This window comes from Prosopis cineraria, unplaced genomic scaffold (assembly GCF_029017545.1).
Source record: "Prosopis cineraria cultivar Desert tree isolate PC_DT_omini unplaced genomic scaffold, ASM2901754v1 PC2, whole genome shotgun sequence".
Taxonomy (NCBI): Eukaryota; Viridiplantae; Streptophyta; class Magnoliopsida; order Fabales; family Fabaceae; genus Prosopis; species Prosopis cineraria.
The window spans coordinates 10,407,934-10,479,420 of NW_026555333.1; the positions used below are offsets into that span (position 1 = coordinate 10,407,934).

The following is a 71,487-nucleotide window of genomic DNA, read 5'->3' on the forward strand; positions in this document are numbered from 1 at the left end:
AAGACATCTAATATATGAATTTGTCAAACCAATATGGCGGGTATCACCACCAAACCAAAAGGCAAAACAAAAGAGATAAAGGTTCATAATAAAGTAAATGAAATGTCCAAATAAAAAGAAAATTCCTTAATGGCTACTAATAATGATTGCATTTTCAATGCCCCTTGTTACAAAACCTTAAAAGCCATGTAATGCCTGCCTTGATATTATTAAAACACAATACACAAATACTATTATGATAACTATGAATAAGAAAATTCTTATATTAGGTCACCATAGTAGACGAGGGTTTTAAAATCACATTAAAAAGATGGGATGTTAAGAAACCTTTTTTTAAAGTGTTTAAGCTCAAACAATGATTTAAAACATTAAAAAAATGATATAAAAGTATGGTAAGGAAATAATCACATTTATCCATCACAAGAGGCCAATTTGGACATAGCCTAAAATTCATTGTCTACTATGGTGAATGGCTTAAAAGAGGAGGCCCCTTAGCTATGTAATGCATCGTGACACACTTATATTGTCATGACAACACTCCGAGACCAACTTTCAAAGTGCACCATTTCACCATCTGATGTCTAATTCAAGCGATTCAAATGTCCACACATAGCTCTTTGAGCCATCTAACTGGTGGTACTGATTTCATAACAAAATACTTCATTATTTAAAAGTTGGATACTCAGGTGTAAAAAGATACTTTTTCACTTTAAAACTTGCCCATAAGTGTCCAAACTCTCAAACTAAGTACCAATAATTCAGAGATTACTTGAACTAATTCAAACGAATCACAATACATCTAATTAAACCAACCAATACACATATATACATCTCAAATACAACTTAGCCATCAAAACCCTGATTCCACATTAATTAAAGGGCACCAACATAATTCAACATAACAATACCATGGCCTATCAAAATCATGTAATTAATGCAATAATAACACTTGCACTAGTATTTTAGTTTTTTATAATAATTTTTACAATACTTGGTCATCACACGTACAACAACCTAGGCTGAAATATGGTAAAATAATATTATATTATCATGCAAGTGCACTAAAATAATATATATCCTAAAGTTGGCATGCGTGCGCATGCGCGCGTTCGCACACACACACATCATCTATTACACAATTTATCAAAAAGGAAAGTACTATACAAGATAACTCTCCTAATTCTTGATAGTATCCTTCTTTGCTTTATCCCTATTGGAGCTTTCACCTATAAAATATAACCACAAGGGTGAGACAATGTCTCAGCAAATAAATTTTTCTACAAGTATGCTAGAATAATTTATGAGCATGTGAAGTAGCAAGTAAATAAGTTATTTGAACACATACTAAACATGTGTATAATTTTTTATCCATATCAATGCATGATCAACACTCTTTCCCTTATATCATCTTTATTTTTTCCAACTGAATTTATGGGCTAATAACACAGTAGAATCAAGTTTATATGATTAAACTGGCCTAAGCTTACCAAATCATAGGCAACAGGCCAGCTAAAGATGCCTTTACTCATTTTCAAACCAAAGATTCCCTCTTCCTTGAATATTAAGGGTATTATATGCCTAATCCATCCACAAATAATGTTGGGACTTTCAAACAAGTAAATTGAGCACTAAGGCCTCCAAGGTGCTAATGAGTAACATATAAATTTTCAAATAATATTACAACCTTAAGATGAACTCCCACCTTCTTATAATGATCATACACATACCATTTCATATATTTGTATATCATTCTACGCACAATTATAACATCTTGAAAAATTTAACCTAAGGTTAATTGAATAATTAAGGACAAATTAGACAATCAAGAGTTAACTTAGATTAAAAGATAATGTACAAATGGCTAATGGGTTTATTAGACCCTAATTAGAGTTTAGAATTGAACTATAAGTGGTATTGAACCATACTTGAGCCCAATTAGATGGACCAAATTTAGAACCTTGATTTTTTTATCTTTAGCCACAACCAAAAATCTCTTGGCCACAACTAAAACTTAATTTCTAAGCCTCTAAATTTGTATTTTAGCTAAGAAAATTAATGAGTTAAGTAGGAGTTCAAAGGTAAACAAGGAGAGCTCTGCTAGGATTTGTTGTGTGTGTCTAATTAAGTTTATTTAAATCTTCTAATCACTCAAGTAAGTACCTATAACCTCTTATCTACTATTTTTATGCATTTCCATCATTGTTTTTAGGTAGTTCTTTAAGATTCCAAAAATGGGTTGTGATTTTATCTAGAATTCTAACTTTAAAGGGATTGAGGGGTGTTTATTTAAGTGTCTAAATTTTAATTTATGATGCTAATGATATTTTAGGATTTTAAAGTAATGTTGGAATAAACTCCAGAGCTAATTGATTGAGCTAGAAAATTATAAGTTATTAATGATGTTGATTAACTAATGGGAGTTTAAGTGAACTAATAGAAGCTAAAAATAGATTTGGTTATGGGTAGATGACCACAATGAAATTTTTAGGTTTAAGCTTTAATTAGAGTTAGTTAAGGATAATTAGTCATTAATGAATATTAATATGTTTGATTGTGATTGATTATTGTTAGTACTATTGAGCTTGTTGAAAGCTTCATTTGATATTCACGAGTAATCAAGAGTTGAGGTAACTAAAAATTTAATTATAGAATATCATTGTGTTTGCATTTTTACTTTAAGCATTATTATAGATGGCTTGAAATGAGCTTATAGATAAATATATTGATTTTGAATTATTACCCAACTATGAAACATAGCTCATTGTGATAAAATGTTTAGTAATTATATTTATCTGGATGCTATGTGATATTAGAACATGAGATGTTAAGCTCGGATTGCCTATGAGTTAAATGTGTTAACATAATGAGTGGTTGTAATTGATGATATTGGAAGAGATGTGATAAACATTCATATATGTGATGAAAAGCTTGATGATTTTGTTTATATAGAGGTTATGTTGTATTTGAAATATGAATTGTGAATTGGGATTGGCTATGAGTTGATTATATGATGAGTTATCATAAAATATAATGTGGTGTGAGTGATAAGCATGTAAGTTCTGAAAATTATGAAGATGATGAATTATTATAATATACATGAGCTTAGATTCGTGTATGTTGATTGAACTTGCATGATTATAATGTGTAGGCCCTTGTATAGTAGAGATAGAAAAATCTACGTGATGTAGCCTTTATTGAGTTTGTGCATAAGGGTTGGCATACTTCATTACTATATGTGCTTGCTGTTTCCAATAACCTATAGGTACTATAACATCCTAATTTTTTAATCATTAGATTATTAAGGGATTAATTAAGTTTAATGATATAAATTGATTGATTTGATGTGATGTGTAGCCATGGAGGTTTAATGAATGTAATTGGTTATGTTTTCAACCTAACTGTGGGTTTGAAGTAAAGGCGGGCCACCTAGACACTTAAAAGAGAGGTGAAAAACGTGAAGAAAAGTCTCTGTGCCACATGCTGTGGCGTGCAACACATCTGTCGTGGCACACAGATAAATGAAGCAGGAGGGCCTCTTTATGTCATGCATTGTAGCCCTTCTTTATAAAGTTTAACTCATAAATTAAGGCAAAAACAAAAAAAAAAAGAGAAAGGACAAAAAGAAGAGGATGACTTAAGCTCTACTACAGTTTGTATTTAGATGATATTGGGAGTATTTTAAAGCTATAAATACTTAAGGTAAGTATCCTAAACTCTATTCCTTCCTATCTCTTCCATATTTATAAAGTTTTTAGTCAGAGTTTCATAATGGGAGATAATTTTTAGTTTATATAGATTATGGGTCTGAATCCATTGACTCAAATAGAGTTAATGGGAGTTGATTGAAATATTTAAACCTTGAGTTAATGAATTTTGAAATCCTTGATTGGTAGATGTCATTAATATCCAAAAATGACTTAATAAGGTTGTTGGGAGAGTAGTAATGACATTAATGGGGTTTAATGGCTCATTAATATTATTAGAGACTAAAGAGAGTTAATAAATCAAATGGGTAAGCCCAAAGGTGAAAATTGATGATGTTAGGTAAGGGAGAAGTGAAAGTTTAAGTTGATAATGTGCTCTTGATAATGTTGATGAATTTTAACTTGATTAACTATAGATTAAGCTCTTGTACTCCATCATAGCTCAGGAATCAAGCTTAAAAGCTTAGAATATTAAGAGGTAAACATTTAACCTCTCAAAAGTTTAAGGTAAATGGAAAAACCCTACTTTGGATAGTTGTATGTTAATTGTCATGTAATGTAAAGTGTGAATTTGTGTAATATGTTATGTAATCAAGTGTTTGCTTATTCGCTTTGATGTGAGTTAAACATGAAAAAGTGATTGTGAAATGAGTTTTTAAAGTTGCAAAAGTGATTTTCAAAATGAGTTACACTTTGCAATATGGTTTGAATTTGAGTAGTTGCTAATGAGCTTGATAAGATGAATATATGAGATTGAAAATAATGGAATTATATAATATGTATGGAAACAAGACGTGATGCTCACTTGGGTAGCGTACAGTTGTGAGCCCAATGTGTTGATTTTGATAATGAATAAATGAGATTATAAAAAATGAGTGAACATTGTACATGGCATGATCAATAAGTGAGAGTTTTCCTAGGGATAAGAGTAGTCAAAATTCATATAGTATTTTGGTTGCCCTTTAGTACACGAGGTATAGCCTTACTCTATAGTTTACTAAGGAACTATCTCATAATTTATTGAGAGACTAAAACCTAACTATCTCTACTAATTTATTGAGGAGAATAGTTTAGGTATATGACACCCCAGAGATTCGAGAGTGGGGGAAGTTGTAGTCAGAGAGTGAATCATGTGATCTTTGACCATGTTACATATGACGATTAGTGAGTTTAAATAGTTTAATCACACAGATAGAACCTTATTTGATATTATAGCCCATAGTTTTAGTCGAAGGAAATAAGGAGAGTATAAGGATGGTTGCATTGTGATAAGTCATGTTGATATCAAGTCATGGCCATATGTCTGAGTATCTTGTGGCTATGTATCATGTGATTAAATAGAAGTGAATTGGTTGAGATGTGATATGTTGTGAAATATGTGGAACTATGTGCTAACACATGCTTTTAAGAAAATCTCTTTTCATGCTTCTATTTATTTCAATTGATATGTAACTGCAAATGATAGGTTTTAGCTTAGTTACTAAGTAGCTCGACTCACCCTTTTCATTTAACATTTTACAAGTTTTAACTTTAGTGTTAAGAGGGATAAAGCTCCTGAGGCATAAGAATCTGTGCATTCCTTTTTGTATGCTTCTTGTATTCATTTACTTTGTGTAATAGAATATTATTGCTAATTTAGGATGCATTTAGTTACATTTGCACTATATAATTTATTATAATATCTGGATTGTATTTTAGACCCTGAATAATTGTGTATGATAAATTATATATGTTAAAAGGGCTAAAACACTAATACAAGTGTAGAATTATTCGTTTGGCTACATTGGTGGAATTTAGGTTGAATTGCAATGCAAATTACCTCCCCCTTTTATTTTTAGTGTTAAAGGGGTTAAGGAGTGATTTTGTACTAACTAGTATTTGAGTGTATGTGATGTGCTATATTAGTAGTCCTAAATCCAGTAAATATAGTCTGGGTGTTAAGAAAAGCTTTTGGCACTTGTTTTGAGTTTTGGCAACCCTTTTTTACCGTAAAAGTTATAAAAGTGGTAAAATATGTTTAGGTGTCTAACTTTCTAGTGAAACTTATTTTAGAAGTGAAGCTTGTGCCATTAGATAGTTTATAAAAAGAAATTTTTGTAGACACCTAAATCATGTCATTTAGACGTCAGACAGAGATTTAGGACGTGTCAGAAATTGCTCAATCTGCTATAAAAAATGTGCAATACTCCACAGCACATGGCATTTGAGCTACGGTGCGTCACATAGAGAATGATGAGCTATGGCACAAAGAGTGTAAGCCACGGTGAAGAGAGCATAAGTCGCGACATTATTCGGTTTTTAGCACATTAAGATTTTTCAACTTCTTTCACTCCTCTAAAGCATCACATACTTCTATAACTTGATCTTTACTTTGATTAAAAGAGTTAATGAATGTTTTTATCTCAAATTGGATTATGAAAACTTGGAATCTCTTGATTTTAAATTTCAAACTTGGCAATCTCCTAAAGGGTTAATCCCTTAATTACTATGGATTTGAATTATTAATTGTGATTAATAGAGAGAATATTTTAGGTGTGGTATGGGTCAGGCACAATGCTTACTATCATTGGTCTTAGATTGGATAGTGTGGGTTAGGTACTTATGACACCGTGAAATTTAAGTAGAGGGAATTCATGGTGCGAGAGTAAGTGTGAGAGCATTTGGCTGGATGACCCTTCATAATTAAAGAGCGGGCTAGTGCAATCACATGGGCTATACCTATATGAGATAATAACCCATGGATTTAGATGATATAAGAAGTGGTATGAGGTGATTGCATTTGATCATGAGAAATACATTATAAAGATGCATTGTGAATAATGTTGGTTTGCCTTATGTGACATTAAACACTTAATTGTTATGATTGCTATAGTTTAACATGCTTGATTAAATTACTTGATTATTAAGATGTTTATCTCACTCTTATAATTTAATGTTTATAAGCAAGGATCAAGTTAAGGGCAAAGGGAAGCCTCTGAATCTAAAGACTAAGTAACCAATTGTAATGTCTCTAGTTTTATATTTTATGTGTAATTTAAATATAATATAAACATATTGACTTATGTTTATTTGAAGTCTATTTGCATTTGTCGTGTTTTAAATATTGAATTTAGTTTTTTTTAATTGTCTTAGCCATAACAGGGTCCAAACCCTTAATCTGACTATGGTAGTGTGCCAATAGAGTTTGAACAAGTTTATTTTAACTAGTTAAATAAGTTTTACATGTTTTAGGTGATTATTTTGCTTGAATGCAAATAATTATAGTTTTATCCCTTATTTATGTGCTTTATGGTGATTGGTGGTCAATTCTTATATTAAGAGTTGATTGATACTTGTAATTATTTGAACAAGTATATTAAGACTTATTGAGTGTGGTTTAAGCCCTTGTGAAGACTAATGGTTTATGGTGTGAGATTTGAACACTTGGTTGATGGTTTTAGAGGTAAAAATGTGAAATTGTGGTCTTAGGTGTCTAAATTTTTTGTATGATATTGAATTGACATGAAACTAAAACCATTAAGTAAATTATAAAATTTTTGACATGTTGGCACTTAAATCACCTCAATTAGATATTTGATTCAAAAGTTATGTGTGTCGCAGCTTAATGTTTTCTGGCCGCAGCTTAATGTTTTCTAGCCACAGCTAAGTACCCTTATTAAGTGAAGATGATCCTTATTATCTCAAATTGACTTGTTTTCAACTTTAATTAATTTTAATACTTTGAAAACACTTTTTACTCTGATTTATAATAGTTAAGTGAACTTTTAAATTGGGTTTTGACGTTAAATAATTTATGAGATCCTATCTCTATAGGGTTTTCTTATTTAATCATTTTGAGTTTTTATATAATCAAGATTAATCCTTTTCTGGTCATGACATCTTTTATTATTAAATTAGTTGTAAATATCATGGTAACTCTATCTTAAGGTTAAGTATGTACTAATTGTGTGTTTAAAAATTGGAGATTTTACAAAAACCATCTTTCAAACATACTTATATATGTTTATTCAAATTCTAGTTCACATGATTTTCTAAAACACCAACAAGTTTACCTTACTCTATTATTAATTTTGACGTACATATGTAAGGTCTCCCTTACCAAACCCCATTTAATTTCAAATCATGGCAATCAAGGGTTTAATCCTCAAAAAATTATCAAATTGTAAAATTTTATAAAAAGAAAATTTCTCAAATCCTTTTTGAAAAGAATCCCAAATTTTGAATTTCAAACATTATTTAATAAGCTCAAATTAGAGTTTTGAAAGTAATGCGGAAGCTTGGGGATCAATTGGGATCCAAAATAAAGAGTTTTAAAACTAAAAAAATAGATTTTATGTAGAAAATGACACATGCACCGTAACTTATAGCATGTGCACTGCGCCTTGTCTTTTTTGTGACATGTGCCCTGGCGTATTGCACAAATTTGACATCAGTACTATCATTAGACAGCACATGGAGCAAACTTTTGACGCATCCTAAATTTTCGTCCAACATTTGATTGAGGTGGTTTTGGTGTCTATATAAAGCCTTCTCTTAACTCTATCTAATAGGACTTGTTTTACACTCAAATTTTTTTTTCTATAAAAAGTTTGACGCCAAAACCCATTTTGACTACTTTTTCACAAAATTTCTCAAATGAGTGTCCCAACTCAACCACACGAGCCAAATAGCTCATACTAACCATCCAACGACACTCAATAAGCTCTAACAAACCAGCGCAATGCGCACATAGAATCAAAAACACATTTATCATAAAAACCATCACTTAACCCTGATTTTTTCAAAATACAAAGGGGGAGCAAAAGTTGCACAAATACATCAACTTCTTCTCAAATCTTTCAAAATACATATGTCTCTACTTGTACAAGTATTTTAGCCCTATCTATGGGTTTATAACTAAAACTCACTAACCTAGGGTACAAAATACACTTATACACAAAATCATGCAAGTAGTGTAGAAATCATGTCAAATAATCGTAGTTGGGAATTACATTAACAAATACACATGAAAACAATAAGAAGAGACATAAAGAGGATTACTCCACAATCTTAAGCCTCTGTGTGTTTTCTTCGACTTGGATCCGATAAGCTAGGTCCTGAAAATATTAAGAATTAAGGGATGAGTACAACCACTCAGTAACCAAGTTTCACTTAACTTATACAATTGGATATCGATTGTAAATAGATGCAATTATGCAAACGCATAATATCACATATAAATACTTGGCCACGGTTCATAAGACTAACAACCATATGACTAAGGCCACAACACACAATATCATAATATTTCACAAAGCATAACAAGGGGTCACAATAATAACAACCATGTACCCCTCACATGTACTGGACCATAAAACTAATAATCATGTGACCGGCCTTATATGTATGATTATATGCTAATCTTATACCTTGCTGTTACCTCCAACATGAAACCGATAGCTATCATGTGGCTATGTCTCTCATAGACTGACCAGCCCACCACTTGTGAGGAGCTATCAGGTCAGGGTGAACTCACTCATTTATGTAATCTAGTTTTCCCTAATACTAGCTACCATGGGGTATCATACCCTTAATCTAGCCTTCTCATGAACCGATAGAGACTAGTTAGGTTCAAGTCCCTCGTAGAATAAGTGAGACAGTCCTGAATCAATTATGAGACAAGGGTTACCTCTCGATTCCAACGGTCAGGGTCAAGGCAAGTTCTCGATTCCAACGGTCATTGCCAACACAACGTAAATTTAAATCAATCTACTCCTCTTCTCAAGCGAACTCCTGCTAATGATCATGTTATGCACATGTCTTATATAATATACATTTCAAGAATCAATTCATGACTCTCCTATTTAGTCACTCCACACATTCAACATATTACATATCACAATTCTTTGCTTTTACAACAACATGCCACAGGTAAATTTATAAATCACAAGTGGGTGGCATAATAAATGTTTTTCCTTTTCAAAATCATTTCACAATGCCAATATGCATCATTTATTTAAATCATTAGTCATATTTCATAAACATAATTAGCATTCAACTATACAAATTAGGTTTCCTTTAATTACCTTAAATCTTTGAAAGGTCAAATATTTACCCCTCACAATATTAACTTTCAAAGCTTCTCCCAAGTTTGACTAGTGCCAAATGATTCACACTACAATCATAAGCAATCAATGCCATCATTATCTCATTTTTTATATTCTACCAACCTAAATCTTTACACACTCTATTTAATCAACTCATAAATCACTACCCATTCATACCTAATGGGCTCTTTAGGTTCTATTAATACACATTATTATTAATAACACTTTAAACCATCATTAATCCACATAAACCTCTCCAACTACCATATTTATGTCAATTTTCAGGTATTAAATGTTCCCATAAACCAACCACTTTCAAAATCATCAATTTAGTGTTCAAATATATTAAACAATGTTCATTATACCCATTTCAACTAATGAAATTAGACCCATATCTCTATGAACTAAATTTTAATTTTTCAACTCAAACCCTACTATAAGTCATCATAAATGAGGGAGAGAATGGAAGAAGAAGGCTTAGACTACCTACCTTGGGTGTTTGAGAGCTTTAAAACATCAACAATGGGAGCTAATATGTATGCCCTAGTAGAGCTCCAACGTTCTCTTTATTTTCTTCCTCTTCTCTCTTTTATTTTCTCACACAGACGTGAACTAAGTTATCCAAAACTTTGCCCATGCATGGCACAGAAGAGTCTGTTACATTTAAATCTACCTCTATCCATCACGGTGGACTAACCACGCGTTGTGGCATGTGGCACAGAGAACACATCTTTACTTTTTCTTCCTCTTTCCTTGGTTGGGTGACCTACCATTGATCTGGACCCACTTCTAAGATTGAAATCATCATAATTACACCAAGTTAAGCACCTCTAGCCACACACCTCATTACTCACTAATCAAAATAATTGAGTTAATCACATTAATTTTTTTGAATGTTATAAAACATATTTTTTCAATTAATCCCACAATCATTCAAACGCATAAGTAAAAAGATTAGATTATTCGATTATCTCAACTCTTTCGTCACAAAAAGAGTTACTAGGGAATTTTGCAGCTCTGTAAGATTCCACTAATTCCACAAGGTTTGATCAATATTTAACCTACAAAATTAAATACTAATATCAATTCTCAACTCTACTAAACCCCTTGTTAACCTAAATTTAGGCACGCACGCTATTCAATTCCCATATTTATCATCATCAACACTTTCAATATAAATCATTATCCCTATCTAGCACCTAGAGACTTAGATATCACCAAATCACAACCTATATTGTTCCAAAACTCAAATTTTCAATTAGGGTTTGTATAAACCCTAGCTTAAAACTCCAAATTAATATAAAATCCTTAAACCTAAGTGTAGAAACCTAATTTAACTCCTTAAGGCTCCATTTAAACTAATAGATTCAGTTATATCCCAAGGAGAGGTCCCAAGGAGAGATGATAAGAACACCCAAATATATCTAAACTTATTACAAATTTGCTTGGAGAGGAATTCTAGTGTTCCAAATTTGCAACCATGATTTGTACATAGTTTTTGTTTTCATATTTTTTACTTTTTCATATTTATGTGGTAGTGGTTTGTCTCCCTTATGAGGATGCTTCTTTGATTTTTCAAAGCTGTAGTTTTTTTATTTTGCATTTAGATTGTTAAATGGAAGACCTTAGTATCAAAGGTTAATATGTTATTTGAACCGTAAACTTATTTGAATTGTAAACTCATATTTGGTATATTATGAACCTTAAACAATTAAATTTAGGATAATTTTGCCCTTATCATTAAATTAAAACAAGCATATGCTACTTTTAAACAAAAATGAGATATGATGTGCAATTTCTATCAAATTCCATTCCCCTCTCTCTCATACCCTACTTTATGGATTTGAAGAGCTTAAAATATATAGATGGACCTAATAATAACTAATGAATTTTCCAATAATATCTAATGAATATAAAATATTCTCTAAATCTAAACAAATCTGAAAAATAAATCTTTATAAATATTATATCCTAACAAACATTACAACAACATAACCCTTCACTTGAAAGATCAAAAACAATTCTTCCCTTAACCTAAAGGTGAATATACAACCTCAAAATAAAAGATAAGACAATGAAGTGAGGACTAAATTAATCTCTCTCTTGAGGTAGGATTCAACCTCCTAACCTCTAACCTTTTGTGACACCTTTTATATAGAACTTAGGATGACCTACTAACTTATGTGATTAACACTAATCTATTCTAATTAACATTCCAATAAAGTGGTTGATCAATATAATACTGAACAATTAGCCTTTACTTTCTCATGTGTCACCCCCAAGAATTTAACCAAATAAGCCTTGTTACATTATCTTTGTGTAGGACTTATGTTAATGAGGGAAATCTCGCAGCAAATAATATTGAGCTTAATAAACAATATATAATAAAGTTGAAGAATTCATAAACTTAACTCTTGAAATTTTTAATTAAAATGTGATATCATTCCATTATTCTTGCTCATTTGTTATCTCATTCCTATTTTCAAGTAATCGCACCTCATTTGTAATAGACCTTAGTTTTGTCAAACCTTGAAAATGATTTTTTTTAAATCTTTTTCTTCTTTTTTTTAAAGAACATTGAAAGAGAAAATCCCATCCATTGGTTTAGATGATAAATTTCTTCACCTCTATCCATCTTTACAATTTCCCACAACCTAAAATAGGTGGTTGAGTGCATAGCACGACTATTAAATCAACACATCCCATCTAATTTTTTTTTTCAACCTCGGTGAGTATAAGATAAGATAGATGGGTTATTAATATTGCATCAACACTATAAATCATGTAACCTCTTTCTTCTCTATACATCCACAATAATTATTATCATTTTGTTTGATTTCCTAAAAAACAGAGGAAATTACATGGCTGGTTTAGATGAGGAATTTCTTCAACTTTAAAGGGAAATTAAGTTAAAAACTTAAGATGTGATTTAATTCTTAATAAGGTTTAAAAAATCTTAAATTTTAATTTAATTTAGGAGTATTGAAGTGAAAATAATTTTAATAGTAAAAAATTAAAATATCCTTGATAATTTTGTTCGAGATATAAAATTATTAGTTATTAATTTTTTTTGTTGTACTTGTTAATTTATTGATATAAGTTGTAAATTACATAACTTGACCTTTCAATAATCATATAAGACTTAAATATCAGTTGTTCAATTAGTTTGTAATTTACAACTTATATTAATAAATTAATAAGTGAAATAAGAAGATTAACAGCTAATAATTTTATATTTTAAATAAAATTAATAAATAAATAATATTTTGATATTTTTATTATTAAAATTATTTTCATTTTAATTTTTTTAAATTAAATTGAAATTTTAAATTTTTTAGAATCGTTAACAATTAAATCACATTCATGATGCGTAGTTTAAATGTTCCCAACTTTAAATGCCTGGCGCTATTTTCTCACAACTACTGAAAGGCAATCCAATAAAGATGATAAGATTGCTAAATCAACGCATCACATCTCCTAATATATATATACACACACACACACACATGTCTATGTTTGTTTCAATGCATCGCCTCAGCCAGGGAACAAGACAAGAAGAGTGAACAATAATTTCACCAAATAACGAAACCTGTCATGTCATTGTGACCCTCTTTTGCACGTAATTATCCACATAACCTTATCATGGAAAAAAAAAAAAACTTACCAAGAATATCTTCACCTCAAAAGGGAAGGCCCCACTTTGTAAATGGTGTAAGGACTATTAATGCTTGTGCTTGAGTGAACCAGATCGTAAATGGTGTAAGGACTATTAATGCCTAAAATAAATTAGCAAGTTGATCTGATATAACTTCAAATTTGAATTCAATGCAGTAACAGAAACACACAAAATCCAGTAATAGAACGCATAGTATCTTTGCAAGCAGCCCAGTTAGAATCACTAAAAGCTTTTAGCCGAAAATCAAATGTTGTGGAGAAGGAAAGAGACCAGCACCTAGAGAAGACTTTATATAACAAAGCACCCTCTAGGCAGCTTGTAGATGAACATCATGTGGGTCAGACACAGGGGCGGACCCGCGGCTATTGCAAGGGGGGCCCTGGCCCCTCCCAACCCAATAGCGCCACCTTATGTAGTATATGCCCTCTCATGGATCGCACACTCTACAGATAGTCCAATGATTTGATTTTCTTCTTCAAAAAAAGCCCACCCCACTTAATCAAAATAATCCACCATATTTGCATATGCGTGCACGCACAAGAAATTTATACATATAGACTCACACACTTTGGTCCTTTATATACACTTCTCAACATTTTTCATGCATTTGATAGAAACAAATTCCTTTCTTGGAACGAGCAAGCTCTAAACCAAGAAAAACGCAACTTACCAAGATCTGTGCTAGAAAATGCTTAAACTAGACGGCATTTAATGTCACTGATTTAGGTTAGATCATTCCCAACAAGAACAAGGTCATCTGCATAAACTAATAATGCAATGAAAGGATACTACTGTCAAAAAAGTTTTTCACGTCTTTTCTTAGGACATTTCGTGTCCATAATCGTGGGGTATATAGATCCAAATGACATAAAAAATTAACTTATTTACGTCACTTTTATAAGGGATATGGATTCTGGAGAAACCACGTCCTTTTTTGTAAAAAGGGATATAAATTATAGAGAAACCACATCTTTTTTTTAACAAAAGCGGCGTGGTTTCTTCTGAAATAAATATTAAATATAAAAATTTAAATTTAAATATCTGTCATTTCCATTTTATTATTCCAACTAACTATAGATTTTACAAACTTAAAAACAAAAGAAAAGAAAAATAAAACCAAATCAAAATTGATGAAGTAACCAAAGATAATGGAGAAGACTCAAAAAGATATCAGAAATATCTACAAAGAAAAAGAGCTTGTGGGTGAAAATAACACTAACCAAACATTGCTCGCTTAAGAAAAATAGGAGGAGAAGCTGTGGATCTCGGCTGTGGGTCCCGAAGCTATCCGTCAAATGGGGGAAAAAGGAGGAGATGAGAAGAGAGAGTTGTCTATCGAATGCTCAACATTGAATGCTACCCTCAGATCTCTATTCAGTTTGTCGACCATAGATCTCAATGTTGTGGGTCTCGATGTAATGGGAAGGAGAAGAAAGAGTTGTTGTATGGAGGAGAGGAGAGATTTATAGTGGGGAGAAGATGAGAGACGTGCTGTCATTGAAGGGAAAGAGGGAGAGGAGTTAGGTTTTAAAATATAAAATGATGGAGCAAGAAAAAAGCTCGATCTAATAAAAAAAGCTTACTAAAATTCACGTTGCTTTTTTTTTAAAAAAAAGATCTGAAAAATACTCAAAAATTAATAATTTAAAATATTTTATTTTCTATAATCCACATCCCTTTTTTAAAAAAAGCGATATGGTAAGTTACCATGTTCCTTCTAAAAAAAAGACATGAAAAATATTCAAAAATTAATAATTTAAAATATTTTATTTCTACATTCCACATCTCTTTTTGAAAAAAGTGATGTGGTAAGTTACCATGTTACTGTTTTTAAAAAAGGGACGTAAAGAATATTCAAAAATTAATAATTAAAAAAATTTTATTTTTTACAATTCACATTCCTTTTTTTAAAAAAAGTGACATGGTAAGTTATCACATCTCTTTTTTTAAAAAAGGGATGTAAAAAATGTCTAAAATTAATAATAAAAATATTTTATTTTCTACAATTCACGTCCCTTTTTTAAAAAAGCGACGCAGTACGTGGATTGTCTTACATATTCAACACTTACTTACAAAATTACTATTGCCTCTATTTTTTATGTCACTTTTACAAAAGTGACTTAAATTGAGGAACATAAAGTGTATATTTGTAGTAGTGGGAGTAGATTTAAGAAATAATAATAGAGAATGATCTAAAGGAGATTAAATATAACAATTAGAAATCAATGTAGAAGAGAGCTTAAAATACCATTGTTGACTAGCCTGTTTGAGATCATAAGTGCTTTTTGTGATTTACAGACCATATTAGGATGAGGAGCTGAAAAACCTTGAGGACGCTGCATGCAGATGTCCTTAGAAAGACCCTATGAAGAAAAGCATTATTTACATCAAGTTTATGTAAAAACTAGTTATGAGTAGTAGCTAAAGCAAGCAATAAATGAAGAGTATTATAGCAACGGGGGAGAAAGTGTCAAAGTAATCAACACCTTCAATTTGAGTGTAGCTCTTAGTTACCAAACCAGCCTTATGCTTATCCAAAGTACCATCAACATGATATTTAGTTTTGAAAATTCACTTACAACTGATAGCTATGTTCTCTTAACAGGTAGTAAATGAGTGAGGACCTAGGTTTGATTTTGTTCAAGAACATTGATTTCTACAGTCATGGCAACTTTTTATACATCATGTTTAATAGCTTGGTTGTAAGTTTTAGGATTAGAAGTAGAACAAATAGCAAGAACAAAATTCTTATACGAAGAAGAAAGATGAAAATATGATAAAAAAAGAACCTAAAAGGTAATGAGGAGTACTTTTGATGAGAGATTGGTTAGTAGAAGAGATAAGGGCATAATGATAATCTTGCATATATGAAGGTTTAGTGTGAGGCCTAGTGGATCGATGAAGTGGTGGAGGAAAAGGAGAAGAAGTTTCTGGAGTGATAGAAGGAATGGGAGAGGAAGAAATAATTGGTGATAGGTCATCATTAGAACCTAGTGAAGAGAAAGGTTGAATAATAGGAATAGAAGATAACGGTGGAGATAAAAAGGAGGACAGAGAAACAAAGGTGAAAGGAAAAAAAATTTCATGAAAGGTAACATTATGAGATAGAAAAATATTGTGAGACTAAAGATCAAGAAGAATAAAAGCTTTAGAATTAGAAGGAAACCCCAAGAAAACACACATGGAGTCCCAAGAAGCAAACTTAGATCAATGAGGAATTGTGTTTGAAACAAAATAGAGGGAATTGACAAAACAATTGTTCAAAGGGTGTGATGTTATGAATAATATAAGAAGGAAGGCGATTAATGAGGTAGCAGCATGCATGACAGCAAAAGATTGATACACAAGAGGAAGATGAGATTGAAATAAAATATATAGCTCTGGAAACATTTAAAAGGTATTGATGTTTACGTTCTGCTAAACCTTGTTATGAAATATTTATGCAAGAAGTTTGATGAATAATACCAAAAGAAGCATAGAAATTAGGCATAGAAAATTCTAAACCATTATCAGATCAAATGATTTCAATAGAACAAGAAAACAAAGTTTGAACGAAAGCAATAAAATTCTTTAGGTGACTATAGGTTTCAGATTTAGTTTGATAAGAAAAAGCCAAGTATAACGAGAACAATCATCAATAATGGTAAGGAAATAATGATACCCTTAAATAGAAAGTACATAAATAGGATCCCAGATGTCAATATGAATGAGATCAAAAATTTTATTACAAGTATTGGAGCTTATAGGAAGAAATAAGGCATTTTTGTTTAGCAAAATGACAAGTGTCACATAACAAAGGATGAGAAGTATAGGAAATGGATGAAATCTATTTATGTAATACAAAAAGAGTGGAATGAGATAGATGACCTAGTTGTCTAAAGAATATGATTTGAATTTGAAGAAGCAGAAGCAAAATAAAAGCAGCTAAGTGAAAGTAAGGTAAAGGTGATATATTTCCTCGAATAGAATTAGAGTCTTGAGAGGACAAATTATTCACCATAGCAAAAGAGTTACAAAACTTGAATCCAAGAGGATATCCATGTTTCTGATAGCTAGTCTCTTCAATATGATGAGTCTTACCCCAAAAGGTTTTACATTGCTCTCAAGCCGAAAACATTGGATTAAAAGGAAGTAATAGAGAAGGAGAACCATCAATAGATTTCAACATGTTCTTGGAAAGTAACGCCATATGCATGGCTCTAGCCCAACAATGATACTTGGAGCTATCAACAAAGGAGCAACCAAGACTAACTCTTGGTTCTCATTGAGATGGATGTAAAATGGACTGGTCAAATCAAAGGTTGGTAGAATAGGGTTAGGGTTAGGGGAAGGGTTGGAGATAGAAGATGAAGTCTCGATAGCCATGAGAACAATAAGGTTCATAATACCATATTACTAAACAAAAATGGGAATATCTGAATGAAAAGTGTATATTACACTAATGAAGAAAAAAGAGAATACAAGTGTTTATATAAAGGATTAAAAACATTGCACAAAAATAGCAAAATCAATTACAACTGACAATTTAGTTGAAATTATTTTGAAACTGACAATTGGAGGTAATTTTGTTTGAGGCATAATTGGGCACTAAATGTGGGCACCTCTCCTAGTAAAAATTTGAATCTTGATTCTCTATATTATGAGAGATTAACCCTTTCTATTAAACCCAATCCCTATTAATTAAGGACGTTAATGTTTTCATAGGCTCGTGAGGGAGAATTTTGTAATTGTGGTATTTACACCAAGTCATTTCATCCATGACTTCACAATCTTGGGGAGTTAGGAAAATTTATATTTATTATAGCTAAAAATAATTTAGGAGGCCATCTCAAACCCTTTATCTTCCCCACTCTATATCAATCCTTGAATCTTCCACACTTATTTTTATTTTGAAACTAGGGCTAACTAGATGATATTGCAGAGTTGAGTCCAGGCCATGGATAAGGACGAGTAGAAATTCGTGGAAATCCCTTTGACACATTGGCCTCAAGGTTAATGTACCCTTTTGGTGCTCTGCTCAGCGACAAAAAATGGGCCATGACGTGTATCGTCAATTTAAACTTGTCTAATCTCTTATGGGGATGATTGGCTTTTGACCTTACAGCTACGCGCCAACCTCCTCACGCCTAACAAAACACATACTTGCGTGTAATAACAAAATGTCGCCAAAAATCAGTGGAGAATTGGTTCTAATTGATAAGGAAGTAACTGTACTAGTTTAACTAGATTGATTTCGAACATTGAAAATGCAGCAGCATTGATTGTAGAGTTTCCTTTCGAAAGGATCCCTTTTAAGCTCAATTTAAATTAATTTGAACCCCATCAACTTGATTTGGAGTCAACCTAAACAGTAAAAAAAATCATTGAAGAATTAATTAAATTGATAAAGAAGTTGTACAAGTTTAACTAGAGTATAGAGTTCGATCTTTGAAATTTTTTTTTTTTTTTTGCTAGCGTAACTAGAGTATTGAGTTCCAACTTTGAGAATGCAACAATTTTGATGTGGTAGATTCTCCGTCCAAAAAGGTTTCTTTTAGCTCAATTTGAATTAATTTGAATCCCATCAGCTTGATTTGGAGCTAACCCAGCCAAAAAAAAAAATGTCGGCAAAAACGGATACAATAAAAAACGTACCGTAAATAAATATAATCCTCATAAAATTTCCTCTAACGCAGTGGATATTAACGACGCGGCCGCTTAGAATTCAAACAATGATTCGATTTGATGTTCATATTAGTTAAACATAACTGATTTAACACGTCTAACCAGTACGAGAATTAATTATTGGGCTATATATACCAACCTTAATATTTTATGCTTTGTACTTAATTTCGTCCTAGCTTCCAATGTAAGACTTTCAAATTAAGTGGCCGATCAATGCTGAAAATTTAACCTTTACTTTCTCATCTTTCCCTCTTGCTTTCAATTTGTTACTGATTTTCAAATCGATTGTATAACATGTAGCCTGTCCTCTACCATTTGCTTACCTTTTTAGTTAAAAACGAAAAATAAAAAATGGGCAAGGGGACATTAATTATGAAATGGGAATCAAGTAGTTAGATTTTATAAATACTTCCTCTGATCTTATTTATAGAGAGAGAGAGAGAGAGAGAGAGAGAGAGAGAGAGAGAGAGAGAGAGAGAGAGAGAGAGAGAGAGAGAGAGAGAGAGAGAGAGAGAGAGAGAGAGAGAGAGAGAGAGAGAGAGAGAGAAATTAGTCCTATTTGTAAGTCATTTCATTAAATTTTCATCACAAATTTTCTCTTTTATCTTCTATTAAATGTTAAAGAGAAAAAAAATATGTAATTAAAGTATACATATTTAATAGGGATAAAGTTGAGAACTTATTAAATTTTAAGACAAAGTTAATAAATTTTAAAGTTTTTCTTAATAATGATGACACATGTTAGAAGTAATTTATAAATAAGACGAGAGAAATATATCTCCATTGAATGAGAAGACAAGAGATTTTGTTGAATAATACAAACATCAATTATAAAGAAATCTTGTGATCCTATTTATAAGATAAAGAGATAATATTATTGTTATTATATTTATAAGTTACATCATTAATTTTTATCACAAATTTTTTTATACTATCCATTAAATATTAGAGAAAGAAAATATATATTATTAAAGTATACTAGTATATATTTAATAAAAATAAAATTAAGAACTTATTAAATTTTTAGATAGAGTTAATAAATTTTAAAATTTTCTTTGATTGCAATGAAACATGTTAAAAGTGATTTGTAAATAGGATCATAGGAATATTGTAAATGGAGAAATTCAGGCATTTAAATTCCAAGCACCTAGAAGAAATTAGCATTGACTTTCTAGTTAATAATTAATTACGTGACCGCGTTTGCTTGGCCTGGATTATTATTTACAACTTCTATATAATAATGAAGTTGGACTGAGTTTTTTTAATTAGTTAACAAATAAAAAATTATGAAACATCATCCATGACTATTGAAAAAAAAAAATCTGATTTTTCAAAATTGTTTATTACATACATAATGTGATCGCTTGCAATATTTCTTGCACGTGACTTGTGGTGTGGAAAAGAGAACTCTAAATAATTAGAGTCAGGAATTAGAGTCAGGTCGGTTGAGCTGCCATTTTAGGATCATTTTAAATTTTATTATTATTTTTAATTTCAATTTAAAAAATAAAAAGATTGATGATGAAATTGAACATTAGACGGCTAAACTCATCGTCAGCCGCAACCAGCAACCACTTCACTAGCCGTCTAGCCCACTTTAGTGGATCATGAAATGAAAGAAGAGGCAGAAGGATTCACGATTCAACTATTTTGATGATATTTTATTTAATATTAGATTTAAATGTTTAAATTTTACACATTTGTTGTGGTGTGGACTTACTTAAATTTATTTTTTAGATTTAATTATATATATACATATATATGTTATAATTTTTCAGGATTATCAATATATTTTTAAGTTTTTAAATTTTGAAAAAGAAAAAATATAAGGGGTTAAGGCCCTTAGGGCAGCCCTTCGACTTTAAGAGCTAGGATTGAATTTTGTAAAATAAAATCTTAAGATATAATAAGATTTGATAGGATTGATTTTGATCTTTCAAATGCTAACCCTCTTACTTTGTATCAGCCCGACCCTAATTTCCAGCTTCGTCAACAATCTATTATCCGTAACAACTAATCAAAACAGATATAATGATAAAAATTGAAAGCGTTCATCATGATCTTTTTTCAAGTAAAAAACAAAACAAGGGCACATTTTTTATTTAACAAAGAATCTGATAATATCTCATAATTTAGTGTTGTTATATTTCCACGCGACCAAAAGTGGCCAGAATAAAAATATTATTGTATTACATATAGGTCTCTTTCTTACCACTAAGTGAAATAACAAAAATGAAGTCAATATATGTTTATGGATTTGTTCTTAGAAAATGGTAGGTAGTATATATAGTAGTCATCCGTTAAAAGCAAGGAACAATAAATTAAATGAGCATATGAGGCTATGAGCACAATTTAATTTAGTATTTAATTTTGTAAAATTCTTGATCTTGGTTTCTACCAAACGGAGGAGCCTAAGAAAAGATGCCTAGAACTGGACGGTCGTAAATTGTAATTCGATCTCTGTTGTCCAAGAAAGAAATCTGCAGCACCTGCTTTGGGGATCTGGGTAATATGACATTGTTGATTTGTAGCTAATAGTGACACACACACACACACACACACTATATTTGCAGATGATATTCTAGGAAAATCATTGATGCACTAGAAAAGCAAGAAAGGGGAAAAAATAACCTTCTTCTTGTGCAAAAAAATTGGAAAGGACAGGTGAGGCGACTTGGGAGAAGTCATTTAAATCACTATTAATATTAATTTAATTCTTATGTTAAATTCATATATTATTAATAAGAAGGTCAATTAAATTTAATTCAACCCTGTAATTATATTGTCGTTCATCATGATGCGCGGTAAGCCCCGCTGGACAAAGTGTCACACCATCATCATCAGAATACAAGTCATTAGTTAATCTGATTGATTTATTCAGTTCAGTATCCACTATTATTATAATATTTCACCTTTTACCTGGTAAGACCTAGCTACCTTGCATATTAGTACAAATTAAACATAATTAAATGAAACCCCCTTTCCCAAGTTTGAAAGGTTTCTGTTTGAGACGTTGACACTACAACTCAGACCTCGTATATAAATCTTCACCATCATCATTATCTTTTGTTCAATAAGATTCCTCCTTGTCATTGATTAAAGTAACCAATGGCTTCCAAGCAACCTTTTGAAGGCGATTACCTGTTGCTGAAGCCAGAAGAAGCGAGTGTGGTTGATCTCATTTGCCTCCTCTTTTCTTCTAAGTTAGACAGCAGAAAGTTCATCGAGTGCCCAGCAGAGACGCAGTACAGACAATTTCGACGACGATGGATCCTCTTCATCTCCGTCGTGGCTCAGAGGGCCTTCCTTGCCTCCAAAACGTCCCTCAACAAAATAGGCTACCTGGTGGAGATGTGGCTCAACCTTCTCTCAATCAATGGCGGCTTCATAAGGCTTCTGTTCAACATTCTCAGAGGTTTGCTTCCATATCCACGATCACAATACGTAATATTTATTCCCTGCAACCTTCCTTCTTCCATGGCTCCACGCACGTGCATCCATGTGGATTAATGTGCTGGTGATTAATTTGTTGTAGCTAATGATGAGGTTGCTTTTGTTTAATTATGCTTAGCTTTACCATTTTTTAATCAGTGATTCTTAGGTATTGCTTGTGTTATGGATGGGTTGGTGAATGTGCAGGAGCGATGAGATTACCGGAGAGATCGTCGGCGAAATTTAAATCGACGGTGGGAATCCTTGACCCTCGAATGAAATTAGACAAGAGTATTAAACCTGAGGATACAAAGTACAAAGGGTTTCTATCTATCATGGCCTCTAAATTGTCCTACGAGAATCCAAACGTCGCTGAAAGTGCTGTCAAAGATTATTGGGATGTACGTTAATTAGTTCATTCCATTACCTCTTGTGTTCATGACTGTCTCTAGATTATACAATAGTTTAATTAACTGGATAAAAACTATCATTTATTTGATTATTTTATTAATTATGTTATGTTCATGATCCAATAGGTTATTCTTGTTTAATTTTGTTTGCTTTTATAATCGTTATTGCAGATGGATTTCTTGGGGTTCTACAGCTTCTGGAACGGTAATTATAAAGCAACCTTGAGTAATTTTTTTTTTTTGAAGACACGAAATAGATCTGAATCTAGTGAGTAATTAATAGGCGAGATATACATACATGATCTGTTTGATTATATATATTGAGGTGGATTTTCAGAGAATATTAACTTTTTCAAGGTGGCGTCAGTAAAAACAGGCAACTTGAGTTGCTTTAATTACTATGACCAATTTGCATGCTCCTTTTCTGTTAATGGTCTAAAATCAAAATCACATTTTGAAAAGAAAAAACAGACAAATAGAGAAAGTTCAGGCGCGCTATGAGCGTTCCTTATGAGAATTTGATTCATCTTTAGAATTATAATCCCCACCGAATCTGATTGATTTGTTATCATTGGATGTCTTAAATGTCTGTCTCCTTGTGTAAAATTACTTGACCTTAAAACTTTTTAGATAGAATTTTACATGAAAACTTAAGAATAATGGTATTCACTTTGTCTTAAATTATAAAATATTTTTGAACAAAATCTCACATATTAATAAAATTCATTAAATACATTTTACAAATTTACATTTTTAAGACAAAAATATAAATATTTAAAAATACACTTCATTTAATACTCCATCAATAAAATAGTATTGAAGAAAGAGAACATTGAGAAAGATAATTTTAAAAAAAATATTATTAATGAAAGCTCATTTTTATCAAATTGTTTTATATTTTGAGATGTTGAATTTTTTTAAAAATGTTTTATAATTTGAGTTAGATGAGTACATTGTAAACATGCTATGTGTTAATTAAGCCGTATCGTCCATGATTCTGTGTACTTATGTTATTTACAGCAATATTGGTCATTACTTTTTTATTGCCACCAGTATTGAGTAATTAACGAGTACGAGCTTTATTTGATAAAAGAAGGGGGAGCCGTCGCAAATATTAATTAATTAATTTGTTAATTAGTCAATGGTCTCGTGTTTCTCATATCAATATCCTCTCTTTGAATCTCGGCTCCTCTTATTTTTTTTCTATTGTTAATTTCTATTCGTAAGAACTAGGCATATTTATAAAAAATCTCGGCTCCAAATTAGACTTCACTCATTCTCTATGTCTAAAAGTTGATTTTCGAAACAATTGGTTATGACTATAAATTGAACTCGGTGAAATTAAAGTGTAAGACAATTTGGCATTGTTAATTGTTTTTTTCTCTAAAAGAGAAACATTTACAGATTTTACTCTTTGCTCGACTATTTTAAAGTGATTATCTTGAATACTGGTCCCCCCCCCCCCCCCCCTTTAAGGTGAGTCATTTCACCCTTGCAACCATGTCATTGGGAGTACCACTATTATTATATTTGGTTAAAGTTTTACACATGCTTTCATTGAAAGGAAATGAACTTGAGCTTTCCATACACGCACACTTTTTTATTTTATTTATAAATCATTTTTAATATATTTTAATAAAATTAAAAAATATTAAAACTTTATCCTTATTAAACATGCACACTTTAATAACATATTTTTTCTTTTTAATATTTAATAGAGGATAAAAGGAGAAATTGTAATAAAAATTTATTGATATGACTTATAAATAACAAAAAAAAATCATCTGTACCCTATATAAATAGAACCAAGAGTGTGTGTGTGTGTGTTCATTTCACTAATTATGCTTCCCTGGAAATTTCACAAACTGTTCTGGGTTGTCGTTACAACAAAACCTTCTTGCATTTGACACGACTGCTAAAGAGGGAATAACCCTAGGAGCCAAGTTATAGGCTCATAGATGCGATTTCTCCTCTTGATATAAAGATTAACCTGTTTTTTTCATAAAATATTTAACTGAGTTTGCCAGTACAAACCATTAATATTAGCATATATATTTACTTTTAATATTAGCATATATATTTACTTTTATTTTTCTCTCCTTTTAAATTCAACAAATGTCACCCAAGATTCACTCAACAAAAGATAAAATTCTAGGATTTTTCTGTTTACCACACAGTAGTCAGCAAACTCTTGCGGTCTCAAATTTTCACCTATTAAATGTTTACCCATTCTTTAAAGCCCTAAATATTTTATTCGGCACATAATTGATTATGAATCAAGTAGCAGATACAGAATATTACTCTTGCAGTTAATAATTTTTTTTTTTCCCTCTGCTCTTGTAGTTGGTAGAACGTGCTTCTATGTAGTTGACACCCAAGTGGGAATTATTTACTCTTGAACTAAAAGTTGATGTATTATTCTAAAACAACGCTGTGCAGAATACCAGCAACATGAGTCCACACGAGCAATCATGCTTCGAGACTCGAAGTCTGAACCCAACTTGATCGTAGTGGCATTTAGGGGTACCGAGCCATTTGATGCAGCCCAATGGATCACAGACGTGGACATCTCATGGTACGAGATTCCCAAAGTGGGCAAAATCCATGGTGGCTTCATGAAGGCATTGGGGCTGCAGAAGAATGATGGGTGGCCCAAGGAGGTACAAGAAGCCGATGATGATGAGGTCCAACATATGTTGGCATATTACACCATCAGAAAGGAGCTGAAAAAGATGCTCATGGAAAACGAGACTGCAAAGTTTATAGTGACCGGCCACAGTTTGGGAGGAGCTTTGGCCATTCTGTTTGCGGCTGTTCTAACACTTCACGATGAAGCATGGTTGCTGGATAAGTTAGAAGGTGTTTATACGTTTGGCCAGCCAAGAGTAGGAGACCAACAGTTTGGTGAATTCATGAAGGACAAGTTAAAAAAGTACGATGTCAAGTATGTGAGGTATGTTTATAGCAACGACGTGGTGCCTAGGATTCCTTACGACGACAAAACCCTCTTGTTTAAGCACTTTGGTCCTTGCGTTTTTTTCAATAGCTTGTACAAGGGGCAGGTATGAATTATTGAACTCATGATTTGTCTTCTCTGTTCGGCTCTGCTATAGTTATGAGAGCTTTTGTGGGTTTTGTATATATTGAAATGCAGGTCTTGGAGGAGGAGCCTAACAAGAATTACTTCTCGTTGTTGTGGGTCATACCCAAGAACTTGAATGCAGCTTGGGAGCTAGTTAGAGGTTTTATGATCCCCTTCGTTGAAGGTGACGACTACAGAGAAGGGTGGTTAATGAAAATATTCAGGCTGGTTGGATTGATAGTTCCTGGATTATCAGCCCATCTTACTCAGGATTATGTGAATCTTACTCGATTGGGTACATTACCTGCATCTACGAAATTCCAAAATGTTCAAGATTCCAAGGATGAGTAATGCAGAATGTGTGCTATTTTGTTTGTGGGTGTCAAAATTTATATTCCCTATTTGACACACCATATAAGGTCAGATGGTTAAACATCGTATAAAATAAAGTTCAATAGTAGACCTGATAGGATAAGACCTGATAAATCTGGGTAGTACGTGGTGCGACGCTCTATAATAGAAGATCTTGTATTGTTTTAAGATAAATATTATCATATGTTTGATACTGACGAGGACATATGGCCTGGAAGGTCCACATTAAATTGGCTATAGGCATGTGTAAATTGTAAATTTGTAATGCTTCACAATTCAATCGCATAGATTAGAGAGGATTCAGATCTCCAATTCAATTCGTCTCGAATAAGATCAATCGAATTGATGTTTGCAATTGAGCATTCAGATTACTCTCGGGTAATGAATTCAGAAGACAAATTAGTTGATTCAATGATAGGATTTGGCACCATGCAAATTATCGATTTCTTGGGAAATTTTAGCGGAAATGAATGGGCTGATGTTGTGAACTGCAAAGCTGCAGTGACACCAGGTGAGTGTCAAAACTGAAAATAGTAACTGTTTACATTCATTCAGATCCGTATCGTTTAAGTACTTCAGTATCCACTCTCCACTACTATCCGCTAACCTGGCCAGAGACGCATTAGGTCCTCTGTTGGGAGGCAGAGGGTTATATCCAATTCCTATACTTATCATTGGATCAACTTCCGACATTTGAGATTTGATATATCTTATAAAAAAATATTATTATAATACTAAACAACAAAAATAATATAAATAAATTGAAAATGTTAAAATTTAAAAAGTAAAAAAAAATGTTTTAATAAAAATCTAGTGTTACTATTCAAATCAAATCTTAATCGTTTAAATTTACTTACCTATGTTTTATTATTCAATATAATAACAATGTTATAAAATCTCAAATCCCAATCATTCAAATTTAATCAAATAGTGGAGATAAGAGATGGAAAGTGCAATGAAAAGTGCAATTTGCCAATTAAGAGCATAATAATACATTTGGGGCCATCGAACGTTTAGATGATGCCGTGGCTAGAGAATGTTCAAGGGCTTTCTAGGATTCTTGAAGATCGCAGGCAAGGAATAAAAAAAAATAGTAACATGCATCTGTGGGACAGTAATTGTCACTAGAAATTGATTCCTGTACAGCTAGAGAATGAAATCATTTTACTTTCCTGATGCACACTGACAAAAATAAAAACTTTTCAAATTTATACGAAAAGGTGTTGAGCAGCTTACACCTAAAAAAATTTAAAAAAAAACAGAGACACAAAAAGAAATGTATCAAAGATATGAAAATAAGTGTTTTCTAAACTAGGATCAGTTTGACCATGGAAATTTACCCAGCATCACATGTACAGTAAAATAAACAGCGTCGGATGATGCATCAAAAGGCATGGCAGGTGAAACAACCACTCAGAGAACCCATCTGACTGGGTCTACGGAAAGATAAAGCCCTGTGGAAATTTCTGCCAACTTGATGGCCCTGGCTGTCGGAAACTGAGCTTCTCATTTCCTGAGCTTTCTTTTGAGCCGATTTCAGCTTGTTCATAATCTTATCCATAGAAGATGATCTTTTCTTCTCCAACTTCATCTGAAATAACGAAAATAATAGTGAGCATGTTGCTCCATCAAGTTTAACTATACTAAAATTCGTTTTGATAAAGAGGGGATCTCGGATAACCGAAATAGTGCTGCGAAAAACAAAATAAATTCAGCAGAACTTGGGATTAAAGAGACTGGTATTAAGAAAAAACCTCTAGTTTCCTCATTGCTGCCTCAGCTTTCGCCTTCTGCAAGTTCTCCCATGCAGTGATTCTAGCTTCTTCCCTCTTGACCCTGAACAGTTAAATTAGCCAGCATTTAGTGGCCAAGAAAAAAGACAAAAAACATGAAGCATTCATCAACAATATACGGTTATCAGAAAACTCTATTGCCCTTTTCAAGTTATTTAAAATATTGTTGTAACCCCCAAGAACTACGTTGGGGTAACATCACTGTGAAGTAATCCTTAATTAATTATCCCTATTTGCCTAGAAAGATTGAACCAAATTTATACAATACCAAAGTGGGACTTACTTGGAAACACTCTTTGCAGTTTCAGAAACATCCCAGGCTGAAGACTGGGCACTTACTTCATTCCTTTTCCGATTGCCAATAGTTTCCAAGCCTCTGCCCGTGAATAGGGCTCTATGTTTTTTGGACCACCTTGTCATGGTGACGCGTTCATCTATCTGCACATCCCTAATATCCATATTAGGAGAGGAACTCTGCAAATCCATCATGGGCAGCACAGGTGTGGTGGAGACAGAAAAAGAAGCCCTCATACTGGGAGAAGAGCATGAACTCCCCACTGGACTCATCTGGGTGGCCATGTCCCTCCTCGAAACAGCACGAGATACATCGGTGGCCGCATCTTTAGAACCATCGAACTTTTCTTCTGTATGTCAAGACAATAGCCAGAGAGCAAGATCAGATGCATTGCAGCATAGCTAGTAAGGCACTTGCAATGAATATCACCATCTGCATCTGTGATGACATAATTAAACACACGATCGTTGACATTATCGCTTAATTTCAAAGATCAAGTTATAATTTGTAAGTATATAAAGAAGAAGCTAGCATCAATCGAACCACCCAGCAACAACATATATGGAATAGTTCGAAGAAGACAAAGGATTAATTGAAATCTAGGTAAAGAGAATTCACGTCAAACTCATCCAAAGTCAACACTTTTGGGCCGTGCTTTAAATAACTTTCCTGTGTATCGAAGAATATATTTTTATGTATAACTTCACAAATATGTCAAAATTCAACGGAAGATAAGGTCCAAGGATGGATGAAATGCCTTGGGAAGACAAGGATGACTGATTCTGCATCTCAGAGCATCCATGCACACTAGCCGAACGGGCCATGCAAGGATCTGCTCGAGTCGGAAGCACTCCACCATGGCTACTGGAATGGATTGTCAATCCATCGGCTCGGATAACACCGGCTGTGAATGGAGAACCTGCCATGAAATTTCCAGCATTTCCCCCTTCTAGCATGGGCACTGCCGGTGAATAGAGCGAATGATACGCAACTCCAGGGGGGCCAAGTGGACCACTCTTTGACTTCGGCCGCCTCTGGGGCGGTGGAAGGGAACACCTCCCCCTACCATCTCCTGAAACAGGGCTGAAAATCCATCTCTCAGCATCCTCCCATTTTGATGGCAATGTTCTTCCATTATTTAAAGGCAACAGAGACGCACTGACTTGCTTCCTGGTAGCACTAGTATGCAAAGGAACTCGCTCAGAACTCCAACCCTTCTGCATTACCATACCAGCATGCCGATAATTCGGTGTTCCAGGACTAGGGAAGTTGTTAGACTTGCGAGTTGATACTGCACTCTTCTTCATGGTTCCCAGTCGAGGTGAAGATCCGGTTGCATTATTCAGATCTAAAGAAGCAGGCCTCCGCCGGTCTGCCTTTTTCAACAAAGCTTCAGATCTTGATCTCCGATCTTGGCATTCTTTATGTTATTCAGAAGCAAGGCAGGATATTAGATTCCCGGGATTTTAAAAAATAAAAATAAAGAGCCTAAGGCCTAACCCTTGCTACTGATTTGGTGTTACCTTTAAGGGCCAGGGAGAAAGAGTTTCTAGCGGAGTCCAATTCCAAGCGTTGATCACCGTCTTCAACGTCGTCAGCATTGTTGTATTCCTTTTGAGCTGCGACAAACGTTTGTGCACACAGGGAGTGAGACCCGTTGGCGAGTCGCTTATAAAAGTTGGCAAGGCCGGTCGCTTTACGAATCTTGTATGTTCGTAACATAAAATAAAAAAAAACAAATTAACAGTACCTTTTGCTTTTCCTTCCTCTCTTATGATGCGACTATGCGTCTTGTTTGCTGCGTATTTGTTTGGATCCGGATCCGGATCTGGACCACTCCAATTCTCGGTGGGAGAAAAATCACCACCATGCACTGCCAATTGCTGCAAGAGACCCAAAATTTAACACTTAAGAACAGGACGAACCTCAACTGTTTGAACTTGGATTCTGATCCATCCAGACGCGTGACATGGCAGTTCGTACACTGAAATCGAAGCTTTCTATCCCCAAACATTTAGAAGTAATCCTCTCAGTGAATTTGATTATTTATATTATTATCAAGACAAGTCCAGAATCAATCAAAAGAAAAAGCTAGACGCTCCGATTGGCCCAATTAGTGCAAACGCAGATTATAGTTGAAGCCGAGTGACGTCTATAAGAAACAGAGAGAACCAATTGACCAAATAACACGAAAGCAGTTCCAGTGAAAGCAGTGATATTAGAGAAAGGGAGAAGGAAACAAAAGTACCAGGGAGGTTTCAGAGGCGAGAGAGTCGTGGTCATGAGCGTCAGATGCAAAGGAGCAGCGATCGACACTGGCGGAAGCAGAGGAGAAGAGACTGAAGTTAGATTCAAGAGTAAAGATGACAGAGTCGGGGCTGCAGTCCCTGGACAAGGATCGCTCCTGAAACCCCAACTCCGGCATTGCTAAAAGTCAGAGCAGCGCTTCAGAGGAGAAGGGAGTGACGGAGAGGGCCGACAATGTGCATTGGCGCGTATCGCAAACACGAAAAAGGCCGCTGGCTTTAATGGCTATGGCTTGTGATGGAAGGCCGAACAAGCAAGCGATCGGCGAAGAGAGACAAGAGTGGGCCACATTTAGCGGACCATCCAAGAAAAAGGACAAATGATTTTTGGGGGTAGGATTAGATGAGGGACTTTGTAACGCATCTTTCTAAGCTAATTCTAATTGACCAGAGCACATTAGGCTTTGACTGCAATTTTTAAATGATGATTTTGACAGGCTGGGTGAATTCCGTTCCAGTGAGGTTCAAGTGCCTGGGGCTAAGAAGGTGAATAGAATAGAGCATTTACTAATTTCCCCGCTCGAGCTGGTGATGATTATGTCTGGCGTGTAAGTTTACCTCTGCATATTGGCCCAAAAAAAAAAAAAATGTCTGCATGTGCTAGCCACTGCACAACCGCACCGCACTCTCTCTCGCTGGGATTAAAAAGAGTGAGGGAGAGAGATTACTTTCGAGGCTTCACCACACGAAACCATCATATCCTCTTGAATTTGAATTCTATGGGTTTAAAAAGTGTGTTAATTATAGTTATTAAATTTATTAATATTTAAAAATTATTAAAATATATCAAAGCACTACTTACCCATGTTATTTTTTCCACAAATTTGAAGTCACATGCTTTTTAAGTATCACTCAGTTTAGTTTTGTTTATAAATCATTTTTAATATTTTTATTAAAATTAAGAAAAATTATAAACATTATTAACTCTATATAAAAATTTAATAAATTTTTAACTTTACCTCTATTAAATATATATACTTTAAACATATAATATTCTAACATTTAATATCATTCCCAACATTTAATAAGGATGATAGGATAAAGATATACTACTTTGTTTCTATTTATAAGAGAAACTATCATTTTTTATTTATTTTTTTATATAAGCAAAATCACATATGTCAATAAGCATTTATTATACATTTTCTAAATCGCTCCTCATAATTTACATTAATGAAAAATAATTAATGTATGCTTATGTTGATTAATATATAGTATTTTAGTCCAATTTTTTTATTTTTAGATATAATTATTATAGTTAACAAGCTTTTTTAAATTGGGTGATGCAATTTTTTTCTTTTTTATGTAGAAATGAAGGGAGTACACAATAATCATTAAGGTGTTCTATAAATAAGACCAAAACAAATAATCTCTCCCTGCCATATAAATAGGACCAAATGAGTATATGATAATTTTTTTTTATAATCATTTGATTAAATCAAATGGTTGTTATCGTGTCTTGTGAGACATTTGTTTTTTTTAATACAAGACCACAGATAAACCGTGTAAAAAGATTAAGATCTAGTCATGTCTATAGCCAAAAGGCTTTTACAATCTTGCAGAGGAACATCATAGATCATAGTAATAAAATTATCATCTGAAGTCCGGTACGCTAAGTGATCTGTGCATCTATTCGCTTATCTGTGCATGTAATCAAAAGTGATCACCCAATCCTAAGAGCGAGATGTTTGATGTATTTGATGATGTCAGGTAATGGATGGCTCCCAGAATAATTGTATGTAATGAGAGATAACACCTTCATCGAGTCTGTATGAACATTAATCTTGGGTAACCTTTCATTCCAGCAAAGGATAAAGCCTTCATAGATTCCTATGAGCTCAGCAGTAGTGCTGAACAGGTATCCAATATGCTTGGAGAAACCTTTAATTCAATTTCCCTTATCGTATCTGATGATGCCTCCATAAGTAGCTACACCATTGATATTAATTGCACCATCAATGTCAAGTCTAGCCAAGCAAATTCAAGAGGTGTCTAATTGACGTCATAATTAGTGCTTCTTTTATTCAAATGATGGAATTTAGAAAGAAGCTTCATGTTGCTATCAATTTGATGTATGCTAGAGACTTTCATCGTCAGAGTAGAGCTTCTTGTATCTAATTTTCTAAATATTTCAGTAAACTTGAGCGAAAAGACTTTGCCAGGATTTTCTTCTTGTTTGCAAGTTTCCTACTTCATTCTTCACATTCCAAATTATCCAGTCAACTAAAAGGGTAGGCATTAGCTTGTGCAGGACCCCAGTAGGGTGTAGGTAGTTGTTTTGGAGACAATTCCAAGCTGCTTTCTAAATGAAATGTCTTATTTTCTCATAAGTGGGCCATTTCTAAATCTTAGATCATATATTAGAGTGATTTTAGTCCTTATGAGATTCCCAAGCCTTATGGGCAGATTTAATCGAAAAGTTGCCATCAGAAGAGGGCCTCCAGATAAGAACATCGTCTTCATTTTGATGATTGGGAGGTCAAATAGCGAATATCTGCTTGATCACATAAGAGTGAAGATAGTGGTTTAGAAGATCTATATTCCAACCACTTGCATTCTTGCAAAGATCATCAACTCTGGCATGAAGGATAGAATCAGCATTGGGTAGAGCATAACTAATAAGAGGTTCCGAGAGTGGAGATTATCTGTCATACCAAAAAGATATTTGATCCCCTTTGCCAACTTTTCAACCAACATGATGCATAAATTTGTCCCAAACTTTACAAATACTGTTCCAATATAAGAGCAAGAATTAGGTTTGACAACCATTAGGATTTTAGGTTTATTGCATTTGTATTTATCACGAAGGATATGCACCCAAAGACAGTTAGGTTTAGAAATTAGTCCCCACCATAGCTTTATGATGAAAGCAATTTTTTAATTTTTAAGCTTCCTGATGCCAAGACCACCTTCCTTTTTGTCCTTGGTAATACAATTCTAAGAGATGAGATGCAGTTTTTTAGTGCCGTCAAAAGAATCTCAAATAAAATTCCTAGAGCTCTTTTTCCAATTCAGCTAGAACATTATTAGGAAGTAGCATAGTTTGCATAATGTAGCTGGGTAGAGCCAAAAGAATAGAATTGATGAGAACAGATTTTCCGGTTAAGTTTAGATAACGACTTTTCCAGTTTAACAACCTTGAGATTGTCTTATCAAGAAGAGGAGCAAAAGTAAGTTTAGAAACCTTTTTATGCATAATGGAAATTCCCAGATATTTGCCAAGGTTGCTAATGAGAGGAATCCTCAACTCTTCACTAATTTCTATAGCTTTATTGATGTTAACATTCCTAGAACAATAAAGCCTGGATTTATCAATGTTTATCTTTTGTCCAAAGGCATTGCAAAATTTAGAGAGACATTATTGCATGATCATGACTTGAGATAATGAACATTCTACAAAAAGTAAAAAGTCATCGACAAAAAATAAGTGAAAAATTAGAGGTCCATTAGTTGTAAGCCTAATCGGCATCCATTCATTTTTATCAATGCTATTATTAATGCAATGACCTAAACATTCTATACAAAGCACAAAAAGGTAAGGAGAAAGAGGGTCTCCCTGGCAGATGCCTCAAGAAGGAGTGAATTCCTTAAAAAGGACTTCATTTTAAAGGACCTGCATTTGTGAGGTAAAGATCGTTGCTTGAATCATATTTCTAAGGTGGCTATTCAAACCAATAGAGTCAAGTGTATCATCAATGAAGTTCCAAGAGAGTCTGTCAAATGCCTTCTCGAGATTGACCTTGATAGCCATGAACCCTTTTTTATCCATTTTATTTTGCATTGAGTGGATAATTTCTTGAGCAATAATGATATTATCACTGCTTTGTCTATGAGATATTCATTGAGTGAGTGGACTTAAGACACTCACCAAATCCAACTCCTATATTCTTCCACTAATTACATATCATTACCAATTTATCACCTTCGCCAAGAAAGAAGCAAAATTAAGCATTATCTCTATTAACATTTTTTATTGAATCTCACTCTCAATAAAATACTAGTTAATTGTATTCAAACTAACACCATCTCTCCATACTTACCTTATTTAATAGAGTGTTTTACTTTACAATAAATATAAATTAATTTATTTACTATGGGTACTTAAAAAAACACATTAATTATACCTTGAAATACTAAAAATTTCTTATATTTTTTAAAATCAAACATCTCAAAAAATGCATTACATTATTAAATAGAAAGAGTAGGCATTAATATTATTATGGGAGAATGATGAGTAAGGATCCTGTAAGAACATTAATAATAAATTAGGAACTTTAATACTGAAATATGGTAGAAGAAGTACTGGAATTTGTGAACATCAGTGTTAAAAAATTTTAATTTGACATTAATATTCTTTTTTGTCATTCTCCCTATTATTGTTATAGCAGCTGTTAAAAAATTAAGGATAATTATTCTTATATATATATAACAAAAGAAGTAGCTAAAGCTACCTACATGAGATCTACACTAGCCATATGAGGCCAATCTTATGCTAACACTTCACGAAGTTCATGCGAGGATCAAACAAACACAAGAAAACTAAGAGTTGTAGATAGCCCATCTTTTGTAAGATCTAATATTTTATTGCAAGCATGACCAACACAACAAAGTTCAATACTCCAGTCCCTCTCAAGGAATTGTTTAACTTCCAAGATTAGGTTCAAATTAAAGCGTCCTTAGCTTGGTGGTGTTCTCATAGCTTCCAAGGCCTCTATGATCTAACATGATTTGCCTTGCCTTAGTGTCCCACACCATCTTTAATCCTAGGTAGAGCCCAGATCTTGACCTAAAGACAATTTGTAACATCCCAATTTTAATCCCTTAATTAATTAAACCTAATTAGGATAATTAAGTAAGTTGAGGTGGTGTATGGCCAAAGAGGTCTAATAATCAAATTTGATCATATTTTAGCCTAAATTATAGGTCTAATATCAAGTCAGGTCACTGGGCATTAAAAGAAAAAAAAATAAAGAGTGATATTGCTGTGTCACACACCACAGCATGGAGATCATCCATCGTGGCGCACAGACATTTTTGATATGAGGGAGGACCTTTTTGTGCCATGTATGTGGCGTATTGTGCATCCGCCGCAATGCATGGTTATTTTTTGTAGATATCAGTCATGAAAATGAAGTAGAAAAAAGAGAGGAGAAAAAAGAGAAAATGAAAAGATGCACCAAGCTCTGCTAAGATTTACTTGTGGACGACATTAAAAGTATTTTGGAGGCTATAAACATTCAAGGTAAGTACCACACTCATTAATCTCTCTATTTCTTCCAAATTTATGAGTTTATGGTTAGGGTTTGGTAGTGAAAGTGAATTTTCAATCCATAAGGGTTATGGGTTCAAATTTATTAACTCAAATGAAATTAATGGGAGTAGATTAGAGTATATAAACCTTATATAATGAATTTTTGGTGCATTGGGTTGTTGGGCACCATTAATATCCAAAAATTTCAATCAATATGGGTGGTTGGAAAAGTGTGATGCCATTAAAAGGAGTTTAATGACTCATTAATGTTATTGGAGACTAAAGATAGATAATAAATCTAATGGATAGATTCAAACTCTTGTAGAGTAGACTTTGGACAATTTAAAAGTAGAGATTGAGGGTTTAATGCTTGAATTGATAATATTAATAAAATTCAACTTGGTTGATTATAGTTTTGGCTCTTGGTCACCTATTTGGCTTAGAAATACAAGTTTGAAAGCTAATAAATTGAGGGGTAAACCTTTGACCTTTCAACGATTTGAGGTAATCGGTGAAACCCTACTTTAAGTAATTATATGTTAATTGATTGTTAAATGTGAATTGTGGATGTTACATGCATGGGATTGATTTTAATGTGAAACCATGTATTAGTTTCAATGAGCGTATGAAAATTTGAATGTGCATAATGCTATTTTTAGCTTGAAATGCAAAATGTGAAGTCAAGAGGATTTTCAAACTATGAATATGCTTATGCTTTTGAAAAATGAATGTGACGTTATGCAGAGGTAATTATGTGTTAATGATAAGTGGATTTTGAGATAAGCGAAATAATGTTGAGAAAATGATGAGAATACATACTTAAGTAGTGCGCGGTCGTGAGCCCAACATGATTGTTGTGATAATGACTAAATAAAAATGAAAATGAAAATGTGAAAAAGAGTGAGTATTGATTATGACATGATTAGTAGTGAGAGTTCTCTAGGGATTGGGAGTAGAGAAAAATCTATATGGTATTTAGGCTGCCCTCCGGTACATGAGAATATAACTTTGTCTCACAGTTTATTAAAGAATTAGAACCTAGCTATCTCCATAACCTAAGGTATGAGACACCTCAAAGATTTGAGAATGGGAGAAACCACGGTCTGAGAGTGAGTCATGTGATCCTTGACCGGGTCACACCTCACAATTGGTAAGCTTGAATAGTCCAGTCACATAGACAAAGCCCTAATTAATATTGTAGCCCACAGTTTTAGTCTGAGAAAATAAGGAGGATATAAGGTTGGTTGATCATTGCCCATACAAATATATGACGTGTCACATATGTTGAGTTGTGGCAAGTTGTGTGAATAATGGGTTATGTTACATATCAGAGAATATGGTGACAATGCACCTAGTATATGTGGGATAAAAAAGTTATTATATGAAAATGCTGAGTTATAATATGTGTGAGTATGTTTTAAGTACTTGGCTTCATATGCATGTACTTGTTTTATAATTAATATATAACTGCATAAGGTAGATTTTACCTTGGTTACTGAGTAGCTAGACTCACCCCTTTCATTTAACACTTTTCAGGCTCTAGCTTTGGTGTTGAGAGGGAGAAGACTCAGGAGGCTAAAAATTATCATATTCCTACTGTATGCCTCTAGTTTAGATTTATTTGTGTAATAGTATATGTTTGCCAATTCTAGGTTGCATGCCATTACACTTGCACTATTTTATTGTTGAAAATGTCTGATTTGTATTTTAAATTGGGCCTTAGGCATTTGTGTATATTGAAATATCTACATTTATAGGGCCAAAATACTAGTGCAAGTATAAAAATGATGAATTGAACATGTTTTGATTGGATTAGGTGTAATGCAATGCCAATTTGCCCCCTCTATTTTTGGTAAAAAGGGGTTAAGGAGTGAATTTTCATTATACTATGGTTTAAACTTGGGTGACATGTTGTACTTGTAGTCCTAAACTAATGGACATAGTTTAAATGTTAGAAAAGGCTTTTAGCAATTGTTGAGGGTTTTGAAAACCCATTTTGAGTGAAAGTTATGAAAAGTGGTTAAGAACATGTTTTGGCGTCCAACTTCCTAGTATGATTTATTTTAAAAGTGAAACCCATGTCATTAGCTAGTTCATATAAAGAGCTTTCCGTAGACACCTAAATCACATCATTCGAACATCAAATGGAGAATCGGGACGCGTCAAAATTTCCTCAATTTTGCTGTCAAATGACAACAAAATCTGCTGAATTTTCATGTAACACGCCACGGCGCATGGCTTTTGAGTAGCAGCGTGTTGCACAAAGAGCAACACTCCACGACACATTGTCCTATCACGCAGCAAAAGAGTTTTTTTTTTCATTTGTTTTCAATTTTGTATACTTCTCTGAGACATCTTATACTTTCGTATCTTATTTTTACTCTAATATAAGAAGCTATGATAGTTTGAACTCATTTTGATTTTGAAAAACTTGAGATTCCTTGCTTTTAAATTAAACCTTGGTAATCATTCTTTGAGTTAATACTATGACTACCATGAATTATATTGGTTAATAGTTTTTAGTGGAGTGAGAATTTATACAATTTGTTCAATCAACTTTGCTAGTGAAACTATCAAGGAATTGGACTCTAATGTCTCGTGACAAATGAGTCCACGCCAGGTTTATTAGTAGAAAGCAAACTATAAGCAGGTTTGTCCAAAAATAAGCCATTCTTCTCTCCTCGCCATCGGGCATTACTATTATTATCAAAAAATTCAAGAGATGGCACCTTATTCCAAGTAGATTTAATCCTAGACCATATATTAGACCCAGGGCATTTTGCATTAATTCTTGGAATTAAATCATCCCCATTATTATATTTTCTTTGCATGACCTTGACTTGAAAATCATCAAGCTAGAGTCTCTAGCCAAGTTTCATAGGAAAAGCCTTATTTTGATTGAAGGCATGCCGAAGCCTTAGCCCACCATGTGTCTCTGGCTTGCAGATTTCATCCCAAACTACCAAATGCATTCGGTGACGATCTTCATTATTACCCCTGCCTTCGCATTCTTCACGCTATCGTCTTCCTCATCATGCTTCATTAAAAACCCCTACCCACTCAAGGAGAGTAATTTGTCCTTGAAAGTTGCAAACGCTAGCTGCGCCCCTAAGCTCTTCCTTTTCCTTCTTCTTACCCTCTCCTCGCTTATTGGCCTTACCTCCAGTAAACACTATTGGTTCATGGAGAGCCGACCCAATACCACCTTTGGCACATTTTCTTCCTTTGCCACGATCCCCTATTTCTTTTATTGGTTCCCAAATGCAGCTCGTCTCTTATCATCTTCACCGTGTTAATTACATTTTGAAGATCCTATCCAAAAACCACTTATATTGAAAATTTTAGAAATTTAGTTTTTTGTATAGTGCCCAATCTTAAACTTGTCTCCTGTTGAGTTGAGAAAAACACGAACTTGACTCTTTTGAGTGAAAGTTTTGCCATTATAATCATTGCATCCTCAAAGCTGAAACTTAAAATCTCTAATTAGATAATACAAACCCTTTATCAGTTGAGTTAATCATCCAATGATTAATCTATGTTCTTAAGACAAATTGAGTTTATATTTTCTAATTGACAATAATAATACATTTTACTTTCCATAAAAAGAATACATTTTATTTTTTAGCTAATAGTATTTTAATTATTTTTCTTTTTACTCATTTTTCCATTCAATCAGTATAAAATAAAACAACATTATTTTTCTATTGGCTTGCTTTCGTACGTACGTACGTACATACATACATACATACATACATATATATCCTGTGTTTTGCAACTAGTAGTAATCTAGTATAACAAAAAGGGCTATTTATATATATATTTCCCGTGTTTTGCAACTTGTAGGAATCTATATAACAAAAAGGGATATTTAATACGAAAAGTATGGAGTGACGATTCCAGACAATGACAATGTTTTGCCATACAAACTAATGATGCTAGGCACGGGTTGGTTTGATAGCGAGAAAAATTATATTCCTTTTATTTAAAAATATAAAATATTCTTAATGAACTCTCATCATTTAATAATATAATTATTTATTTTTAAATTAAATTTATTTTTTTATATTTATCTCTATTAAATACCCTACAATAAATATAAAATTATTATCAATATGGGCATTTTAAAAAAAATAATAATTATGCCTCAAAAGACTAAAAATGTATTATATTTTTGAACATTCAACTCCTCAAAAAATATTTTACATTTTTTGATGGAGGGAGTAATGAATATTTCTGTGGTATGAGTTTTCATCTACATAATATTATAATAATTATTTATAGTATAAAATTGAAAATAAAAATAAATTATACTAATAATAATGGTGAATCGCTCACTCATCCATGACACTTGATGCAATATAAAAAATAGAGAAAATATAAAATTTAGTTTTTGTATTTTGTTATAAGTTTCTACACTTTTTTTAATATTTTGAGTATCTATACTTTCATTTTTAATGTTTTTCATTCATTTAAGATTCTTATATTTTATTCATTTTGATCATTTAAAGATTTAAAATATTAAAAAATAAAAGTGTAATGATTTAAAATATTTAAAAAATTGTTAGAATATATAACATTAAAATATAAAAATTAAAAATTATGTTTTTCTACAAAATAAGAAGGCATGGACAATAGAACAGTGAGTTGGCGAATAATGTAATTTAACAATAAAAGAAAAAAAAAGTTTTCCTTAGTGCGGAGATTTTTTTTTTTTTTTTAAACCAAAACTTAGTGCGGAGATTGAAAATCTCTGTTGCACATCTGCGAAATGGAGAAATGCGAGGCTCGCACACACGTGATGGGATGCCTTATTCTGACACCCCACCGAAAAAATTAATGTGGCTTGGTACCGTATCTTTTTTTTACCCCCAATCATTAAATATCGAAATTGGCCTCCACTTGCGGATAAACATGCACTAATCGTCCTGGTGTTCTTTGAGCACTGTTCCCTTCACCGTCGGCTTCATTAGAATATTGCACATAGGTCCCTCCTCCCATGTCAAATTTTACCTATTAAGGATTAATTATGTTTTATAGAGTAATTTAAGCTATTTGGTTAAAGACCCTAAATCAGATCCATGATCTTCACCGCCTAAAATAGTGGAAAACAAGGGTGTTCATTAAGCGGGTTCATGATCCAAGTGGCAGAACTGTGAAACAAGCATGCATGGCGACATTCAAAGTGATGTGATGAGAAATAAACGGCAATAATAAATGGCCCGTCACTTTCCAATGCCAAAATTGACCCTTCAAGAGTTACTATTTGGAGCCCCCACAGATATCCAGCTCACACCACATTGAATCCAAGGGAAATGGGTGGAAAGGGCCAAATAACATCATATTTTAGTAAAGAGACCGCATTTTGGCAAATCATGTCTAAACGTGAAAAGATTAAACTATGCCCTGAGTAAAATATGAAAAAAAATGTCAACGTCAGGACGTGTGCTCAAGTTTTAAAAAAATTCAATAAAATATGAAATACTCATAGAAAAATTAATTATTTAATTTTTATAATTTTAATTTAATTATAATTTAATACTCAAATATTGATTCATTTTAACTCAGTATTTATAATTTTAATTTGTTTATAATTTAATTCTTAAATTTTAATTATAATAACTCCATTCATATAATTTTAATTATTTAAAATATTTTACATGTTAGTAGAATAATTTAGCAATTATCTAAATACTTTACGCGAAAACTTAAATGTCCTATTCTTAAAAATGATGTCACTCGAGGAAATTCGAATGAATGTCTTATATTATCTTCCTAAACCTATACACAATTTCAAATTCATATTCTTTGCATGTTTTATTAAAAGGATAATTTAATCTGTTTACAAAAAAAAAAGGTAATTTAATGTTTCATATTTAAAAACAATTTCTCTTAAAAATCATGCTCCCTTAAAATGTTTAATTCTAACAAGGTCCTTTTACCCAAATATTTTCGTCATGGCTCATGTGGTCCTTCTCCCCTGGCCAGGCCTGCACCTAGGACCCTCCCTACCTCTTTAAAAAAATTTCCCGCGGACCCTCTCTACCTGTGAAAGCGAGTGGAATAGCTTTCACTAGTTTATTTGGTTGGAGAGTTGGAGGGACATAAATGAAAATTTTTAATGAATTTGATGTAAAAAAATTGGAAATATGCTAGTAAATAAAATAACCTAAATGCTGCACCGTAAGAATTATTTCTGCAAATGTTATATCAAAAATCATTCCAACCATAAACAAGTTTACATGTGTGAAAAGCTCGTTGACACTAAGAATATTTTGTAGTCAGAAAATCTGGCATTTAATTTTTGTTTAATAAAAGTCAAATCATTTATTTAGTAAATGAGTTCAACTTTTTTAACTGGTAAAACATAATGTTCATTGTGAATATGCGACCTGTCCCTAAGAGAATCTTCCTACATGCCTCCCTTTCCTTGTTTTTACTACATACTAATTATTTATCTACTCGACCATCAATTAAAAATAAAAATATAGGAGAACAAAAATTTTAAAATTTTAATCAATTTTATTACAATTATCTTCATCATATTCTTTTTCAATTCACCCACTCTTATTCAATTTGAACTATTTATATCTTTATTTAATGATCCCACACTATTTTTAACTACATATAATACTTTTACTTTTGAATATGGTAGACCATCAAACGAAGCATTTGTCTCCCCTCATAGTCAAATTTTTTATTTGAATCAAATGAAGCATATACTATGTTATTGTTGTTGTATGCTCCCTTATTCTTGAGATTCAAATGTTTTCATTTACCCATGCAATTAGTATATTTAAATTAAATTAAGGTGATTCAACTAAAGAAATTGACTATCAATGGATGAATATATGCTAGATTTGATAGTCTATCATGTTCAAAAATAGAAGTGTTATATTCAACAAAATATAGTGCAGGGTTATTAAACAAAGATATGAATGATCCAAATTGAGTAGGATTGGGAGATATAAAAGGAAGTGGTGATAATAATGAGAATAACATGTAATGAAATTGATTAAAATTTTGAAACTCTTATTTTTTTATATTTTTATTTTTAATTGATAGTTAGGTAGATAAATAGCTATGAATGGGAAAGAGAAAGCATGCTTGGAGATTCTCACACGGACGAATTACATAGTCACAGTGAATATCATGTCTTAATAGTAAAAAAAAAAAGGTTAAACTCATTCACCAAGTGAATGATTTAACTTTTCATTAAAAAGTAATAAATGTTAGATCTTCTGACTATAAAATTATTCTTTGTGTGAATGAGTTCTTCATAAATATAAACTCATTTTTTTGGTATAATATTTAGATAAATACTTCCCACGGGACATCATTTAGATAATTTTGTTTACTCATCATAGCATATTGGTAGAGCCTAAAATTGGAGGAGTAAGATTAAAACCTTTTAATTTAGTTTTTGTAGCGTTTTTTTCATGAAAAGTTTTTATAGCTTTTTTATCTAACATATTCTCTTTATTAAAATTTTATAATTCAGTTATTATTATTTTTAAATTGAACTCATTAAAATCTTATCTCTCTTCCATTTCCCTCCAATCAAATAGGAGTAAATGACTATATTATAAAACCATTGATAAACTTGTTCAATTTATGCCCGTGCATTTTCATCCTGTGCCCTTTTCAAATAACCCCTTAAAATGTTGGTTGCAAATAAAAACATCTTAAAAGATCTAACAGTGCAAGCCGTTAATTTCAACACTCCCTATTGCTGTGCACTTAATTGTAGAAGACTTGCATATTTGTTGTCAGCTGAAAATACGATTTAAAAAATCGGATAACTTGTCCTGGATAAAGATAGATGGTAAAAGTATGATATATTCAATCACTCCTAAAATAACACAAAAACCGTTAATAAAGCATATCCAAACCAGCATTTGTCCATTTGATAACTTCACCTGGAAGAACAGCCCATCCGAGGCAAGAGTTATTTACTCCTTATAGTCGGCCAATTACTCCATTTTGTTTTTCACTACCAACCACAGAAACTTTCGAATATTTCTATGAATTATTGAATCTTGCATGTTTCGCTGACAAGATAATTTGAAGCGCTATATTTTATGCAACCTTGCTGAGGCTAGGAACCTAGCAAGTGCAAGGTACAGCGTAAGGAAGGTCAGATTCAAGAGTAATTTGTATAGCCACTGAGGCTAGGCAAGTCTGGTCCTCGTGCTACGTGTACGTGTCAGTGGCTGGCTTCAGTTTTCAACTCCCACCCACGAGTTGGCTTGGATCTTCTAATTGAGAAATTGCAAATTCATTTTTTGGACGTTTCCAGCAAGCTCAATCCTGTTCTCCCCGTGAGGCACTGAGACTTCCAAAAATCTAATCACGCCTCACAAGTTCGGTCCGATCAATCACTATTGTTCTCTTTATTTATAGGCTTACATAAAGATTAAGATGGTAGCCTATGCCTTTCACATGCAGTCTTTCTGAAATAACGAAATGGAAAGTCTTTAGGGCTCTTTGTTCAATTGATCTGGATCTAATTCATAGCTTCAGATTCCTATTTCCCTCTTCAACTCTCATTTCTTCAAGATCCGGTGAATCTGTTTTCAAAGGTCGGTGGTCAATCAAATCGCTACCTAAATTTATCAGTGGTCACTGGATCATAGCTTGATACTAAACCGAAGAAAAATACTTGCTAAATTAGGCACGATGTAACACCTTAAGTGTGCTCACACAAGATAAATCAGGGCATCTATTGTCGTCATTTACAGAAAGAGCGACAAAAAACATGTATTGAACTCCTCAGCTGCAACTTCAAAATAATCTGGGCTAATCAAAATGTTTTTCCCACTATGGAGCATAGTATTGCTCATGCGATGAAAAAGAACCAGAAGAGGAGTTGTATAACTCAGCACCCTCCAACTGTTGTATCACTGAAGTAGGCAGTAACTGCTTTTAGTTTACCATTCAGAAAGACTTTCTCCACCTGAGATCAGAATCGCAAATGAGAATTAATTCACCAAGTTAAATGCATAATATGTTAAGTGTCAAAAAACTATGGCAAATATAATAGTTAACCTTAAAGACAAGAAAACAACATAGCAAACTCCGGTCACTAGTTTGCTTCATGAAAGAAAGACGCCATTTAGAAACTTGATTCTTTTTCTCCCTTTTGTTATACGGATAAAACCGTCTATACTTCCCCCATTTCACGTCTTTCCCTCAAATTTTTAGTCCTGGTTATTTAAAGTAAGATTCGTGCGATTTCCAGCCAAGCACAAGTTTACAGTCATTAGATATATAAAAATTGGACTAACATTACTGTATAATCCATATTCATCTCATAAAATATGCACTTCTTTTAAAAAAAAAAAATCTTCAGTAAAATCTAATTCTTTCAAATTTCAGACAATAACATACTAATTAAAAAAGGAGTGGAGCAATACTTCTAGTGACCATGGAGGACAGGCGGATAGAGATAATTCTGCTAATTGGTTCAAGTCAACATTTCTTGGCAGGAACATGACAACTCTAGATGCAATTTCCTTTGCAACTCTGAAGAGAACATATCTGCACATCAGAAGTATTAAGTTAAAATAATCATGAGAACTAAAACTATCTAATCTATCTGAAAAGATAAAAAAATGATAGTCTACCAACCCATCATGTGGTTTGAGCATCGTCTTCATGTCATAAGTCATAACTTTAGCATAATCAGGTCCCCCCCAAGGAGGAGACAAGAAAACAGTATCAGCCTGCAGGACAAGCATAAGATATAAACACACATTGCTGATTAGATTACGAGTAATAAACAGGAAAAGAACTATGTATAACAATGTCTAAACTGCAGTTTGTCATGGATAGAAGTGCATGAATTGTGTATAATGCCAAAGTAAGCCTACTCACTTCTTTCTTAAACAGATTCCATTTCAGATGGTTAAGGAAGGCTCCTTAGCAATCCTCCCCCAATTTCCACACTTCCTTTACTAAGATGCCCAGTTTTTAACTTTTATAATTTGATATATACATATATATATATATATATCTGCTGTCACTCCAATTGTCAGCAGCTGATATTGTAAAGTACAGAATGGCACTAGGCAATGATTGATACTCTTAAAGTACAGGAATGGAGCATGGTTTAAATTCTTATAATGAAAAGGACCAAGTCATAATTTTATTGCTGCTTGTCTTCAATATCTCTTTTGATCACATTCAAAACATACCAAAGGTAAGCAGCCTAACTTCACTAGTGATTTTGACCAGCCCGCACAAGCTAGAAAAGATACAACAAGTGCAAAATAGTCATCTATCAACTTTAGTACCTTTAACTTGGGTGCCAAAAGGAAAAAGTCTCCAATAATGAAGTCAATTTGATCACCCACCCCATAGATGGCAGCATTATGCCTTGCATAATCAATCTTCCTCGGATCAATATCAATTGCTATCACCTGTCCACACCTGTAAGTATAATATCAAATAATAAATTTCCATTTACAGAAATCAAATACCACTCAAAGGAAATAAACAAAAATTATCAGGAAGTGCCAAAAGCATTGGGCGATTACAAGATAAAATCTAGAAAACAAACAAAATTTTCTAGCATTTGAAAGGCTAAAGGTTCTCCCTATCCAAATGATTTCTTTCCTCTCTTCTCACTCTTATCTCCAAGCTTTTAAACCTGGACAATGACATTTTTCTCTCCTATCTATTCATCTCCCACACTCATGTACCATATGACAAGTTAGTTATGCATGGGACACCTCATCATTCCTCTCACTGCTCTACCTCCCCAACTTTCCCTTCCTTTTTTCTGCTATATATTGGGTTGCGGTCCAATGGACATGGACCATCATATATTTTTTTATTCATAGAAAACTATAGTCCTATAAATTTGGAAAATACAGACAGGAAAAGCTACCTGCCAAAATCTACACAAACTGAACTATATCTATTGGGCAGCATGTGACTATTCGGTACTCACCTTTGCGCAACTGCAAATTGGATGGCATTTCCACCAACACCTGTGAAACAATCAATTATGGTACCACAAGCACAACGTAATGCATGATGCTGAGCAATAGGCTCTGGAGTGACAGAAAACCATCCTTCCTCATCCATTTTTATACCATGATCAAATCTAGAAAATAAACTATATCTCTGATGCCAATATTTTCCAATGGCAGCAGAATACTCTTCATGCAATTCTTGAAATTGGCGATCTGCAAAATGAAAAATCAGCATTTTAAATAAGCAGCAACAACTAACAACTTATTACAACTGCTGGAAGACTTCAATTAATACAATTGGCTATATTGTTCCCATCAAGGTAGGAAGCAAAACATATTTAAAAGCATTAATGTCTGAAGGCACAGAACTCCCAGAAATTAGTTTTAATCAATCAATCAAGCATCTATCTTTGGTTCATCTTTGACTAGCATTCCCCAGAGAAACATGTGCCATAAAGCAGCACTCAAGAACACTCTCTATCCAAGAATGACTTTGCATGCATACATGTACAAGACAGAGAAAAGAATTATCTGTACATGGTCTAGATGCTATAACTTGCATCATAAAATCGCATGGCAATAACTCCATGCATCTAGTTTCTCAGCATTTGACTCCAGAAAAGCATTATTAAGAAAATTGGAGCCATCGAGTTGGGGGAGATTAAGAATCAGCAAAGTTATCACAGAAGCTAGGTGAAAATAATGTAACTTACCTTTAGTTTCATTGTACAATCTTCTCCGTCTTGGTTTTCTTTTCACTTTCATTTCCTGTATTTTCATGGAAGGGTCAGATTTAGCATGCAACCCACTCATAACAGGAACAGTGATATCCATGCATGTGTCATTACCCTCTGAAGTCGGTTTGATGCATCTTTCGTGAGAGCTGCAGGGCATGTCAAATATAAGAAGAGCATGAAGAATACAAAAATCAGAAAGCAGTTGAAAGAAGAACTTTCTAATAATTCCACTAACTACTACTTAGTAGTTAATAATTGAAGCGCTTTGTTAGCCTTGCAAATTAAATGAATTGTCCTGGAAATGTAAGTCTCATCAATCACATCAAGAAGTGATAAAGTATCCAGCATAACCTTACAAAGAAACCCTTGGACGATCAGAACATGATAGGATGATCATAACATGATAAATTAAGGTTCAAGCATTTACAGTCCTTATGCCAGGTTTAGGTATAAGATGTAATACCTGATGTTATAATCCAGGGAACCTAACATTGAGCAAAATGAAACTCCATCGTCACAGCTACTGCTTTCAATCAATTCAAAGGATTGGCCTTCACTCTGTACACTGATATCAGAGATCATATTGTCAGAAATAAATCCAATCTCAGGTGAACACAAATCTTGTTTAGCCAATTTCTCTATGATCAAAGTTTCCTCAAGGGGGTAAGTCTTGTTCTGAGAACCATGCTCCTCTGTTGCTGCTACAGTGGCACCCTTATCCATTTCCGTACAACCCCCAATTGCTAGATGTTCCATCCCTGGGGGTGGGTGCCACGTAGATACTTGTGTTCTGATATTATAAAAGTAGTTTCTCTCATAGAAAGCATCCCAATACACCCTCCATCGTCCAAGCTCACCTGAGTTGCTTGAGTCAGCAATCCGGTCAAATCCAATCTCTTCTGAACTCATAGGAAATGAATCTGATACATGAGTCATTGGCTGCAAAGTAGCACCGTCACCATTGCAAATGGTCTCATGTTCTGTATCTTTGCAAACAATTGATGAAACTTCAAAACATTCATTATCAGTCAACCGTTCACCATCTTCTATTCCGCCAAAGCTGACACCAGCAACTGTCAAACTGCCTTTACCTCCAGCAGAAGATCCAACAGGTGAACTTGATGCAGCTTTCAAATCATCACTTAAAAATATATTTCCAATTAATAAGTCACCATCCTGAGCACCATCAGTTACACCCTCTTTTTTGTCATCATCAATTTGCTCCCTGATAACAGCAGACAAAACACCAGTATAAATTGCTGCATTGTGACCTTCGCCAGAGACGCATTGAGAGTTATCAACACCAACAGAACCGTCACAATGACATGATTTGCTTTCACCCAGCATTGATATACATGATAAAGAATTGCTTGCATTATCATAATAAATGTCAGGAGATATAACCTCTACATTCACTCTGGAAAGTGCTTCATCTACTGGATTTTGATAACTACGTTTACCCTTTCTTTTGCCTTTTGGTTGTCCACTTCTCTGTAATAAGATAGTTCAGAGATATAATTCATAGCACCTTTGACAGCAATTAACTAATAGATAAAGACTATCATGCAAATGATAAAGGATGGTGAACAACAATGCCTATAATTAAAAATATTAGCGATAATTGTTACAAGAAGATTATAGCTGTTGATAGACACATGTGCATAACCGGCTCTCCTCAGTCTCTACCGCATGTATAGTTGAAATGTTCTCTGGAAAGTGCACTTGGATTGTAATTATGTTATGTTTGATAGTGAAGATCTCAGGCATTGAGTAACTTAAATACAGACTTACATCTTTGGCAGCATTTAAAATATCTAATTAAAAGAGAAATGCATACTTTTAAGGAAAGCATTACATCGGGAAGATTTAAGAACGTCTGTGAGCAACTAAGCATACCTCCTTATTTGTGTGAAAGGAAAGAGGAAGCCCCAATGCACTCATCTGCCTCGTAAATTCCATATCTTCAGAGAACGCCGGCAAAATAACATAAGATAATAATATCATTAGATACAGTTCCTGGCACAGTCAACCACATAAGCACTACAAAAAATAATGATAAATAAGGGCACCATATTTTTCTCGTAAAATAAAAGGCTTCTAGAAAAGTGTTTTCTGGCGATCATTATATAATGTTGTTTTGGAAAACAACCGCCAGTTTAAGAAGATTGACTTTCTTTTGACTGAATTTTTCTTTCTTTCTTTCATTTTTTTTTTCCTTTTTGTGAAGACTACTTCATCCATTCTCTGCTAAGAGGTGCAAAAAACTTGCTGGCAAATAACGATGTCATTCAAAAACTCCTACGACACAACTGAAATATTGGAAGTGCTAGAGAGAGGCAGAAACACTTGCCTTCGGTCGTAGGAACAAGGTGTAAGCCTTTGTCGTCATCAGCTTCAGCCGGTCTCTAGGTAAAACAAGTGTCATAAAACCAAGTGAACAAGAAATCAGATAACTAATACAAAAATTAGAAATATTCAGTTCGAAGACCGGCTAGAAAACTTACAGGGCGTTCGGCTGATGATGAAACCTGCGCGCCATCATCCCTGCAAATAAGGAGAAAGTTAAGCAGTAGAAGCAAAGGAGAAGATCTAGTTTATGAATGAGAAACAAAGGAGTGGCACCATAGGAAGACTTGGGTGAGCTTGAAGAGAGAACCAAGTGCTTTGACGGAAGGGCCATAGCATTCGGAATCGGCGGCGTCCATCCTGTAGTTCAGTGAGAGAAGACTCGGGTCATCGCTCGCAAAGACTCGGGTCATCCCTGGTTGATTTCCCGCTCCTCTCCCGCCGAGCGGACACTGCCTCTTTTGTGCCGGTGACTACATCACCATTCCGCTTATTTTTTAATTCATAATCATAAATCAAGATCATATTTATATATTTATATTGATATTTATATTATAATTAAATCATAAAAATTGTTAAAAAAACCTTTTTTTTAGAAGAGAAATTACTCCAAGAATCGAGGTAAATTTATAAACCAGATTAACTTTAATATCTACCTCTCTAATTAAAAAATATAAAATATTTTTAATTAAATTTTATTTTAATAAAAAAAATTTATTTTTAATTGGTAATAATATTTTTTTATATTTATTTTTATTTAACAAAAATTTTTACATGGGGAGTAAAATGAACGATATGAATGGACAAAAATGCCCCTCCGTTTTGAAAGGGAAAGGAAATTAGAGGACGGAAGGGGCGTCTCCCAGAAGCCATCACGAGACCTACTGGAATTGGAATCATCTTCAGGTTCACCAGTCCCAAACCCTTCACAGCCATCGCGTCCGTCATCCACTTCGGCTCGTTCTCTGCCTCCCACTTCAATACCTTTGGGTACCTCATCTTCGATCCGTATTCCTCCATCTCCTTCACTCCCGGTCGTACCCCTCCTCAGTATCCTGTAATTTGCGTGCCAAACATACGCGTATTGTGATTCATGTTTCTGTTTGGTGATGTTCACTATGTTCTTTATTCCCAATGTCAGATCTCCCTTGTTTTGAAATTTGGAGTTCTCTTTGATTCCTGTTAATCTCTTCACTAAATTGTTTTCGTCTCCCAGATCACCGCCAATGGATGGCCAGCCGTCATCGATGATTAAAAACTTCTGAGGGGTACCGCCAATAGCGAGAGTCTTGAGGCCGAACTCTACGCCTTCTTTGGTTACTTCCTGTTAAAACGCGTCCTCGGTACATGGGACTGAAATATATAGGTTTAAACCTTTTCCCCTCTATGCAATTCCCGCAGGTCTGGTTTATAGTTCTTTCTTTCTTTTTCTATTTCAATTGGATTTTTTGAGGTATTCTTATAGCAATAATTTTGGTATATGTGTCTTGTTGATGGATGAACCTGGGTATTGAAACCTTTTATCTGGAACTGAATTCTGCATGACTGTATTGATGTTCGTGTAATTCTGGATCGAGTAGATCTTGTGGTTTATCTGTTTGTAGAATGAGTTTTAAATTGGATTGTTTTATCCGTTTGTGGCTTTGGATTGGTGGACCTAGTTGGAGGTGCCATGGTTATTTTCGATAAACTAACCTGAGCTTGCAGGTTGAATTGTACGAATGTAGTTTTTGTTATTTTTCTCTTGTTTTCTTGGAAGATACCAAAGCGATATTGCTATACATAATTGATTGATTGGTAAGCTTAAGTCTGGTGGGTGTTCAAATTGTGCCATGCATAAAGAGCAACAGGACACCTTCTCCGACTCAGAACTAATCAATCTTTTTTTTATTGGGTAACAACTAGCATATGCTTTTTTTTATTGGGTAACAACTAGCATATGCTGCCCGTGCATTGCACGGGAGCATATACTTTATGTTGTTGATAATTAGACATAATGTTTCTTTTATGTTTAAAATAATTAAATGCAAAGTTAATGTCTCTATTATTGGAACATAATATAGACTTTGAAATTAATTTACAGAAAATAACATAATAATCATAACAAAATATTCCCATTAAAAAAGGAGTAACTTCATGATATTACCATAAATACATTTAACTTTATTGATGAATAGGATGTTGCCAGTGCATTTATTAAATAAATAATAAAAATAGTAATTGTGAATATAAATCATTTTAATTTTAACTCTTTATTTTGAATATTAAATATTTACTTTCATTAATAGATAAATGTAAACAAATAGATAAGGTGCATTAATCTATAAAAGATGTTTTGTTCAAAAATTTGCAACATGCTTGCAATCCATATTATCATTTTTAGGTTGCATTAAGGTAGAAGAGATATGAATAATTGAAGGCAATAAAAGGAACATGAATTGTATTGCAACATGACACGCTTCATTCTTTAGGGGGTTTTTTTTTTATTTTTGCCACCATTTTTAATTAGTTAAGAAAAGGGTAATATAATATGATCTAACACGCTACATTTTTAATCACTTAATTTTGAGGTTTTCACTGTGATAGCTTTACCTCCTTTATGCAGTGTGATAAATTTTTTAGAATCAATTTCAAAATAAATATATATTTGCTCAGATCTGTAAAAAATAATAAATGTTCATCATAAAGTATTAATAATATTATAACAATCAATCAACAAAAAAATGCTATACTACAGATCGAGATCAAGGAGAAAAATGAAGATTATATATATAGTGTATGTTGATTTGTAATGAAATGGAACTACTGTAATAGAGTACAAGAGCTTTACTGATAATAACTTTCACAAATAATTATTATATCTTTCATTGATAAGATACAACTAGTGCCTTGTTTGATATATTAAAAATTATTTTTATGAAAATGAAAATAGATATAGAAATATAAATGGATATAAGATTTAAAAAATGTTTGATATGTTCAAAAAATTAAGGGTTATTTTTATTCAACGTTCATGTTAAAAATAGTATAAGACTAAAATGCCCTCATAAAAAAAATTCCCAGCAAATTGAAGAAATGTCCACCCTTGTAACCCAGATTGAAACAAAATCAAATGCCATATACAAAAATCGCAACCCAGATCGAAGTAGAAATCAAGCATAAGGTGACAATTCGTTTCCTTCAAACTTTTTTTCTATAGAAATTGAAGGTCCCTTTGAATGACTTAGAAGAGCATATGACGGAAGAGATGCAGAAGGAAAAAATTTCCCTTCCTCTTAACAATTTCATTTTTGCAAAAATTGAAGGTCCTTTTAAATGATTTAGAAGAGCATAGGGCAGAAGAGATGCCAAAGGTGAAATTTTTCCATCCCCTAAACGATTGCATTTTTGTAGAAATTGAAGGTCCTTCTTCATCACTGTTCAAGAAGAAAAAATCATGAAGACGACGAAGCATAAGATGGCAGAGATGCAAGCCTTAGGTTCGTCCTCTCTAGTCTCTTCATCGAGAATGTATGTGGAACTAGTTCGATGAATATTGATTAGGATGAGTTCAGAGAAGTTGTTATGGGGTCGGGGGTTTGTCAAAGGATAAGAAAAAAAAAATATCAACCCAGCGCCGAAATTAATGAAAGCAGAAAAGGAAGTCATTAAAATGAAACTAGATTCAATCCTTGCTCTTTGATCTCTTCGCCGGTGACAATGATGGAGATGATGTCAAAAACAGTTCTGTAAAATATAGTAGTAGGGTGTGTTGAAAATGGGAGGGACAAATACGTCAAAAAATTTCATTAATGGGGGCATAATTGTCTGAAATACTATAATTCCTTAAAGCTTCTCTCATTTCCATGAGTCTCCTCATGGAACCCAATTCAATCATTTTTGATAGAATTCAATTTCACATGAAAACTAAATTCATGCATACCAAACACACATTTTTTTCAATTCCATATCCAATCTCAATTCCATACCCTAAATTCTAGAATACCAAATGAGATCTAAAAAAGAATATCTAAGAAAGATAAAAGAAAAGAATATCTATCCATCACACATGGAACCTTGTGCCTTGACCACTTCCTCTATATCTTGCATGCCTATTTATTGCATCCCTTTTAAATCAGTATCTTTAAAGGATAGAACACATGAATCATCGAATAAAATTTGCATACTGTTGCAATTTAAAAAAATAAGATAAGGAAAATTTAAATGAGGGACTCTTGATCAGAGATAATAAAAAAGATGATCTCTAAATTTTTGAAATTTCACTAAAGGACCCATACAAATTTTCATTTGAAATTATGACAGAAATGATAAAATTGTCCTCATTTAAATGAACAACACAAACGACTTATTCATTTTCATATAGTATATTGTTTGTTTACTTATGGAATATTATTTGTTTCCTTACTTTACTTGTTTATAGTCATGCTTTTACTTGATTTCATTTCAGGACCATTAACAAGTGAAGTTGGGAAACGAACAATATTTTGTAAGTAAACAAACAATATATAGTATAGGAACAAACAAGTCATCTTATCATGAAACCAACATTAAAATGAAATTAAGTAAATTTAAGGCTATAAACAAATGAAGTAAGGAAATAAATAGCATTTTATAAGTAAATGAATAACATACAGTATGGGAACAAACAAATCATCTATATTGTTCATTTAAATAAAAGCAATTTTGTCATTTTTGTCATGAACTGAAATGAAAATTCATACACATCATTCAGTGAAATTTTAAAAATTCTAAAATCATCTTTTTCATTATCTCTAATCAAGGTCCTTGCTTGAAATTTTCTCGATAAGATATGCAATAATATACACAATGAAAAGGAAGATAGTATTTTTGGGTGCATGTTGTAAGAAACCTTCCCTAACACTCCTTTGTGTTAGTACAACCTATCCCCAATTGTCAATTTATCATGGAATACACCCCTAAACATAAAAATGCTTGAAATTGTCAATATCCCAGGCCTCTTTCCTACCAAAACATAATGACTTGGCTTTTAGCCCGGCGGCAAACATCTCTACTGAGACAATAATACACATGCATATAACCAATCATTAGCTTTTCTTACAAGTTGGCTTATCAAAGGAGGCAAGCCCCATGCGCCAGAAGAAGCTATTACTGTTCATATGAACAGTAAAAAATAGAGAGGAGCCAAGATAAGCCATTCAGAAACTACAACTTATGAGGTTTTTATTTTATAGATGTATTGACTAGAATCGACCAATGTACTATATGAAAATAGCTTGTTTAATTTTAGGTGATTAAATTCATCTAGGACTGGTAAAGATGACAATTTACTACTTACATTGCATGTCTAACTTGCCTCTATTTGTCGCCTTGTGAGTTGTGATTCCTCCCACCTTTTTATTTCCTTTACTTGTTATTTACATAGTCTAAGGATTGAAAATTGAGAACTAGATATGCTATTTTTCTGACTCGGTTGACTCAATGTGCAATTGATTGCTTTCTGTTAGAGGTTCAGTGATGTTGCTTGCTTATCTATTCTTTTTTATTTCTTATTGAATGAATTTTTTCTTCATGCATAAAAGAAATGAATGAAAATTTTATTTAAAAATTTATTACCAAACCTTTATGAAAGGGTTGTTTTCAAGGCGACTAGTAGTCCCTTGCCCCTTCCCCCCCCCCTTTTCGGGTTGAGTTACTGATTACATGTATATCTCTTCGCTTGTTTATGTGCTTATTTGTTGTATAAATTGTATCTTTTTGTGTGCATTTTATTTTTATTTCTATTAGTGCATTTCCTCTGCATCTCTGTGCTTTACATTTTAACACATGACTTTTAAATTTGAATGTCAAATTGTCAAGGGAATTTTATTTTAATAGAGATATTTAATTCTTGTATTTCATTGTTTTATGTACTCCCCTCACCTAATCTCTTCCACGCATCCTTGGGCAACTTGCTAGTGGTGTCTTGCCATTGATTTAAATAATGCAATGTTTTCATTTATTTTCAAATTTTGATGACTGACTTGTCACGTGTTTCTTCTTACAATGCAGTTGAGAAGGGTGTGCTTGAATTAGGTTGTTTCGACAAAATTCATATTTATCCATAGCTTTGAAGTTCTCTTGGTGTATGCAAGATGGGTAAGTGCAAGGGTTATGGGAAGTTAGGAAATTTTCTTGGAGAAAAGGAGTTCAAAAATGTATACAGTTTAAAGGAAATTTTTTTAAAGAAAATGAGTTCGGAAAATGAAAGAATCTTAGTTGTTAGGCAGTATTTTCCATGGATAACTTGCATTTAATAAAAGGCAACATGCATGTAAAGAAGGCAAAGAAGAAGCAAGTAAAAGATGAGTTTGATCGTTTGAAATGAGCTAAAAAGAAGAGGAGGACGTTGGTCATCAAGGGAAAATGAATAGGTTTAGATGATTTCCCTTGATCGCGTTTAACAAATGTGTTCTATTGGGCACAACAAAAAATGCTTCTCTTTGCTATCTGTGATTGGTTTAACTCATAAATAAGTCATTATTTATTAAATGTATTTATAGCCTTCCCATTCATTTGTGTTTTGTTTTACAGTTTTAATTGTCTTTGACAAGAAGATAGGCCAAAACTATAAAAATTATTATTCTTTCATTGAAATTATTATTATTCATTTTTTTCCTTGAATATACTTGTGTAGGGAAAATTTAGTTATAATAAAGGAATTAAAAATTGAATTGGTCACTGAATCAGTTGAGGTTAAGGATCCGATTGGAATCAAATCGATCATAATAAAAATATAAAATAATATATTTTAAATAAAAAAGATATTAATTTTTAAAACATTCATCCATATTTAATACTTAATATCCCATACTTTCTCTGTTAAAAAATATAACATATTTTTAATCAAATCTCACTCTCCTATAATGTAGTTACTTATCTTTAAACTAATTATATTTTTTCATATTTACCCTTATTAGACACCCTAAAAAAATAAAGTAATATATTTAATAGGAATACTTTTTTTAAAAAAAGTAATGATTACATCTTAAAAAACTCAAAATATCTTATATTTTTTAACATTTAACTCCTTAAAAAATATTTTATTTTTTCTAACGATGGTAGTCTAACACACAATCAATGATTTTGAAACTATTTATCTCATTATTAATATTAATTTATCTTAAATTTTGCTTTTCCTTTCAATTTTTTCCACTTAATTTTGTCATTTTCAAGGCTGCAAGTACAATTTTCCAAATTTGACTTTACATCCCATCTCATCAATCTCCCTCCCTTCCTTTTTATCTTTCTTCATGCATGCTCCCTCCCTTTTTCTTTCTCCTTCTCCTTCTCCAATTCTCCAACATCCACTCAGCCTCCCTCCTTCGCCTTTCTTTGTCTCCTCCTCTCTTCATTCTTTCCAAATCACATTTTCTCACTCCCATCCTCTATCTTCTTGCTTTTGTTTGACAAATACTTCTATCTTTGAACTTGATTTAGCCTTCTTCAACCTTCAAACTTGAAGCTGCTTTGAATTGAGTAGGAAGGAGAGAGAACTAGAAAATAAAAAAACATTGAAGTGAGAACGTAAAAGAAGGAGAAGATTGAAGAATGCTGAAGGAAGCAAAAGAGCATAACTAGTGAAGGGGACAAGCATGACGAGAGGGAAGAGTTGAAGGTAACTCAAACTTTGAAGAAACAAAGAGGAAGTCAATTTAGGCTTCATAATTTTTTAAAAACACTTTAAACCATATAACTACATTGTTTTGGGGTGTCAGAAAGCAAAAATAATTAACTCACTCAACCTTGCCTAACTCGAGGGTTGAGCAAGTTACTCAAGTTGACTGATTCCCATAAAAGCAGGAAACTAGACTAAACAAATTGCTAATTTATCAGTTTGTCAATCCGATATGGTTTTATGAACAATGGATATAATTCATGTGAAACTATTGAATGAGCTTCATTTACAAGTAAACATGGCTCGATATACATGAAAAATACATAACAAAGAACTTATTGTAAATATTCCCAATCTTTCATAATAACTATTAATAATTACACATAATTATAAACATGTACATGTAATTTTAACAAATAGAGAGCATGTACTCCCTCCAGGCCTCCACTGACAAATTTAAGGTATTATTAACCCAATCTCTCCTCCTAATAAAGTAGTACTTGTTTTTAAACTAACTCTATTTTTTTATATTTTCACCTCTATTTAATAGGGTATTTCACCTTAAAATAAATATAAATTGATTTATTCAATAAGAGCACTTTTAGGGAAAAAAAGTAATGATTATATTTTAAAAAACTAAAAATATCCTACATTTTTTAACATCTAACTTTTTAAAAAATGCATTATATTTTTAAATGAAAGGAGTAAGTGATAGTACCTTAGCACCTTGCACTATAAACAAAAACCCTTGCACTTTAAGCCCATATCCTTATGCCCTAAGCTAGCAATTCACATCTAGGCTTTTGGATGTAAGGTCATGTAAGGCATAAGGGTATAGGCTTAAGGCATAAAAAGTAGCGTGATAAGTTTTGTGTGCAAGCATATAAGCTTGGAGTGTAAGCATATAGACTTGAGATCAATTATTTAAAAATGAGAAAAGCAGTTAACGACTCCATTTGAACTAAAAAAATTGTTTAGGAAGTTAGACCGAATTAGACCCCTTTGGATTAGAATTAGGATCAAATCGAGAACTAAATCTAGTTCTTAAAAGCCAAGCAACTCAAAAAATGAACCTTTTGTTGTTTTAAAAAATGACCCATTTTTTAGTTATTTAGTGTTGTATTATATAACTTGTTAAGTCATGATAAACTCAAAATATTTAATTTTTATTTTTACGTTAAGTAGCAATTTCATATTTATGTCTTATATTTAAATTATTATATGCATATATAATTTTTGATTTAATTATTATGTCACCAACTTGACCATTGATCCAACTTAGTTGAACCATACAAACTTCTAGTTTTTTCAATTCAATATCAGATTCGATTCTAAAAAAATTGCTTAAGATGTAAGGTGCAAGTTGACAAGCTTTGTGTGCAAGGATATAGGCTTTACGCGCAAGGTGCAAGGTGATATGTTTAGGGTGTAAGGGTGTGTAGGCTTAAGATATAAGGATACATGTTTGAGGTGTGAGGTGACAAGCTTTATTTGCAAATTTATAAGCTTAAGGTGCAAGGGCATAAGCTTAAAGTGCAAAGTGATAGGCTTTCAATACAAAAAATATAGGCTTAAGGTGCAAGGTGATCGACTTAGGATACAAGAGTATAAAAGCGAGGTGCGAGGCGTAAAGGGATAGGCTTCGCATGCAAACTTACAAGCTCTGGGTGCAAGGGTATATGTTTAGGGTGTAAGAATATAGGTTCAAGGTACAAGATGCAAGGTGATAGACTTTGAGTACAAAGACCTAGTCTTAGAGTGCAAGGTATAAGTTTTTATATGTAGGCTTATGGTGTGAGGGTACATGTACTGACAACAAATACAAGCTTATACATTCATGTTACCTCTAGTTGTTGAGTTTTTATATAATCATTTATAATTACATTTAATCAAAAAGTATTGACTTCAACAAATACGCTGCCACTTGCTAGTGGAGGGACCAAAGTTCTAGCAATTAGAATTTTGTGCACGCACGCACGCTTATGTGTGTTTTTGTTAATTAACATGGAGAGGCATTTTGACCAATTGTTTAGATTGTTATTATAATATAGAAGTCTTTCTTGATGTATATAACATTCTATAATTTTTTGGATTAAATTATATCATATACCTAATTTATATAACTAAATTTTTTTATAAATAATTAATATAACTACAAATAATTTATGAATTGTAAAAATATAACTAAAAGGGAATATTAAAAATTTAAATAAACTTATGCTTAAGAAATTAAATTACAATTTTTAATTTATTGGAATATGTATAAAATGAATATTAATATGAAAATAAGAAATTAATTTATTTAAAGAAAAGTTTAATGAATTAGTTGAATTTCATGAAATGAAATAAAATCAAAATATAAAAATAAAATCATCAATAAAGATGAAGTGCTTTTTTTCAGATATTATTTATGCAAGTGTAAATTAATTCTTAAAATAATTAATATGTTTTTTTTTTTGGTCAAAAAGTTTATTTCTTTCTTTCTTTTTTTTTGGACAAAATTTTGTGAAAAAGTGTCAACTTGAACGTTCTGGTGGCATGCCCAGAGAGGAGGGTAGCCGGCGCTCCATTGCGGCCTTGGAGAATGGAAGACGGTGAGATAGAGGAGGCTCCAGTTCCTGTGGAAGAAGAAGACCAACGTGATGGGCAGTCAGTGGAAGAATGCAAGTCGGAGGAATCTCCTTATGAAATGCTGCAGTATGGCAAAGCTTCCGTGGAGAAGATCGTGGCCGAGATGCTCTCTCTTAAAAGAGAGGGTAAACCTAAGTCGCAGCTCCGGGAGCTCGTTACTCAGATGTTCCTCAACTTCGTCACTCTTCGCCAGGTCCCTATACTCATTCTTACCTCACCCCGCTTTGCTGCTCTAGGGTTTATAACTAACCTCGCGGCCTAAGTTTTGTGTGTAAATTCAAAGCGAACAATACATTGTTCTGACCTAGGTGAAATAAAGCGGGCCAGCGAGGTCTGAGGTGAAGCACGCGACAGATTCTTGGCAAGTGTGAAGTATATAAATTGTCACTTCTAAACAAAATGTCATGGCATGAAGGCCGGGCACTGTGGTGATTAATAATTTTGCTTTCAAATTTGGGAGGAGACGAAACCATTGGATGTTTGTTTAATAGGGACACCAATTTCATATGCGTGATCTGGCAATGAGGATTTTCCCCCATAGAGTGGGCAATATGTTGTCATGACTTTACAGCGTGCCTGGTATGAGAGGTGGAAACTTTAATGATGCAAAATAGGGAGTCATAGAAAGATTTTGGTGGTCACTCCTTGGTGCCTTTTAGAGAAATTGGAAAATCAAAAGGTTGCAAATTACTTTGTTGTTCACTCCATCCCATGATCTTCACCGATAAAAATAAAAAGTCTATGGCTTTCCAGCTGTTTTTTGGATTACAACCAACGTGTAACTATGATAATATTGGCTGCTTTTCTCGCTATTCCAAATTGTGGTAACTTATTCTGTTTTGCTTCTGCTAAATGATTAGCTATTCAATTGTATTGCCTGAACTTTGTACCATTGACCGCCTCAATGACATTGACAACCAAATTAACTCTTCTCTTTTATTAGTTTATATGTCCCTCACCTTCAGCATATAAATTATTATGAAGCACATATTAGTTTAGCTCCCTCCATCTTCTCTTTAGGAACTTTATGCAAAGCATATTTTACCCTACCAATGGTTTTTGTAGGCCACTGATCAGCCATCTATATGTCTATTCAAATTTCAGCTATTCAATGTGCCAAGAATCTGTTCCTTAAGATTTACACCTTTTTAGCATTAAACTATAGGCTTTAATATGTTTTCAGGCAAATCGTTCCATCTTGATTGAGGAAGACCGTGTTAAAATGGAAACAGAACGTGCAAAGGCACCTGTAGACTTCACATCCTTGCAGCTTCACAACCTGATGTACGAGAAAAGTCACTATCTCAAGGCAATAAAGGCTTGCAAAGACTTCAAAACAAAATACCCTGATATCGAACTTGTACCTGAAGAAGAATTTTTCCGTGATGCACCTGAAGATATAAAGGAATCCATATTGTCTAACGATAGTGGCCACAATTTGATGCTCAAGAGGCTAAATTTTGAGCTATTTCAGGTATATTTTGTTATCCTATTTCAATCAGACACTTGCTAATTGTCACAGTGGGCCTTTGACAAATAGCTATAAGGCGGAACTGAAAGAAAGAAAAGAAGTTAAGAGAAGAAGCAGAGGAGTTCTAAAAAGCGTGCATAATTTTTTATGAAAAGCATGATAGCAGATGGCCTTTAAATTTCATGTTTTAACATGATGTCATTGGTCCCACTTGTGGCATCTTTGGCACATGTCATCATTTATTGACTTCTCTGGACTGAGACATTGTTAAAGCCTTGAAGAATATATGGTTTGTGAAGAAAATTGCGTAGTATAAGTTTTCAATCATTTATTCCTGGAAGAGGCATAGAGTTTTTGCTTTTGAGTCTTTGACATTGAGATGAGAAGCAGAAGTTTGGAAATTTAGACTCAATTAGTTTGCAAACTCCTGGACTCATCTCTGGTAGCAATGGAATAGTATGGAACCAGTGAAATGTTAGATGATTGCATGTTCTAAATTAGATAATTAAGCCTCTTGCAAAACTTCCATATTAACAAATAGAAGGATTATTGGAGAAGAATTAAAAGCTCTATAAGTTAAGCATCCATAATTTAAAAAAAAAAATCGTATACTTTTGATTTGTTATGGTTTGGAGTTACTTGATGGTTTACTTTGTTGAAAAGTTATGCTGTGTTTACCTGTTTCATGGGACCATGACGTATTTGGTAAGTCTTTTAATATGCTTCTAGCTGTACCATGTTGATTGAAAACTGTTTGCTTCAATGTTTGGTCGTTTATGCTCTTGTCACTGATCTGCCTTTTATGTTTTTCTGTTATTCAAAATTGATATGCTATAAAAATTTAATTATGAATTTGTATCAGCGCAAAGAGCTTTGCAAGCTTCATGAGAAACTGGAACTGCAAAAGAAAAGTCTTTCTGAGACAATTGCAAATCGAAAGAAGTTCCTCTCAAGTCTCCCTTCACATCTCAAATCTCTTAAGAAAACATCCTTGCCAGTGCAAAATCAATTAGGAGTTTTGCATACTAAGAAACAAAAGCAGCTTCATTCAGCAGAGTTGCTTCCACCACCTCTATATGTGATTTACTCACAGCTGTTGGCTCAAAAGGAGGCATTTGGAGAATCCATTGATGTGGAGACCATGGGAAGTCTCAAAGATGCTCAAGCTTTTGCCCGCCATCAAGCTCAAAAGGACACTGGTAATAAGAGTTGACATATCAATTCTAGCAATTATTCAAATTTAATCAGACACCTGCAGCTGGCAGTGAGTCTACTGAATTATGAAATTAATCAGTCAATATATTGATGATTCAACTTTAAAGTTTAAACTAGACCATTAGTCCAACGGTTAGGCCAACATTGAACTTTTTTTTTTTTTGGTGGGGGGTGTTTTCAGCAGTGTCAAGTTACAATGTTGAAACAGGTCAGGGATCAAACGATAGGCAGTTTTATTAGTATTGTCTAGTATTCAGGTACTGCCATCTCAGTAGTAGTAGTAGTAGTAGGCATCTTTGATATCTTCGTTCTTTCTAATTGTGCAACCCCCTTAGCTGTGGCATTGTTAAAGCATTTGGATACTTTAATTGTGGTTCCTTATTCAACTTTGACATTAATATTGTCTCCCACCCGAAAACAGAAAATCCAGGAGTATTGTGACATGTTTTTATATTATTTACTCAGGCATTTCCCCCACTGTGGAAAGTTTCAAAATAGATGATGATGCACCTGATGAGGAAGAAGATGGGCAGAGGCGGAGAAAACGACCGAGGAGGGTTCAAGTCAAGGAAAGCCTTGATCAGGCAGGAGTATTTCAAGTTCATCCACTTAAAGTCATCCTCCATGTGTATGATGATGAGGGATCTGATCCCAAGCCAGCAAAGCTCATTACTCTAAGATTTGAATACTTGGTGAAGTTGAATGTCATTTGTGTTGGGATTGAAGCATCTAATGATAATCCTGAGAATGATATCTTATGCAGCTTGTTCCCTGATGACACTGGTTTTGAACTTCCTCATGTGGTATGATCAACCCTTTGCATGTCATTGGCTTATTCTTCGTTCTACCTGAGTTGAACTTTCAATTTATGTCATTCTCTTCTTTTTGAATGCAATTCAGTTAGCCAAGCTCTCTGTTGGGGATTCTATGATGTTCAAAGGTCATAGAACTTCACGACCTTACAAATGGGCTCAGCACCTCGCGGGTATTGATTTCTTGCCAGAGGCATCTCCTCTGCTGCTATCTGGCTGTGAAGCATCAGGCGACAGAGCAAAGAATGAAGATGTCATGTCTGGGCTTTCACTTTATCGCCAGCAGAACCGGGTGCAGACAGTTCTGGAGAGAATACGTTCACGTAGGAAAGCTCAGTTGGCTCTTCTGTGAGTTGCAGTTCTTTTGTATTTTTGAAGTTTTATAAATAGAAGGATCCTCCTTACTCAATGAAGATAAACACTATAATGTGATCAACTTAAACTTTGTCTTGGCCTCTGCTATAGTGACAAGTGGTCATATTTTTCTTTGCTCCTCTCCTGTCCATTCATTCTGCTCTTATTAGACTGTGTTTTCAAATTCAACATACCATTCTAATTTTGGAGGACTTCCCCTTATTTTGTGTTTGTTGTGGCTGAGCATACCTAAGTTAAAATTGTTCGTTTTCCTTTGCTGGCTTACAGGGAGCAGCTTGAATCTCTTGTGAAACTTGAGTGGCCTCTTCTATCCTGCAAAAGTGTTCCATGGGCTTTGCACACTCCTTCATGCAATTTGGATGTTTGGTCACCTGTAAGATCCATATCAAACGAGTCTTCATCCCTCGTGGTTGTGGATAAGGAGGAGCACAGTCAGGAACCAATGAATGTTGATGCAGGTGAGAAATCTGGCACCACAAAAGAAGAACTAGAGGGTACAAGGGAAGATGGGGAACTTCCATCTTTGCTGCCTAACATTTCTGTTGTTGGTGATGTCGAACCTCCTTATTCAAAAGGATCCAGTCTAGACCATTCCAAGCAGCTGAGCTTGATTTCAAAAAGCATTACCCCCCATCTCAACAAGGTTAAATCCCGGAGTTTTAAGAACTTTGATGAGAACTGTGACTTTTTGATGGATGCTGAGAGTGATCTTGATGAGCCTGCACAAATTGAACCAGAACCTGAGGATATGGCATATGATCTTTGTCCCAAAAGGTCTGGGATCTCATGGATGGATTATGGACTCAAGGAATTTTGCCTTGTTCTAAGTGGAAAAATTGGGGTGGATAGGAGGACTGTGAATCTAGAGGCAAAGGTATGTAATCCCTTTTTCTCTCTGAATTGTCAGTTGATGGTTAATCAACATGTTCACCTAGGCTTTTATTTCTGTTTCTTCTGACAGATCAAGATCAGTATGGAATATCCTGTGAGGCCTCCTCTTTTTGCATTGACAATTTGCCTTGTATCTTCTGGAAATAAACATCAAGAGAATGATGATTTGGACTGGTACAATGAACTTCGTGCTATGGAAGCTGAGGTGAGTAAAACTCATGTTCTTCCTGAGAGGTATCATTGCTATAAAATGAACAGACAACGTCTTAGAAATACAAATATTTAAGGATAGGGGATTCATTGGATAGTAACGTGATGTGGTGTTTTAGCTCACAATGACAGCGATGGACGAGCCAGATCTTTGACCCCCTCCCTCTTCTCTCATCCAATTAAAAAAAAAAAAAAGGAAAGCTGGAAGGAAAACGGCCACTGTGAAAAACCTGTGGATTACCCCGCTTCCTTGATTTCTTTATCTGTCCTTATGGTGATATTCATGTTTCCCTTGTCTCAATTGTAGGTCAATCTTCACATGCTAAAGGTGCTACCTGCGGATCAACAAAATCATGTCTTGGCGCATCAAGTGCGTTGTCTTGCTATGTTGTTCAACTGTTACTTAGACGAGGCTTCCCAATCATCTGAAGGGAGAAGTTGTACCTCTGTTGTTGACGTTGGTCTATGCAAACCAGTAAACGGTAGGTTCCTGAATAGATCTTTTAGAGGAAGGGATCGAAGGAAGATTGTCTCCTGGAAGAACTTGGAATTCATCCCCAACTAATCCCAATAGTCAAGAGGTCTGGAGGCGGCAATGTTTGCTAGAGAAACAGAGCTTATCTTGATTAGGACGAGGTTGTACTTCTCGCGTTCATTAATTCAGCCATGTGATATCAATTCGCTTGACTGGACAAGCAAACAGAACTGTGGCAGCGTTTAAATGGTTCAACTCAACTGATGAATGAGTATGGTTAAATGGCGGGGTAAATCAGCTACATATCTGGGTTTCTAATTTCAGCCACTTTTCGCTGGGTTTCTCAAGGTCTTGTTTTAGTGACGCTTTGATGACTAGGGTGCAGTATTTTCTTACTGAAAATACTCAGTTTAGGGGTTCAAAATTTATACTAGATTCTACTTGTACAGAATCCGACCTAGCAGGTAGCAGTAACTTGTTTTTCAATTATCTGAAATCTGAAGGTGTCATAATTGTAGTTTTCTATTGAACATGCGCATTACAGAGATCATTTGCCTGTACGAAGCTTGAGTCATATCCAGTCTTTCCCCAAATCCTGCTACATTTTTGTAACTTCTTTTGGCCATGAATAGTATTGATAAATTAAACTGGAAAATATGAAGTTTAGGGAATATTTCATTCGTGTGCGATGAACAGTATTAAACCCTACGGACTTTCATTCGTTTGAGATGATAATGGCAAAAAGATTGGGTAAAAGGGCCCCAAAATGATTAGTAGATTTCACGGTCATAATGATCAGCAAGTCAGTCGGTAATTTTATTCATCAAGAGAATTCAAATTCATAACTATGCTTTTGCACTGAAATTGATATCCATTACTGTGAATACTTTACAATGAATTTAGAATTTTTATTCATTTCATTTTTGTAACGCATTCAACAGTTGCCTTGCGAGTTGCAGTCATGACGCATCCATTTAAATTCGGCCATCAATCCAGGTAAGTAAGCACCTTAAAGTTACATTACGTGGAACAGAATTCAGTGGCATGCTATTCATCACAAATCCACCTACCCGTGAGAAATGAAGAGGCGTTGAATGCTTGAATTATATACTCCTCTATTTCTACATAAAAAAAAATTTTAGAACCTATTTTTAATCTTAAATATAAAAATCTATTAGCATATTTTTTATTAAATAAACCATTATACTCTTATTACAATGGGAAGAAAAAAAATATAAGTACTCATAAATTTATTTTAAAAAAATCATTTTTTTACTTACAATAATTAGGAGTAAAACTGAAATATTACTATACTTTCAAATAGATAACTAATTTTTATTAGTTTGTGTAATTTAATTAAATATAGAGTTGAGCTTAACCATATGACCTATTAGTGTGCCTTACAATACAGACAGCAGTACAACACGTGTCTGGCCGCACCAAAAGTGGTTTCCTTGTTGATGCAACTAGAAAAATGCACCGCCTGGTAACTCTCCCATGTAGGACACTGTACCACCAAGTGTGCAACAAATCGTTAACTTTTAAGACCAAAAACTTGTGTCCCCCAAAATCACATCCAGCGAAGAGCAGACCGCGCAAGATTGTAACAAGTGGGCAACGGTGGCATGAAGTTTGACGTGTGCTAAAACATACTCACACGGTATATTTCACCCTTACCTAGCCACTTATGGTATTCCAAAGAGGAACCAGATATCAAACTTGGTGCTAATCTAGAAACTACCTATGAATCTACAACAAAATATGGTTTTACATGTATGTACATTAATCTAAGATACATGGCCTTCAATGGTGGAGCCAACTCGCATTTTCACTCTACCATGGTCCAGTTTGTGTTCGTCTTAAGCACCTTTTCTTGACTCCCTGTTGCAAATTCCTCATCTCCTTTACCTGAGATGTTACCAAAAGCCACAAAATTCAGGACAAAGCTATTATCAATTCTCGCCGCATTATAAAATGTAATTTTTAACACATCATATCTTCCAGTACAGTGGGGAATAAGCATAGAGAAAGTGTTTTTGCCAGCATTTGCATATTTCAGAATAATAGGCAGAGAACAAGTGGTAAAAGCTACAAATTTGAAGCAGAAGGCGCTTCCAAGAAAGCTATCTATATGTCGTCACAATTTATTAGGGGGCAAAGAAAACAGATGTAATCTAATGCACTACTGGTTCGTATCTCAAGAAACTCCACACATACGGAACATTTTTTCATTAACAGAAACTTCTTGAGAAGATTTCCTCATTATTACATTTTTTACTGACGCAGCTAATTCGAACCATTCTATCTTCAGCTTCACATGATATAGAACGATCCTTTGACAATTATTAACAGATTAACTATATACACGCTAGAGTGTGATAGTTCTTAGTCACTCGGTGCATGCATCAGGCTGGAAGAATTCCGAATTGGAGACCAAGTAGGCTATTAAGATGAACGGAAGATATGACAGTAATAATGGACGCTAAGCACAGAAAATATGGAACTTATATACGTGCAACATGATATAAAGAAGAATATTTCCTTCCTTTTTCTTTCCTTTTCCTAAATAGATCATCAGGTCAGTTCTACAATAATCAAGGAAATAAAAAAAGTGGAAAAGAAATGTCACCAAAGCACAGAAAGTAACCCAAATTGTACGGAAATTATGTAAAAAATGAGCCTCGAAGCTTATTCTAGTTATTGACAGTATAATTAAGAAACTAAGTCATGGTAAGGGTAACATATTCGTCGGTCACCACTCTGAACCAATCCAACTTCCTGAATTCATCTCATGTTGGTCATGGCAAGTGTACCAACTTAAGGATACACAGAAAAATCACTTAATACATGTTTTATAAATTACACCAATTATCCATTTTTTTGTAGAAAAGATTGTCTGCAAAACGTTTTTCAAGGTACAAAATGCAGCCTAAGAGTAAGATTCAAGGGGGAACAAATGGCATCTTATTTGTACGAAGTTAAGAGCATGACACCACGTTATTCTGGTCAATTAGTCTACAGACGAGGCATGATATCTGGAATGGGATGGTCAAAACAAACATATCAATTAAACAATGAAGGAGCAAATTAATCCTGCATATAAAATAGAAATAAACCAGGGGACAACTTACTTGATTCTCTTGCATTTCCATGATTTCTGCCTGCAGTATCCAAATAACTGCTCATTAATAAAAATAACAAGAAAGAAAGATAACTTAAGCCAAATAGTTGTATAAATAGGCATGCCAGCATCTGTTGCTGACAAAAAGCAATGACTTAACTAACCTGCTTCCTCCTAAGTTCTTCATTCTCCTCTTTTAACTTTGCAACTTCTGCCTCCAATTCCATGGTATAGGCCTGAGAGAAGGGAAAATGGAAATGGGAGACTGAATTTGCAGTGAACATCTAGATTTATTTAAACATATAACTTATAGGGTACTTACAACCGATATTATATCCCCACCGAAACCATACTCAAAGGTGATACATATTGAACTTATAATCAGAGTTTATGTCTTTTAATGATGCAACTGTTTGTTACGTTTTCCTACATCAGATGATCCATTACCTTGTAAAAACCTGGATGTTTACAACTTCTCATGACCGTAACTTCTCAAAATCTTTCCCTTTCATCCAGTTCAGATTGCTATCATATTACCATTCTGCTGCATAATCTTTCATGAATCTAATTCGGTATACAGCATGTCCACAGAGGATAAAAGCAGAATGTCAATGGCTAGTAGTATTAGTAAATCAATAATGTAAATCCTCATATTTTCTCTTAACAGCAACAACAATGAACCTTATCCTATTAAGATTAGCTACATGAATCGTACAATGCCATTGTGCTCTATTATTAACCAACTCCCTCACATTTGCTTTTAATTTTGGAAAAAAAAAGAAAATCCTTATGGTATTAAACCTTCTTGAAATATAACTTACACATAATGTTATCATAATTAGGACCATGGAAACTCTTCCGTGATTCAAGTTATTGGAAGCACATCTACATTTACAGGCACAATTAACTATCGCGGGCCAGCAGATAGGGGCAGCAGTACTAGAGTTAAGGACATGCAAATACAGTCTTGAGGGAATTTTACAAGATAAAAGCAATTGTATCAGATCCTCCCTTATATTTTGAAATGGAGGGGCAAAATATTGATTCTGTTGCATCAATAATTTACTTGAGTCAGCAGATGCCGCAGCCTCTGACTGCTAAATTTAGAGAAATCATATTAAAAAGAAAGACGCTGGGTTGGTGACTGGTGGAGAAGAGGATAAAATGAGGTTCCAAACACAAAGTTACCTGCTTACGAGCCCGGGACCTAGCAGCAGACTCTCTGTTCTTGATCATTCTCCTCTGTCTCCTCTCAATAACCTTCTCTACAGCCCCACTGGTTTTCCTCCCTCTTAAACCACCATTGAACACATAAGGAAGTGGCGACACTGACGAAGTGTCATCATTATTCTTTCCAATTTCGTCACAAGACAGCTGATTAGCTGGTGATCCTGTAGCCACACGAACAGCCCCAGGTCCTAAACCAATCATGCCCATCCCTCCACTTTGCAGCGCTGAACTCTGAACCAGATTACCATTCAGACCCTGATCCACAATACCCGCCATTCCACCTCTCATTCCTTGATTACCTAGCTGAGCGTTGTTCGTTAATGGCATCTGACCAGCATAAGGCATGGCAGGCTGCTTTGGAAATATCTGTGGCTGTGGTAACTTTGAATTCGGCATCTGTTGCTGATTCGATCTAGCACCGTTTACATTCAATGGCAAATTGGCGCGAGACTGAAGAGGTAGCTGGTCATTATTCCCGGTAATTTGGTTTGTCATTAAGTCTGAACCCTTGTTCATCTGCTGAAAACCCAATCCTACACCATTATTATTTCCAGTACGAGATAAATCGGGGAAATCCATACCATTTGGCTTTCCCAACAATTGTGCTTGTGCTTCTTCTCTGACAACTCCTGCTCTCACCAAGAACTCTTCCAACGTTATCTCTCCCAAAGTCTGCTGCCTCTGTGGGATATTTGGAGCATCCTTCTCCGCACCATTGTCCTTGGAAATATCCTTCCAAACCTCATCTACGGTTTTCTGGCTAAGTGTTCGCGGCAACGTCAAGGAGCCTTGTCTCTGCAAATGCCCACCAGAGGCACTTCCACCCAGTTGACCACCACTCAAGGAAGCCATTGTTTGAACCTCTTCAGCACTCCAGATGTTCTTAAGCAGCTCATCCATGTTCATCGACCCAAAGTCCTTTCCAGAACCTCCCATAGTACTCACAAACTCATCGAATGTCAGGGAGTAGACTGACGGTTGTCGTGCCAGCGGAAAATTTGCCAGAGGCCTTCCGCCGCCGGCGTTTCCGCCTCCATGCTCATTACCGAAGTTCATTTTGGTCCCAGTTTGGTAAAATCTGAACGAAACAGAATCAGAAGCGCATCCAAGCTTACACCGGCACAAATCTAAATCAGCAAAGCCTCCCTCTCACTTCCACAATCAAACGAAATAAAATTAAAAAAAAAAAAAAAGATTCCCTATACAGAGAACCGATTGGCCAGAATTTACAATGAAATCCCGCAGAAGATAAACTCCAGGAATCGAGTAGGAAGTGTTCACTTTGTCTGG

The 71,487-nt window shown here is 33.8% G+C and overlaps 6 protein-coding genes across 11 annotated transcripts in view; 3 read left to right on the forward strand and 3 right to left on the reverse strand.

Annotated features, from left to right (window-relative positions):
* The first annotated feature begins 22,174 nt into the window (after positions 1 to 22,174).
* On the forward strand, positions 22,175 to 26,743 carry LOC129303533 (triacylglycerol lipase OBL1). The gene is made up of 5 exons (XM_054942908.1): positions 22,175 to 22,545; positions 22,770 to 22,963; positions 23,144 to 23,177; positions 25,412 to 26,034; positions 26,127 to 26,743. The coding sequence occupies exons 1-5, from the start codon at positions 22,239 to 22,241 to the stop codon at positions 26,403 to 26,405; spliced, it is 1,437 nt and encodes a 478-aa protein (XP_054798883.1). The 5' UTR covers positions 22,175 to 22,238; the 3' UTR covers positions 26,406 to 26,743.
* An 866-nt stretch (positions 26,744 to 27,609) lies between these two features.
* On the reverse strand, positions 27,610 to 31,123 carry LOC129304055 (uncharacterized). The gene is made up of 8 exons (XM_054943682.1): positions 30,763 to 31,123; positions 30,265 to 30,397; positions 30,038 to 30,133; positions 29,272 to 29,934; positions 28,503 to 28,863; positions 28,181 to 28,262; positions 27,767 to 28,017; positions 27,610 to 27,664 (listed from the first exon to the last, which is right to left on the reverse strand). Exons 1-7 carry the CDS (start codon positions 30,937 to 30,939, stop codon positions 27,811 to 27,813), a joined length of 1,719 nt encoding a protein of 572 aa, XP_054799657.1. The 5' UTR covers positions 30,940 to 31,123; the 3' UTR covers positions 27,610 to 27,664; positions 27,767 to 27,810.
* Positions 31,124 to 44,712: 13,589 nt separating this feature from the next.
* LOC129303879 (uncharacterized) lies at positions 44,713 to 50,622 on the reverse strand. 2 transcript variants are annotated; one of them, XR_008591550.1, is made up of 11 exons: positions 50,407 to 50,622; positions 50,289 to 50,328; positions 50,135 to 50,189; positions 49,681 to 49,745; positions 48,248 to 49,275; positions 47,761 to 47,930; positions 47,023 to 47,260; positions 46,364 to 46,499; positions 45,695 to 45,793; positions 45,485 to 45,608; positions 44,713 to 45,024 (listed from the first exon to the last, which is right to left on the reverse strand). XR_008591550.1 is itself a non-coding variant. In XM_054943433.1 (11 exons), exons 1-11 carry the CDS (start codon positions 50,541 to 50,543, stop codon positions 44,947 to 44,949), a joined length of 2,166 nt encoding a protein of 721 aa, XP_054799408.1. In that variant the 5' UTR covers positions 50,544 to 50,620; the 3' UTR covers positions 44,713 to 44,946. The 2 variants fall into 2 exon arrangements, 1 of the variants encoding a protein (XP_054799408.1); XM_054943433.1 differs by having other exon boundaries at positions 45,699 to 45,793; positions 50,407 to 50,620.
* Positions 50,623 to 50,918: 296 nt separating this feature from the next.
* LOC129303768 (uclacyanin-3-like) lies at positions 50,919 to 51,848 on the forward strand. Of its 2 annotated transcripts, none has more exons than XR_008591535.1 (2): positions 50,919 to 51,266; positions 51,347 to 51,848. XR_008591535.1 is itself a non-coding variant. In XM_054943285.1 (2 exons), the coding sequence occupies exons 1-2, from the start codon at positions 50,940 to 50,942 to the stop codon at positions 51,393 to 51,395; spliced, it is 297 nt and encodes a 98-aa protein (XP_054799260.1). In that variant the 5' UTR covers positions 50,919 to 50,939; the 3' UTR covers positions 51,396 to 51,848. The 2 variants fall into 2 exon arrangements, 1 of the variants encoding a protein (XP_054799260.1); XM_054943285.1 differs by having other exon boundaries at positions 50,919 to 51,187.
* An 8,439-nt stretch (positions 51,849 to 60,287) lies between these two features.
* LOC129304001 (THO complex subunit 5A) lies at positions 60,288 to 66,501 on the forward strand. The gene is made up of 8 exons (XM_054943611.1): positions 60,288 to 60,590; positions 61,581 to 61,871; positions 62,731 to 63,067; positions 63,549 to 63,886; positions 63,984 to 64,243; positions 64,538 to 65,144; positions 65,232 to 65,366; positions 65,679 to 66,501. The coding sequence occupies exons 1-8, from the start codon at positions 60,351 to 60,353 to the stop codon at positions 65,934 to 65,936; spliced, it is 2,466 nt and encodes an 821-aa protein (XP_054799586.1). The 5' UTR covers positions 60,288 to 60,350; the 3' UTR covers positions 65,937 to 66,501.
* A 656-nt stretch (positions 66,502 to 67,157) lies between these two features.
* LOC129304002 (bZIP transcription factor TRAB1-like) overlaps positions 67,158 to 71,487 on the reverse strand; it is a 4,821-nt gene continuing 491 nt past the window's right edge. Inside the window, exons 2-6 of one of the 4 annotated variants that reach the window (XR_008591572.1) lie at positions 70,156 to 71,275; positions 69,415 to 69,531; positions 69,132 to 69,203; positions 68,978 to 69,007; positions 67,719 to 67,754 (exon numbers count right to left, since the gene is read on the reverse strand). Coding sequence is in view for 3 of the 4 variants with exons in the window: in XM_054943612.1 (XP_054799587.1) it covers positions 67,680 to 67,754; positions 68,978 to 69,007; positions 69,132 to 69,203; positions 70,156 to 71,275 (1,297 nt within the window). In the remaining variant the exon portion in view is untranslated. The other 3 variants (XM_054943612.1, XM_054943614.1, XM_054943613.1) reach the window with 3 other exon arrangements.

Bases quoted from the DNA above. Each gene is read 5' to 3' on its own strand.
- LOC129304055 (XM_054943682.1), bottom strand. From the start codon at position 30,939: ATGCCGGAGTTGGGGTTTCAGGAGCGATCCTTGTCCAGGGACTGCAGC. The intron at 30,398-30,762 runs GTACTTTTGTTT...GGTCTCTTGCAG, and splicing joins TCGCCTCTGAAACCTCCCTG to CAATTGGCAGTGCATGGTGG. The intron at 28,864-29,271 runs GCATTTCATCCA...CTTGACATACAG, and splicing joins GTCATCCTTGTCTTCCCAAG to AAGAAAAGTTCGATGGTTCT.
- LOC129303533 (XM_054942908.1), top strand. From the start codon at position 22,239: ATGGCTTCCAAGCAACCTTTTGAAGGCGATTACCTGTTGCTGAAGCCA. The intron at 22,964-23,143 runs GTACGTTAATTA...TCGTTATTGCAG, and splicing joins CTGTCAAAGATTATTGGGAT to ATGGATTTCTTGGGGTTCTA. The intron at 23,178-25,411 runs GTAATTATAAAG...AACGCTGTGCAG, and splicing joins GTTCTACAGCTTCTGGAACG to AATACCAGCAACATGAGTCC.
- LOC129304001 (XM_054943611.1), top strand. From the start codon at position 60,351: ATGGAAGACGGTGAGATAGAGGAGGCTCCAGTTCCTGTGGAAGAAGAA. The intron at 61,872-62,730 runs GTATATTTTGTT...AATTTGTATCAG, and splicing joins TAAATTTTGAGCTATTTCAG to CGCAAAGAGCTTTGCAAGCT. The intron at 64,244-64,537 runs GTGAGTTGCAGT...GCTGGCTTACAG, and splicing joins AAAGCTCAGTTGGCTCTTCT to GGAGCAGCTTGAATCTCTTG.
- LOC129303768 (XM_054943285.1), top strand. From the start codon at position 50,940: ATGCCCCTCCGTTTTGAAAGGGAAAGGAAATTAGAGGACGGAAGGGGC. The intron at 51,188-51,346 runs GTAATTTGCGTG...TTCGTCTCCCAG, and splicing joins GTACCCCTCCTCAGTATCCT to ATCACCGCCAATGGATGGCC.
- LOC129303879 (XM_054943433.1), bottom strand. From the start codon at position 50,543: ATGACCCGAGTCTTTGCGAGCGATGACCCGAGTCTTCTCTCACTGAAC. The intron at 45,794-46,363 runs GTACTAAAGTTG...CTTGTCCTGCAG, and splicing joins TTTTGGCACCCAAGTTAAAG to GCTGATACTGTTTTCTTGTC. The intron at 45,609-45,698 runs GTTGGTAGACTA...TCTGATGTGCAG, and splicing joins ATGCTCAAACCACATGATGG to ATATGTTCTCTTCAGAGTTG.